Genomic DNA, 72,089 nt, shown 5'->3' on the forward strand with positions numbered 1-72,089 from the left:
TTAAACTCCTATCTCCTGCATTTTGTCCCTGCTTCTTCCACACTTTTGTCTATTTTTGTTGCCCAATCACTGCCTTTGTTCCACCCATGCAAGACTAGCTACTGTGCCTTTTTTCAGGTTATTGTCTCTGTCTTTATCCATGCATCTCCTCCTCAGTCTGGAACCCCTTCCTTGTGTAGGTCTACCATACCTTCACCTAGAAACCCCTCCTTAAAGCAGGCTTCCAGGAAGCCTAATACTAGCCCTCATCCAAAATAGTTTTAACATCTGAAATGCAAGATTTTTGTGTGTTAAAAAAATGGAATTACAGGAATACGATGGGCATTAAATATCACTACTCAATAATTTTCTCAATCATCCAACTATATGTTGCTCTTCAGGAGAGGGCATTTGTTTTCTTATGTCTCTGTAAAGTTCCTAGTAAACTTTTCATGGCATATAAATGTAAACAAATAAAATTAATAAGAAGATAAAATAAATAATAAAGAAATGAAGGGATGTCTGTAGAAATTGGTGCATACAGAAGTGACATGAGGTGGTTGTCCTCCTACAACAAACATCCCTCCAAACGAGATAACAGCTCAAACATTCAAGATTTTCTGACAGATGTTACCTCATTCTCTATTTAGTTTTAGTGCTAAAAAAAAAATACAGCACACAGATTTTGGTTGTATTCAGCAGCTGTAACACCATAACCAAGGACATCAAAGTAACGTTGTGAAGCTGGTAACCCTGCAATATACTCACCCTTATTTTCTGGAAGTCATTGGAACAAATGCTAAACTATACACGGCAATCACAGAAAGAAATGTGTAAGAAAAGCAAAACGGCCATTATTATTTTCATTCAAAACTATTTGAAAATAAGTGCTTGTAAAATCTGTAGTAGAGAACATTGTGGTATTTTGTATCTCTGAAAACAATAGTGCTTCAATATGTGAAAGCAGGTTTACTATCCGCTGTGTATTTTTTCATTAGCTCTCCTAAAATACTAACACACACACATACACACACACACAGAGAATATTTCTTGAAATCTTTTGCATAACTACCACAGAGGACAGCCAAAAGCAGAGTAATTATAATTGTCTGTAATACAATCAGACATCTCAATTTCTGACTAAACAGCAATTTTAATGGACATTGGTAACAAGAATAAGCTTTTATTCACACAAAGGTCAATTTTAATGACTGTGAATTATATATCCAAAATCTCTTACTTGGTCCGATCAGTAGATCTCAGAGTGGAAAAAAATAAAGTGCTATTACAGTTCCCCTTCTTGTTTCACATGATTACCCTGAAGAAACCTCAACAAATTCCATTGGGTCCTTATCCCAGAGCTGTTGTACTAATCTGGAATCAAGATAAATAGAGCATCAGCATCCTACAGTTAAAATAATCCTTTTATTTCAGAACTTGCTAACCAAAAACAAGGATAAGGATTTTACTCCAGTTACATTACATAATATACGTCAACATACAGGTACACCCTAGCATAGGGGCAGGCAAACGTTTTGGCCTGAGGGCCGCATCGGGTTTCAGAAATTGTATGGAGGGCTGATTAGGGGAGGCTGTGCCTCCCCAAACATCCAGGCGTGGCCTGGCCCCTGCCCTTACCCCCTGCTGCCACCCCGGGAGTCCTGCCCCATCCAACCCCGCCTGTTCCCTGATGGCCCCCCGGGTCTTCCGCCCCATCCACCCCCCCCACTCCATGTCCCCTGACTGCCTCCAGAACCCCCACCCCTGACTGCCCCCCGCCACCCCATCCAACCCCCCCCTCCTTCCTGACTGCCTCCCAGGACCCGTGCACCCATTGAACCCCCCGTTCCCTTCCCTCTGACCGTCCCAACCCCTATCCACATCTTGAACTCCCCTGCCCTCTATCCAACCCCCCGTGCTCCATCCCTCCTTACCATGCTGCCTGGAGCACCAGTCGCTGGCAGTGCTACAGCCATGCCGCCTGGCTGGAGCCAGGCACGCCACAGCGCAGCACAGAGCACCGGGTCAGGCCGGACTCTGCATCTGCGCTGCCCGGCCGCCCAGAGCATTGCGCTGGCAGTGTGGCGCGCTGAGGCTGCGGGGGAGGGGGAACAGTGGGGGAGGGGCCAGGGGCTAGCCTCCCGGGCCAGGAGCTCAGGGGCCGGCAGGAGGGTCCTGCAGGCCAGATGTGGCTCGCAGGCCGTAGTTTGCCCACCTCTGCTCTAGCACTGTCTATTTAGCGCACAAGGAAATTAATATTACCACTACTTTTACCCCTCAACACCACTTGATATTTCCTTATAGCTCACAGAGTCTCATGTATGACATTTTGCAAATTCTAAGTTGCAGTAGAGATCTGAAAATTCAGGCCTCTATTTTCTCTATCTTATAGGTGTAGAAAACATTGTAATTTAAGAGGATTTTGGAGCACATTCCTCTTATTTGTAGGCTGTAGCCCAGGTTCAGATTCAATTTGCTGAATATGGTTACACCAGGAAGGTCAGAGATGCATTCTGTGGGAAGTAATATGCCACTCTTTTTTGATATGCACTGTCCATGAAACTGCAACTTTCTGACCCATCTAAAGGCCAACATAAGCTCTGGTTCACTAACAGTTTATCTCTGGAGAGTGTTGAATGTAATGTTATATAATTTGCATCCTGAGCTCACAATGCACACTAATCTATGCAAAGTTGCAAGTTGATGTAACTGAATATGAAAATTGGTCAATGTTCTGTCTGGTTCTGGTCATGGTTGTGTGAAGATAAATGCTTCAGATGTTATGTTTGTGTGTGTGTATGTTTTGTTTGTTTGTTTTTTAAGAGAGAGAGAGTAATTTAAAACTAGAAGGGCTTTCTCGAGGGGCTTGTTATCTCTGCTAGGTGTTTTACTGAGCAGTAAATCATAAGTATCTTTTACCTCCTCATCCATTCAGTTTAGCAACATTGAACATTATGATTTTGAACTTTCAATAGCAAGTGCATTGTATATTTTACCTACAAATTTCTTAATGTTCTTGTCTATTTGTGCCATCACTGCAGAACTTTTGCATCCTCATGTACAATAAAGGTGGTTTATACAGCTAATGCAACCATCATGCTGCTCTTTATTGTTTAACTCCATGAATCTTTTTTATCTTATTGTAGCTTTATTTTATTCTCTTTTAAATGTTTTCAGTTGCAGCTATGTTCCTGTTTAGTTCTGCATACTTTTGTTCCTGAAATTCTATGAGATGTTTTTTAACTGCTTCCTATAACTCTTAACAAAAGAGTTTGTACTGCTTCTGTCAACAAAAGGGATACACATGTATCCTGTTAGCCTTCTCTCCCACCCCCCCACCCCCCCAAACACAGCTGGCCACAGTTCTAAAGCCAAATGGGGATTTTACATTAGCTTTATACATGTAGAAATAAATAGTTTTCTCACTTTGTCTCCTCAAAATTGGGGTAAATTGTTCTTTTTGATGTGGTGAAAGTCTGAATGCAAATTTGTCGCTTTTGTACAAGATTTCTTCTGGTTTATTACTTTGATTTCTTCTCAGTATGCTTCTGGGTTTGTTGTTGTTTTGTTGTGTTTCATTTTCTTACAACAGTTAAATAACCTTGACTTTGACAGTACTGCATAGGAAGGTAAGACACACAGGAACAGGTTTAACAATTCATAGTGAGCAGAGCTGCAGCAGCTTGATGGGCACTCTAACAGATAATTCTAACAAATTATCTACCAACAATATAGGCTCTTTCAGGGTACAATAGTAAAATAAATTCCTATAACAATTACTTCTTCCCTCCTGGCTCCCCATTTGACTCTCAGACCCCCAAGGACACCAAATATTTTACTCTCCCTCCATCCACATCTGACAATCACTATTCCCCTTCCCAAGCTATCCTTGAAATCAAATTCCTCTCCAGTCCCTTAGAATCTCCCCCAGGATTAATAGAATCATAGAAATGCAGAACTGAAGGGACCTCAAGAGGTCATCTAGTCCATTCTCCACATGCTGAGATGGGATCAAATATAGCAAGACCATCCCTGACAGGTGTTTGTGTAATCTATTGCTAAAAACCTCCAACGACAGGGATTCAACAACCTCCCTAAGTAATTACTTACTAATTACTAAGTAATTAATCTATTCCAGTAATTAATTTACTTATAGTTAGAAAGTTTTTCATAATATCTCACCTGACTCTCTCCTACTGCAAACTAAGTCTTTACTTTTGTCCCTCTGTGGGCACAGAGAACAATTGATCGCTGGCATCTTTATAACTGTCCTTTATATATTCAATGACTGTTATTATGCCCCCTCCTCCATCTGTCTTCTCTTCTCTAAAGTAAACATCTGCCCATTCTTTCAGACTTTCCTTATAAGTCTTGTTTTCCAAATCTCTTACCATTTTTGTTGCTGTCCTCTGAACTCTCTCCAATTTGTTTACTTCTTTCATTGATGAAGAGGGAAGTGATCAATTGTTCTCCACTTCCACAGAGGGACAACAAGTAATCTGAAGAAGAGCAGCTCTCTGTAAGCCCGAAAGCTTGTCTCGCTCACCAACAGATGTTCATCCATGCAAAGATATTACCTCACCCACCTTATCTCTCTTAAATCCCAGAATGACATTTGCAATAACATTACGCTGTTGACTTATTCAAATTCTGATCAGCTATAACTCCCCCATTCTGTATTTGTACATTTGATTTTTCACCTTGTTGATTTCAGAGTAATTCTCCTATTTATAAAGAACATTCTGAATTCTATCTAATATTCTAATATTAAAGTGCCTGCAACTACTCCCAACTTAGTGTTATCTGCAAATTTTATAAACATACTCTACACTCCATCAGCCAAATCATTAATTAAAATATTGAATAGTACCGGACCCAAGATATACTCTACAGGACCCTAGCTGATATACATCATCCTATCTTGATAAACCACTGATATTTAATCTTTTGGTACATCTACACTTATAGTAACATGTAGAGTACAGACACTGGATGCCCAGCTAACATGGGTATAAATAGTTGTGTAAACAATGAGGCCTGGCTTAGACGAATAGAGGAGGGTAAAGTGCCCTACACATCTGAATCTCCACAGTATATACCCAACACAGGCTAGCTACATGCCCAGGCAGCACCTCCCACATCTATGCTGTTATTTTTAGCAAGATAGCCAAAGTCTTTCCCTTTCACTGTGAAAGGTTCTGGAAGTGGGGAAAGACTCTGGCAGGGGGAAGGCAGCAGGGAAAAGCTATGGCAGTGGGGAGCTGCCTGAGTCTTTTCCCACTGCTACATCCCTTCACTGTGGTGTGTAGTTACATGCTGCAGTGACAAGTGTGGATGCAGCCTGCCTTTCACTATGGAGTGTAGCTATTGCATGTAGAGCCTGTACTCTAGACACCTCCATAAGTGTAGACATAGCCTTTGAGTACAGTCTTTCAACCAGCTGTCCATCCACTTTACGCTAATTTCTTCTTGACCATATTTCCCTAGCTTGCTTATGAGAATGTCATGTAGGATTGTGTCATAAGTCTTGCTAATGTCCAGATATATCACTTATACCACATCTGACCTATCCATTAGACTGGTTACACTGTCAAAGAAGGAAATTAGGTTGGTTTGGCATAATTTCTTCTGACAATTCCATGTTGTCTGTTACTTATTATCCTCCAGACTTGAACAATCTGATTGTTTAATAATTTGTTCAGTATCTTTCTTGGTACTGAAGTTAGGATGACTGGTCTATAATTCCCTAGCTCCTCATTTCCCCCCCTTTTGAAGATAGCTACTATGTTTGCCTTCCGGACAGCCAACCTCACCTGTCCTCTATGAGTTCTCATAGATTATTGCAAATAGTTCAGATATTGCTTTGGCTAGTTCCTTAAGTATTTTAGGGTGAATTTCATCAGGCTGGGCTGACTTGGAAACATATAACTCTAAATAATCTTTAATCAGTTTTTCCCTATTTCGGCCTGAGCTTCTTATTCTTTGTTTATATTAATTGTGTTAAGCATCTGGTCACAATTAACATTTTTAGAGACGACTGATGTAAAAAATTATTAAACACTTTAGCTTTAACTGTGGTCCCTCAATTGTTTTCCCTCCCTGTTAAATAATGGACTTACACTTTCCTTCATCATTCTCTCACTTCTACGTTATTTATCGAACCTCAACTTACTGTGTGTTTTGTCTCTTACTAGTCAGAGCTCACTTTGAGCCTTAGCCTCTCTGATTTTGTCCTTACATGTTTGTATTATTCTTTGATATTCATTCATAGCTATTTTTCTTTATTTTCACTATTTGTACAATTCCTTTTTGATTTGTATATCCTTGCAGCCATATTGGTTTCTTGCTATTTTCTTATCTTTCTTCTTCATTGGGATAGTTTGTTGTTGCACCTTTAATATTGTGTCTTTTAGAAACTGCCAGGTCTCCTGAACAATGATTTTCCTAAGATTTCCTTCCCAAGGAACCATATTTACTAGTTCCCTGAGTTTGTTTAAAGCTGCTTTTTTGAAGTCTATTATCTTTATTTAGCTGCTCTCTCTCCTTCCTTTCCTTAGAACCATGAACTATCATTTTGTGGTCACTTTCACCCAACTTGCCTTCCACCTTCAGATTCTCAACCAGATACTCCCTATTAGTCAGAATTAAGTATCAAATAACTGTCTCACTAGTTACAACTTCCACCTTCTGAAACAAAAAGTTGTTCCCAGCACATTCTAAAAACATGTTGGGTGGTATGTGTCCTGCCGTATTGTTTTTCCAACAGCTATGTGGGTAGTACATGTATAGTTAATGTTCCTCATGACTACCAGGTTGTTGGGATACTTCCATTATTTGTTCTAAAAATGCCATCCATCTCCTTCTTCTGATTTGGTGGCCTACAATGACATAGTCCCTGCTTTTTCCTGCAGCTCTGTCCTCCCCCTTCATCAAACAGACATTAGAAAAAACAGACACTGTTATATGTCTCCAACCACAGTGTTAATTTCCCCACTATTATACGTCACTTTTTTTACAGGAGTCCCTGAAGCATTTACTAAATAGGTCATAAAACTGCAGTGGAAACATGATTGTGGAACTCTTTCTTTTTTTGCTCACTAGAGAAGAGCCTTTAGCAGGAGTACAAAAGCTTTTGCTTATCTTGTCGGAATTCTGCTTTCTGGACTCCTCTGGCATGTTCCACCTCTACAAGTGAGTAGCTCAGTCAGCAAATATCTAAGTGATTTAATTTAGCCTGCTAGAACACAAACTTTCTCTAGGATAAGATGAAGTACAAGTAATAGCCTTTCATAAATTATTGCAGCATGATTTTCCTACTAATTGGTCTCTAAGCATTTCATTTGTCTTCAAGCCAAATTCACACACACATATCAGAGCACAATGAGTTGCCATGTATTAGACCAAAAGTTTCAATAGGCCTTTGGTAACACTGTTAGAATCTCTTGCACACAGCAATTACCATTTAGACTAAAGTGTGCTTCGGATGTTATAACAGCAGAGGCACGGGAAAATGTATATGATCTATCATAAACCAAAGTAACATTAGCAAAACAGTCACTTCTGTGTGTGAGGCCCTGTGTCTGAGGTTTACCCTGGAGCCTCACCTACAAATAATTCTCTACCATCTTTATCTGTGTAGTAAAGAAAATTACTGAATCTCATAGGAAAAGAACACAAACAAAACTAGGATTCCTGTGGCACAGAAATAATTAGCTTTGACTATGGGTAAACTTTTCAGAAGAACCTGGGGGCTAGATTTACAAAGGTCTTTAGGTACCCAGTAGGATTTTCAAAAGTGCCCAGTTGCCTCACTTCCATTGATTTAAACAAAAATTACCTTATCAGAATGAAATTTTGGCAAAATCAATACATTCCCATGAAACATTTTTATTTCTACAAATCAGCATTTGAAGGAAAGGAAAAACTTCCTATGAATTAAATAAATAAACAAACAAATAAAAAAAATGAGAAAAAATAAAACAAAACAAACAAACAAACAAATAAATAGGTCAAGTCTATTGTATATGTTTACAAAAACTGTGATAGCAGCTGTGGCAATACAAACTTCTTCGCATTGACCTGCCAATGCAGCTTAATCCATACCTAGAAGGACAACATCTAGGTTTCGAGGGTATGTCTGCATCAAATTGTGAACTTCAATTTTGTAACTTTCACTTCAACTTCCTGTGTACTATAACCTGCATGCTGAGTTAAGACTAGATCTGTGTGAGTAACTGATTCTTCCGTTGGGCCATCAAATGAAAATAAAATAAGAAAAATATTTGTTTCGGTTCTGAAAATGTTCAGAACTTGTCATCAAATTAGAAAAAATCAGTCCAGCAAATTCTCTCTGTGTATGTGTTTATAACCTTTAGCCCAGTGGGCTTTACTGCCACATTGTTTCTGAAGGGTGTAACTCAGAAACAAGATCTTCCACAGTTAGGTGGTCTCTGTGGATCTGTAGGATCTGTCAGGATCCTAACAAAGGCAGTCAGGAGCAAGGGTCAGAGCAGGGTCAAACCTGAGACTGGGAGTAGAAGAGGAGTTTGTAGTCGGGTTCCAGGGCAAAGTTGATATGAAGAGTCTGAGCCCCAGTCAGGTTTCAAGATTTGGGTCAAGAGGCAAAATCCAAATCAAGCCAAGTTTGAAGCCAGGAGTTCAGGAGCAGGAATGGTCATGGCAGCTAAAGGCGTTCTGCACTATTGCCTATCAAACCCCTTGAGGCAGGACTTCCCATGGGCTGTGTCCACACCAGGTAATGGGCAGTGGAGCACGAGCTGGTTGGCTGCTGCTGTGTGGCAGCCTGGAGACATCAGATGCCTAGCAGTTCTGCAGGCCCACAGTGTAGACCCACAGGGCCTTACAAGAACTTGTCTGAGCAACTGGGGGGTCAGGAAGGATGTTTTACTTGTTTAGGGATGTAAAGTAACTAAAGTGCAGGGTCTGAAGGACGTCAGGGTGTTTTGCAACTGGGAGTGTGCCCAAGAGACCCAGAGCTAGAAACAGTGCCCAGTCACTATCAGACCCATGGGGGATTATAAGCACAGGAACTGGGTTCATTTATAACAGATTGGTGTCTGCCTAGAGGGAAGACTGTGCCAGCTTGTAGGTAAATTTCTCTGGATGATTCAGTATTTGGCCTTTCTGCTAAGACTATCAATTATGATGATGTTGCTACCGAGAAACATATACCCATGCAAGGCAGATCATTATAGTAGAATTGGGGTGGGAAGTGGAAGATTTTAATTACTTCAGAAACACTGTGGTTTTAGTTCTTTGTCAAAGTCCAAATTCCTATAGGTTTTGGCAAGATGTAATCTTGATCACTTTTGATCATTTTTAGGGAAGCACCCAAACAGCCTTGGAAGCGGTGTGCCATATTTATATTCCTTTAAGACAATTAATTTAATGTAATTATGGCACACAAGTATAAAGTTAATAGCATCATAAAATCTGAGCACAAAATGAACATATACATGACAGAACAGTACATTGCCTCTATGTATATAAACTCCAATAACTTTGCTGTGGGGCAAGTGATACTTCAGGAATGATTTCAGTTTGGAGAGGGCATAAATCATTTAGAGTCCTTAGGGGCAAATTCTTCTCTAGGTTCTGCACTGCAGATCTTTAAAATGTAGCTTTATTTGTGTATTTAATGGAGTGTCAGCAGCCTTTGCTGCTGGTATTCTCCCATCTTCCAAAAAGGACTGAACTCCAGAGCTCCACATTTCTTGTGCTCATCATGATAAACCACACAAAAGAAGTAGGATGGGAGGACCAAAAGTTGTTGAAATCAGAACAAAATATTCATTGTTATGAGATCAGCTCAAATGGGAAGATATGGGGGGATGATTTGATTTTACAGTAACTCTGATTTGTGCTACAGTACTAATTGGAATAATTTGAATTTATTTTAATGTGTAATCAATAGGTGATTGTCTAGCTAAATGTGATTTTGTACATGAATTAACTAAATCAGAGATAACATGCAAAATTCAGCAATGAAGAATACCCACTGCATATGTGACACCACTTGGACGAATCAGGGACCATACAAAATAATGGATACTAAGAGGTATTAATATAGTATTTCAATCTCTGGCACATATAATCTTGTTACAATATTGTTCATGTCACTTAAAGGAAAAAGAGTGCCCATTTTCCTCAGACCAGTACACTTATCTCCCTGCTTCTTCTTAGGTTCTCAGAAACTTGTGACCACTTATAGTCCTGTTATGAAAATGCCACAAATACCCAAGGGATCAAAACACTAACACCCTTTGTGCCATTCAGACTGTGAAACTGAACTGTGCAAGCTTTTCAAAATATTAATCAATGTTATGGGGAGCAAGGGCCAGTCAAGTGCCCTCACAGGTACTAGCAGTGTGGGAGAGGTTGGCCTGAACCCTATGCATGGGTGTGGCACTACTGATGCAGCATTTACATTTTAGGAGGAATTCTGGTTGCAGCTGGGGGAAAAGTGCCATCTAAACTACCTCTGAAGTGGGATTTAGATACTCTTGTAGCTACTCTACCACATCTCAGTTAGATTCATTAAAAGAACCCCTTTGCATTTCTTATTCAACGTATTTCAATGAACACATTTCAGCATTAAGCAAATCCTGAGCATTATAGCTTTATATATTATTCAAACCAGTGCAGCTGTTCAGATAAGCTGATTAAAGTGTCTACACCTAGAAGTGATATTTGAGTGAAGACACTAATGATTGCAGATGGAACAAGTTTGCAATCAACTATCAGTGGGCTATGAGGCCAACCTCTCAGACAAAAAAAAAAAAAAAAAGCTGCTCCTGACAGAATCCACACATGTAGTTTCATCTAGTGGGATTTAGTAGCTGCTGTAAATTCAAGGGGAAATGCTTTTTGTGAACCTTTTAGCAAATAAGAATGTAACCCTTCTGCTGAGTGGGCTTGGCAGCGGCAAGGGCCAGGTTCAGTATTTCTTAATAATACAAAACAGAATTTGCTTGAGCCCCCACCATGTAATCTGAGAAAATTTAACTCTACCCCGGGGTGCCTCTAAGAGGCAATACTTCCCCACTCAAAAGCACTGAGTCTGTGTATAATAACAGAGAACTTTTATTAAAAGGGAAAGGGAACCCAGCATTAATTTGGGAAAACACCACATTCAAGAGCATGTGACCATAAACAAACCAGAGCTCACAGAGCGTTGGGCAGTGTCCTTTGCCTCAGTTTCCCATCTTGCAGTGGGAAAGTCTGACAATTGTCTCTTTAACACATAACTCCCCTCTTCACTGCTGCATCCTACTCACAGTTGGCTGTCCTTGGTGAGCAAAGATCCAGAATTCAAAGGTTCGTTCCCGGGTTCAGCTCCCATCTCTGGAGGAGAGGCTGTTTTGAGCAATGGCAACTGGCTCAGAGATGCCACAGTCTCTATGCTGCCATTTCTCCACTACTGCAGGCTGCCACTGCTTCTGCGATGTGATGTTCTGAGGTTCTGCCACTTAGCTAAGCTCTCAGTGATTTCAGTAGGTAGTAGGGAGCCTCACTATAAGTACAGTCTCTGTGTCATCTTTTACTGTCCTAACACAAGGTGTAAGGCAGGGGTGGGGAACCTATGGCCCGCAGGCTGGATCTGGCTTGTTGCTTAATTTCATCCAGCCCGCAAGTCCTGGCTCCCCCCTCCCCAGCCCACCCCCCACAGGGCTGGAGCCCCGAGCACCAGCTCACCTGGCCTAGGCGGGAAGCCCTGAGACTCAGTGCCCCTTACCTCCCACCCCCACCCCTATGAGGCTGGATCTGCGAGCACCAGCTCGCTCCACTGCGGAGGAGAAGCCCTGAGCCTCTGGGCCCCCCCAGGCAGGTGAGTTGAACATTTTATATTTCTCTTTCTAAAAACAAACTTAAATTAAGTTGTTTTTTACTTGTGTGTGGCCCGCGATTGATTTTTTCTGTGGGTCAATGGCCCGTGATTAAAAAAAGGTCCCCCCATCTGGTCTAAGAGTTAGCCCTAGAATTGCTCAGCAATGATGTCATATGTAGGAATCACCAACTGGAAAGAAGAACTCTTAATTGAGTCTAATCAGCTCTCACTAAACACTGGAGAACAAAAGATCAAGTAGTGCTTAAGACTTTTAAGCAGAATTCACACCCCTGTACCTTCACTGGGATTTGGCATCCCTACCTCCTGCTTAGCAACTGAGGGTCAGTTTAGGGTGACCCCTTCAATCAGGGCCTACTAAGCACAGTTCCATTGACCTTTACTTGTACAATAAGGATAACAACATTTCATTACCCCTGCATCCAAATCTTAGAGTTATTTGTAACCCAAATAAGCAAAAATTGATTGCTTTGGTAAAGCAGCTCTATCTGCTGTACATCTAGGTAGAGTAGGTGTGTGTATGTAAACACATTTTGCTCCTGAAGTCTTTTCCCCCCATCTCATCACTAGATGTCAGGGGAGAACTCATTCAGACCGTGCTTACAAGAACAAAGAGACAGATAAGGAGCACAGAGAGGAGATATCAGTATCTAGAGAGGAAGAAGGTGTACAGACAACACACAAGCTTTCTGAACAGGGCCGGCTCCAGGCACCAGCCCACCAAGCTTGTGCTTGGGGCGGCACCTGGAGGGGGGCGGCGCGGCGCTCCGGCTCCGGCCGCCAGGGAGAGTGGAGCCCCGGCCGGGGGAAGAGCGGAGCCCCGGCCGGGGGGAGAGCAGAGCCCCGGCCGGGGCTCGCCGCCCTCCCCCCAGGGCTCCGGCCGCCTTCCCCCCCGGCGCCCTCCCCCCGGGGCTCCGGCCGCCCCCCCCCCCCCCCCCCGCGGGGGGAGGGGGGGCGGCCGGAGGCTTTTTTGCCTGGGGCGGCAAAAAAGCCAGAGCCGGCCCTGTTTCTGAAGCTCGCAGATGAATGATCCAGAGATACATGTTTGGCATATAATCCATAATCTGTGTGAAGGGGTCAGTGGAGGTCTGGAAAGTCAGATGCATCATATCCATGCAAAACTGGTCACAGTTAAGGTAAGGACTGCCTCACCGTTTCTGACAATGGAAATGTTACACTGGTGCAATATCAGAAACACTGTTATCAGCCAGTCAGCCACCTCACAGTTTACTGATCAGTTTCTTCTCACTGCTGTCCTCAAGAGAGCTAGTTAGTGTATTAGTTTTCAAATGGGATGACAGCACAAAGAAATCACAAAACAAGTTTTATGACACCCTGTGTATTGTAGACTGCACAAACATCCCCCTGAGGCCACACAGAAAAATCAGACAGCTTAAGAGCCACAAATTCACATAGATCATGAATATGATGGCAATGTGCATTTTGAAAAGCAGCATCACAGATCTAGTCACAAAGTCCCCAGGGACATATCATGACTTCTACATACTTATCTCAGACAATCTAGTCTAGCTAATCTCTTTGACATTGATCAAAAGATCGAGTGAGGTTAGCTACAGGGCAATTATCAGCAGCTGCATCTTACCTGTTAGGTAGGAGCCAATCAATTTAAAATGGTACAGTCAATTTGCAATTCCAAGGGACAGTTCTTTCTTCATAAAGCCCTGGCTAATAAGTCAGGTTCAACCTCCCTGGAGTTCATAAGAAGAAAAATATAATGAAGCCGTATATTCTCACAATGCATGTCACAGGTTCTTGGTATATCAGGTAATACCTCATTACACAGCCCTTGTAAAATCAATTGTTTGTTTCTGGCTTGCACATTGCAAATATTGCCATGCAACATGCAGCATCTTAAAGGAAGGAGACTGATACAGAGCAAGAAGATGAGACATGGAATCTGATCATTTGTGTCCTGATCACAGTGATCTGCGTCAGGCTGCTAAAGATATGGAGAGTAAAATTTAAATAAATAATAAACTGGGTCCGAGAGATCTGATGCATATTTATTTCTATCAGACAAGGAAGCGAGTATTAATAGATCTGGTTAGAAATTTTGCATTGAAATTTTTTTTTCAACATTGAAAAGTTTTGTTAAGACAAAATATCATTTTAGAAAATAAAAATGAAAATTTGATGATGTCATAACATCCTGTTTTGATGTTTTCCAAAGTGACTTTTGGAAACAAAATTAATTATTTTTTATAGTTAAAAAAATAAAAAATGTTAAAGGTCAAAATTGGAACAAAATGTTTTGATTTGATCAACTGATCCAAAATGCATTTTTTTATTTCATTTACAGAAAAAAAAAAATGGAAAATTTTGTTCTAGTTCCATTTCAGAATGGAAAAAAAATAATTGCAGAATTTCCTGTGAAACAGAAAATCCAGTTCCCACCTATCTCTAGTATTTAGACTGAGTTTACACACTTTCATTCTGTTTTTTTCCCCCCTAAGGGGCAAAGAAAAGTTGAGTTGTATCAGTTGTACCAAAGAATAAAGTATTAAGTGACCCCTTTCTAATGGTTAGGGTATACAAGATACAGTACTATAGCAAGATAAGCTTGACAGATGCTGTTTCATATCCCTGCTCATCAAGTTGACCACATGTGTATCCGTCAGGTCAGCCTGCAGGATTGCTGCTGTGAAGAAGCCTCTGCAACTACATTCCCAGCCACAGGTCCCAGGCTATTTCATAATCAGGTGCAGAAGTCTATATAATGATTCAGAATATATGCTGGGAAGAGAGCGCTCCCGCCAGAAGAGCGGAAGCAGTTGTCCTGGCAGAGAGAGAGAGGAGGACTGACTGAGTTTGAGAACAGCAGAAATCATGGGAATGTGGTATGTATTGTGTCAATGGCTGAAAGGATATGGTATTTTTAAGGTCTACTTGCACTGGGTTATAAATGGACTATGTTTTGGGATTTATGTTTGCGAACATTTGAACAATTTTTTTTGTAATAAACTTGTCCCCAGGAAGGGTATTATTCAATAAAGAGAGTCTAGCTTACCGGATGAAAAAAAGACTAGACAGATCCAGAATGTTACTAGGACAGTGGCAAAGTCTAGGTCCACGTATTCAACTAGACCAACGAGCTTTTTTTCTCTGACTGAACAAACTGCTAGACAAGAAAATATTAGTGATAACTTAACTATTGGGATAAAGAACCCATCAACATATGCCTTCCATCATTCTGAGCATCAGCCAGCAGACTTGGGTGCAAAATTTTAGGCAAGGAAGGAAGTGAGGAAGAGTTGTCAAGAAGGCATTGGGCACAATGAGAAATAAAAGGAGAAGTAATGAAAAAGCACACTGACTGATGTTACAGGACAAAAACTCAGAAAGAGAAAATAAATTTATATAGAAGCTGGTGGCCCTGTAGTTACTGTCAAGTATGGAAAATGACTATAACTTTTACAGGCTTGAAAATGTAAATGAAAACATAAATGAAAATGTTACGGTAGAAAGTGAATCTCAAAGGAGAGATGAGGAATGGAAAGAGAAACAAGTGACAAATGTCCTCTTGACAGGTATCCTCCTCAACATAAATGCAGACACCCACACTGCTAGACTTAGTTTTGACATAAATTAAAGGGGAGGAAAGTGGTGTATGTGGTGATGAAGCTGTGATAGTTTTGTTTTCTGTATGATTCACCTCTATGGTTTAAGCACTGTATGTGGTGTGTGTGTAGGGCTCAACAGCAGTCATGTTCTCAGAGTTGAGTTCAGAAGGTGAGAGAATAAGCACTTTCCATGCTTTTTCATAAAGATTTATGTTTGTTTTTTCACATTTTGTTCTCTGAATGTAACATAAAGACCCATCTTGCTGAAAATAGCTATATGTTCTTTGTGTCTGAAAAAACATAGCACAACCTAATACTAACTAACGAGATCAATATTAAGCAGACTATGAATTCTAAGACATGGGCAGAACATCAAAGACCTGCCTTATACAAGTCCTGGATCCTGCAAGCATATAGGTATTTTACCCAAGTGAGAAGTCCCATAAGGCACTGGGAAAGACAAGACAAACATAGAACAGTGTACTAGGTAGCAGTTATGCGGAGAGACAGTATAGGGGTTACTGATAATGAGATATTACATACTATTGCTGATTGGGTTTTAATGAGAGATCTGAAAGAGAAGAGAGAGGACTCCAGGTACAAAAGAACAGGGAGACCCTTCCATGTACTTTTGGACAGCACATTGGGGATCTGAAGCTCAGAGTGGGGATATGAGACAAAGGGGCAATAAGGCAAAAGAGCCAGTTATAATGAATAGCATCTAGTCATTTGTAGAAGATAAGGACATATTTTAGCACCAGTAGTTAGGGCTACAGAGAATAATCACATTTCCTGTAGGTTGATCCATATCAGAGTTATATTCTATTATACAGCCTCAGCCAAAATTATACAACTTAAAAACAAACAAACCCTCAGACATGGGTCCCAATATAGCAATGAGCTCCCTGTGTGCCAAGCCACACAGAACCACATTAAAACCAATGCAATGCTATGCAACTGTAATACCAGCAGACCCCAGTCGTCGGGATCGAACCTGGGACCTTTGAAGCTTAGTGCTTGAGCCTCTACCACATGAGATAAAAGCCAACTGCCTGTTAGCTAAGCTTGTAAAGCAGACTCATTTAACTCTCTCTGAGTGGTCTTGGTGCCACTAGATGGGACAGAACAACACACCCAGAAGGTGTGTGGGTTACACAAGCACAGACTCTACTGGCACAGACCTCTTATTGAACAATCAAGGGCATAAATTCTAATTATCAGCCTTTTGTCTGTGCCTTATCAACATTTTGATACATGATACAATCAGGTGCTTATGTAATGACTAGTTAGAAGTCAGGACAGTGATTAAATCAATTGGACTTCCTTACTGTGTTAAATAAACCCTTTTGAATTAATCCATGTGTTAAATCATCTAATTTAAAACACCTCAGTGAAGATTAGAAAACAATATGTTTAACAAGTGAAATAATTTAAGAGCTCATGTGCATATATAACATAGTGACAAAATTGTTCAATAAAAAATATACAATGCAGTGAACAACTCTTATTAGGCAACTGGTTATTAAGGTTTCCAGAAACAACTCTCAGACAATCAGTTATTAGAAAATCAATAAATGTGCAGTGAAAACCATCAATTTTCCAATCAGGAAATACATATTAATATTTTTTTTTAAAAAGGAAAGAAAATTATAATTTTACCGATTGTGCTTTTCTTTGATTGGGTGAAGTGTTTGTCATAAGATAAATCAAAGTGTCACTGATTTTATTTTGTCCATGTGTGGATAGAATCTCAATGGCCATTTTACCATATTTAAAAGGTTCATCCACAATCCTTCAAAAAGCAGGTTTCCTTTTTCAGGAACTTCACATTTAGTTGCTATGCTTAGTCCTATTAGACCTGCATCCTCAGCTTAACCATGAGGTTATCCTAGATTTCTATTGGATAGAAAACAGTATCTGAACTTTTCTTAGACAGGGATAAATCCTGCCTTGTAAAAGCCAAAGCAAATGGGTCTTGCACAGTGATTCTCTGTCAAGATTTGTGGGGTAAAAATATTGCTGTTAGAGACATGAAGCATCAGAGATGTTGCATCCTCAAGGCTTTGCTAGTGTCTGTTGCCCTGTGATCATTTGTCATTAGGATTAACCAATGCACCTGCAGCTTACTATGCTCCACTGTTTCTTAATGCCCAGAGAATAATCCTTAATTAATAATGTATTCCATACTTTTTCTTTTTCTCCCCGCCCATCAATTGTTCTCTATGAATACAGCTGCAGTGATACCAAAAAGTTCCAACTGCATTAGGGATGCATTGTGAAAAGATATGTAGAAAAACATGAAGACATGCTAGGTGTGGGTGAAAATCAGAATCTCCTTCCCATGGGAAATTCTGATGTTTCAACATTGATGTGAACCCTAACAATGAGATGTCATAATAGGGTTAAATGCAGAGGCCCCAGTTCTATTTAAAACTTTACCTAACTGTGATAAGCACCCCAAATTAACTGGCAGGGTTGTTCCAGTGCAGGTCTCAGGAGTTCCAATGGACTATAAACATCAAGGGGGAGTGTAAAAAACATGCCTCTTCTACACCCTTACACCTGCCAAGGGATCTCTACAATTCTTCATATTTTGAGCTTGCAAAATACAATATGTGAAAAGTGAGATTTTCACATTTCTATCAGGCAGACTAGTGCATTGGCAATACTGGAAATATTGTTATGTATGCCCTTCTTTGGGGAAATTAAGAAGAACATGTTGCTTGAACAGCAAGACACACATGATGTTCTGGTCTTTCTGTTTTTCTAAGGGTCTGGAAACCATATAGTTGAAAAACCAAATATATAATGTTGGCAAGAAACAAATATGATAGACAAATCATTTAGTTTGCCTCAGAAGATACTGCCTGTATCAGATTAAACATGGATTTGATTTCAGCATTTGACAAATACCATCCTGAAGATTTGGTTGTCTACCTACAATATCAACAATTGGCTTGATGATGTTATCCACAGGAGTAAGCTCTGGCTCATTGATCATACAGATTTGATATAAATTTTGAAGTAGAGCATGAAAAAGTTTCTCGTTTCTGTTCAGGCCCTGGCTGGACAGAAGAAAGAAGCGAAGAATGATCTTGTAACATGGAAGGAGAGCTTTTCTTCATTCCAAGGATGAGTCAAGTTGCACATAGAAGAAAGAGAAAAATATACTCTGGCACATAATCTACACAAAGACAAATGCTTCCACACTTTAAAAAAGAACACTTAGTACCAAAAAAGATGAGGATGATGTTGGCCATGACAAGCATTGTATCACTGTTCCTCAATGCATACAAAATTTAAGTGAGGGCAAAGAAAATTCTTGGATCCTTATTAATATTTTGCTTTGACTTGAATATATTAAAATAATTTATGTCAAAATTCTGACACTCCTACTCACAATTAATAGTTCTTTACATCATAAGCAGTCTCACTGAAGTCAGTGGGATTGCTCATGTAGTATCAGATTCTAAACTATTTCTTTTTTGGTGGAGAGGGGTGATTGTAAATTAGCTCCTTTTTTTGTCAGCGACAGGCAAATCCTGCCATGGGAATGAAACTTAATGATCTGGGTTAATATAACAAGTTTTCCTTCTACCTAATTAACTAATAATCTCTTAGTCTGTCACCTTTCCTTTTTCTGACTCCCTGGCATATCCAAAATGACTCCAGCTTGTCTCTGACTTTGATATAAGCTACCACATATCTGTGGCATTCAATAAGAAAAACCCTCAAATTATTTTTAAGAACATATCAAAGGGCATCATATTGTGTGGTAGGAGTGTGAATCGTTCCTGCTCATTCGGCTTTTAATTTCTTTCTTTCAAAATCAACACATTATTCTTTTCAATTAGTACTCTAATCTCTCCTAAGAGTCTTCTGCTATACTTACAGACAAATTACAACCAATTTTGTATACAAACAAACCAAAAAATGTGGGAAAGAATATACTCTCATCAACACACACCTAATGAAAAATGCAGGTAAGTAAGTGTCAATCAAGCAAATAGTCAAGTTGATTATTTCAGAAATTACCAATAAATTGACATCAGCTGGAAATGTAAAATGTTAGGAGCTGGAGAATAATATGAAAATATAATAATTATTCTGCATTGTCTGGAGCACTGAGTGAGGAGATGAATGTTTACACTGATGACAATCCTTATAAATATATGGAGAAATCACAGGATAATCAAAAGTTATATGTGACAAATTTTGTACTACATGCTCCTCTTCACCACATTGTACAGGCAGGAATGGAGAAGAAAAGTTCTAGATCTGTACCAGAGGGATGTCCGTGTCTTCATGTCATGCCATTTCTTTTTTTTTCTAAACACAATGGAATTCCCTCCTTGTTAAATCTGGATAACCTGCAGCTAGATGGGCATTCTGAGGACAAGGAATAGGAAACTGAGAGCCACCGTTGGACATGACATGCTCCCCTCTGCAGAACATAGATTTCTCTGTGGACTTTTTCTGTGCTTGCAAGTCCACTCAGAAAGAAAATTCATGATGCAGGTGTGCGATCAGAAATAAAGGCAGCACAGCTACATAAACAATGAGACTGTTATATAGAAAAAGAATAAAGGACTCATGGGATGGGGCTAGCTCTCTGTGAAGCCAGTCTAAGGTCCACACCATTATACACAGACTTCTCAGCAGATCCAGAGGTTCATACTGGCTGTGCCTTTCCACAGTCTTAACTTCTCCCACAGGAAGGTGTACTGTATACATCCATTCTGGAAAGGAGAGGTGATACACTTAAAATAAAATGAACCCTTGGATTTTCACCTAACCTCACTTGACTGGTGGTTATAAATCTAAAAATGACTATCAGTAGAAAGGATATAGTATTTGTTGTTCAATGCACTACAGCTGAGTAAAATTCAAGTTTCATTTCTCAGTGATTCATGTGAACATTTCTTTTGTTCGTGATCAATATGTTTTGAGTTTAAGGTTTGACCAAACCAAAAAAATCACATTTGGAACTCAGGCAAAACCATGGAGTATCACCAGATCTAGTGTCAAAACCAGCCAGTTTCAATTGAAACTGTGCCCAATTTTCCTCCCTAACTGAATCATGTTTGCTCCAAACTATCTAAGCTCACTTGAAAGCATGGAAATACTTAAATACACAAAGTTCTTTTTTAATTTTTTTTTAATTTTAACTAGTGAGTTTCCCATGTCTTGGGGTTTTACTTTCAATATTTTGTACTTCTTTACAGTATAATAAATGTACTGAAATTTTGGAGGCACATTTCATTAATTTTTCATTTTTCAGGAATGATTGGTACACTAAGTTGCCAGCATGGTAACCGTGATCAGTCTAAGCAAATAACATTGATTCAGTAATGTATGGAAACATCTTTTAAATTGGGAAAATTGAGATTTTTCTCTTTGACTTCAAGTGAAGTTTTCATGAAATTATTTCCTATTAAGATATCGCTTACAAAAAAGACAGAGGATTTTTTTTTGGCTATTAGCTTTGATTTCAATTAAATGTTATATACAAGCTGTAACTGAATGTTTTATATAAATGGGTTACTCGACAATATGGTGTTACAGACAATTAGAATTTTATTATTGAAATACGAGAATTAATAAAACTATCACAAATCACAACCCTTAAAAAAGCTTTCCAAAACATAGATAGTGCAGCATGTTTAAAGCTCCAGAATTTTAGCTTCTAAAGATCTGGATTCACAACACATCAGTGAAAAGAAGTTTGGTAGCCTCATTCTAATTTGTAGTGGGTTATTTTTGGCCACTTCACTAAAATTCCTCACAAACCTGGGCTGACTCTCTTCTAGATCTGTCAGCTTTTTTTCACACCATTAACCATGATTTTCTCTTGAGATGCCTGAGGGTGTGGGGGGTCGTATTCCACTATGCCGTTCACAAGATGCAACCACAGTCTGCCCTCTTGATATTGGATTATTGTAACAATCTGTACATGAAACTCCAGTCTGTTTATCTGTGTACTTATGACTTCCATCATCCTGATCTCTGAGCATTTAAAAATAAAAACAGCAGCCTCTCTCCCTCTATCTCCTTTCCCAGTCTGTAGGAAAATAGCTTGACTACTTTATAGTTTTTTGTGGTATGTTTGCTTTGTCTATATTTGTTTATATATGTGAGTAACTGCATGTGGTTTGTGTGTGAAGAACTTACTGAGGAAGAGCTAAGCAAATAGATTTTCAAAAACCAAAAAAGGAGTTACACCTGGACACCTTTAGACTTGAAGATCATAAAATCCGTGGTCATTCTTATATCTTCTGGAAGTGAGTTTTATAGTCTTCTTGAGCTCTTGGAAAAGTTCTGTTTCCTCAACTGATAAATTATCCCCTGGTGGGCAATATATTTATGGCTCTGCCCAGCCCCTCCCTCCCATTATTCCCCACCCGCTTTGCAATAGCTAGCACTAGCCCTAGCCCTACACAATAATTGCACTCCCAATTCACTTTTATGTTCAAATAGAAGATATAGGGACTCTTTGCACCTTCTCCTTGGTTGGTGCACCTATGCAAGGGCCAGCCATGAAATGTATCTAAATATTTTTTAAAGATATCAAAAGTACTAGTCTTTATTCAGGAAAACTAAACAAGCTAATACCGTTGACATTTTAAAACAAACCACAATTTGAGTTATCTCAATGTACAAATAGGGAGGGCAAGTCATAAATGATTTATTTTCATTCCTGGATAACTCAAAAATAGCTGGGCCAATTTTTTTATTTAACCTGCCAAAAGAAGTTACTTTAGGGCTGAGACCAAACATGAGAAAATTCAGAACATTTTTTTTTTTAAAGAATGTATAGTTTTGTAAGGTTATAACTGACTGAAAATGGGGAGTTATAGATTAAGTGCCATCTCAGACTTATTCAACTATGGTGTGTTTTTGGTTGAGGTCCATAACCATGCAGTAAAAGATACATAAATGTTGTATCTATTTTATAGTTGGACACGGACATTGATTTCAGTTTTATTCACTTAAACCTTCAGAAGGTGAATCAATGGCAAAATTCTTATTAATAATTGCATTATATAGCAGTCCTTTCCAAAGCAGGGAGGAAGTAGATTATTAAACAAAATAAGAATATAATAAAATAACTTTTAAAATCAGTCTTAAAATTAAATTAATTGAAAGCAAATGGAGGAAGCTAATGTGAACTTTTAAATTGAGCAGATATATAACAAGATTCCTTGGTTGGAAGTTGAAGCTAGACAAATTCATACTGGAAATAGAGTAAAATTTTAACAGAGAGGGTAGGTAGCCTATTAAGCATTGTGGTGGACTCTTTATCACTGGCAACTTTTTAAATCAAGATTGGATTTTTGTTTCCAAAATATGCTCTAGTTCAAACAGGAGTTATTTGGGGGAAGTTCCTTGTCTTGACCAGACATATCTTCTGGCCTTGAAATCTGTGAATATGAAAAGAAGAGGAAGAAGAGAGAAGCAGGGAGCTGAATTGTAACACACATAAATCTAATGATGGTCTTAAAGAAAACACACTCCTTTGCAATAAGACATGAGTCTTATTTTTTTTTAAACTGGACAGAGATGATGTCACCAAGGAGCAAATTTCATACAGTAGGTTTCAACATATCAAACAGTAATCACCCAGATTCAGGGGTGATGGTGAGATCCCTAAAAAGCATGCTGTGTCTGTGCAAGTGTTCTTGGAAGGACAAAGCTCTGAGAGGAGATATCTTACCATAACCAGCATCCACACCACTCAGGGCTTTAAAAACCAATAGTACCAACTAAAACAGGGGTTGGCAACCTGTTTTCGATGATTTACCTTCTAAAAAAATCTCGCATCCCCGAAAAGGGCATCTTGCACCCCCAGGTTAAGAACCACTGCACTAAACTGATAAGATCTGCATGTTAATTTAATTTTAAATGAAGCTTCTTAAACATTTTAAAAACCTTGTTTACTTTACATACAACAATAATTTAGTTATATAATATAGACTTAGAGAGAGAGAGACCTTCTAAAAAACGTTAAAATGTATTACCTGCACGTAAAACCTTAAATTAGAGTGAATAAATGAAGACTCAGCACACCACTTCTGAAAGGTTGCCAACCCCTGAACTAAAAGATGATCCACCCCTTCACTGGCTGTCGATAGCAAGACTGCAGGATAAGTTTAACCTGATCATGATTGCTTAAGACAAAGAAAGTACATTCTGAACTAGCTACAGTGCTGCCTGCTGTAAACCTGTGTGGAAGCCATTCTAGTTATTAAGCCTGATACTTCTTTATTAGTGTTAAGAGGTCATCATGGGATAAACTAGATTGCTGTTTGTGCAGAGTGTGAAAATGAAAGGAATAAACAAACATATTTTCATACTACATCTAATACATGTCTTTCCTTGGAGAGGATGTAGCTTAAAAGGATAGCAACATTCACAGCCTAAAGCCTGGGCTACACTAGCGGGGGGGTTCGAACTAAGATACGCAACTTCAGCTATGCTATTTGTGTAGCTGAAGTCGAAGTATCTTAGTTTGATTTATCTGGCCATCCTCACAGCGGCGAGTCGACTGCCGCGGCTCCCCGGTCAACTCCGCTTACTCCTCCTGCCAAGGTGGAGTACAGTCGTCAATCCCCAATACATTGAACACTACCCGCCGATTCCTTCAGCAAGCTTGCACATGAAGAAGTGTGCATTTTCACATCAATAGCATGTACAAAACAGAGACTTTCATTACCGTAAGTTTGAGAATAAAGCAGTTCTGCAGCAGGTAATATTGTGTAAGCATTGCTCTATATCAGAGACTGAAATGGCAGAATCCACAATGAAGAGATGTGCAGCTGTGTATCCTCAAAATACCATTCAAACTCTGTCTTGTGTTTAGAAATGATCTTATGAAGAAGTCACATTTTAATATATATATTATATATATAAAAACATGGGAAATAACAGAAGAGTTTCTTTCAAATTTCTCAGTGATAAAAGCAAGTGTCAATCAGCACCATTTAACTCATGCTCTAGTGATGACTGACCCACTGGACAGTTGCTTGAGGTATACCAGCAAAGTCTCACAATACTCAAACCAATAACGGACACATATCTAAACCTACTAGGAGGTCCAACATGATAATTTAGTCTACCTGGCTAATTTCTAAACCAGCAGGAGATCATTAATGAATGACAAGTACATTCTCATCTCAAAGGGAGGTAGGGAAGGAAGGAAGGCTGGCTGGCTGGGGGGGATAGCTTAGTGGTTTGAGCATTAGCTTGCTAAACCTGGGGTTGCAATTTCAATTCTTGAGGGGGCCATTTAGGGATCTGGGGCAAAAATCTGTCTGGGGATTGGTCCTGCTTTGAGCAGGGGGTTGGACTAGATGACCTCCTAAGGTCCCTTCCAACCCTGATATTCTATGATTCTATGGATGCCATCCTTAAGCAGAGATCCTCATGAAACCCGCTACTGACTTTGCAATCCTCCTACAAAAATGGGAGGTTTGAGAAGACAAGGTAATTGGCAACACTCCAGCATCAAAAATTGTTTTCATGAGGATCTCTGCTTAAGGATGGCTAGCAGAAGAGCATCAACCTTTTACAGAAAGATCTCACATTACAGAATTAAACACTCATATAGGAAGAATCTAAGCAACATTCCATATTCAGAACATAAGTGTTTGTAAAGCCAAGGGATCCTAAAACAAGAAATATTCTGCCATTCCAAAGGCATACCTCTCCTATTGAGTGTCACCAGAAATAAATAAACTAGCCTAAACCCTGAAGAGTAACAGCAGTTTCCCCTTAAGCTTAAGGGAAACTAAAATCAGATACAGATCCAAATTTGGCTCTGGTCCAGTATCTTCAAACTTTTTGTAGTGTGAACCACATCTTATTAGGAAGATTATTAAAATTTCTATCTCCCTCCATACCCTATTAATGATTGTACAACATGCTCATGTGAATCACAGCAATAGAACTTCTGGAAAATAATATTATTAATCTTCACACTAGTGACTCTAGTCTGAGACTCCAGTGTCAACCAGCCACTATTGGAGACACTCAGGCTTGCTCAAACATATTTCCAACTGCTTTGAAATTTATTTTGAGGAAGAGTTGGGCATCTATAGTAGAAGATGGAAACAAATACAGCTGAATGAAAAACCTGTCATTTTTAAATGAAAATATAATAAAAAATTCAGAATTTTGACTAGCATCTGTTTCTGAATGTGAACTCAGGACCATGTTTAATGCTAAGGATATCATCAAACTTCCTAGATCAGGTTCCCCTACCTCTTGGTTCACATGTCCCATAACTTTGGGGCTCTCCATAAATAATGTAACACATTTTTTGGTGATTTTCAAGACCGACCCACCCTTTGTAATACTTTGTAACACTGAAACAAACCTGCAAAATTAAGGCCCACCCATTCCCTACTGCGTTATGTAAGTTATAGACAGACCTCTTCTCATATTGCATTCACACCAACAGAGGACAACACAAAAAGAAACCTAATACAAAAATAACTAACGTTCACTCACTCCTTTCAATACACTTAAGGGAGGGAGAGGAAAATTCTCAGTAGCTTCCTCACAATCAATTCACCCACATAAATGCACAAAGAAAAGAACAATAAGTAAAACAGAAAACACAAAGTAAGCAGATGTATTTCTACTTTTGTTAAGAAAGTTACATTTTTTGCTTGTGGGGGAATAGGTATTATTTACTATAATATCATTTTATTGTATCACAAGTTACATTAAGTACTAAGTGAAAACTACCTATAACAGTCATGTAACCACCTCAGCACCTTTTCATTTAAATTCTTCACACATTTGATTTTAGGTTTCTTTATATTCTAAACTACAATGTAGTTTCATCTCCTCAGTGCATTGCCCGAAGCTCCGTACACATAACAAAACTCGTTTTTTGTATAATGTGTAATAAAAGAAATGAAGAACCACAATGCAGGTTTCAACCATTGTTATAATTCTAATAATAATTAACAAAAAAATGTATATTTGTCTATTCTAGTTAAGCACTTATTCTACATCTGTCACTGCTGTATCTGAACACCTGAATGAGATTTATACTAAAATGCTTCACAAACTACAGATGGTAGTATGGTCAAGATCCAAATGGACAACTTTTGTCCTTTCAGCACAGGCACTGCTACTGTGTCATGGCCTTCTACACAAATGAAAACCACATAAGGCCTGTCACAGATCTAGCCAGGAATTCCCTTCCAGCTATCCACCGGACAAGCCTCTGTGTGCCTCAGTCTCCCAGTGTTTTAAGCCCCTAGCTTCTCAGGAAGCTGCAGTACTGTTTCCTCTCTTGGCCTCTATGGGCTAGTTCCTTGGCAGTGACTCTTGTCTGTTACCTCTTCATAGACCAGAGTCTTGCAGCCCATCTGTTCTAGGCCCTCAGGGCCAATGCTGATCCCCAAAATATCCCAGTTATGTAAACACATCCTTTCCGAGAACTCCACCCCAAAGGTCTGAAGCTTCTGGTTTATGATGTAACTCTCTCAGCGACATACAGTAATTTTAAAGCATGGAGAGACACTTTGCCCAAAGTCTAACACTTTAATGAGTGCTTTTTCTTAATATCTTAAAGGATCAGGATAGTATAGATCATATAAAACCATGAACACTACTTGCATGTCCTTTCTAGCTCATCCGTCTCTTGGGATGCCTTATGGAACATTGGGGTCTAAGAAGGCAGGCAGGCAGGCATGGCATCCCCTGACTAATGCAGGCTGTTACATGATGGTTCATCTCCTCATGGAGTCTCTTTCCCAGATTGTGTGGACTTTTTCTCTCTTGCCCCACATTTCTGATTCCTGTCTGGCTCCAATGTTCCTGTATGCAACCCTATTTAAACTCATCCTAATCACCTGATTGCTGCTGTTCTACTGCTGTAAAATTTCCACTGTTCCTACCTTCCCTTCAGAGGGGTAATATAACAGTGTGTGTTTTGTTGTTGTTGTTGTTAAATATGCAATTGCTTTTTTACCATAGGACCAAAGAGTCATCATTAACCTCAATTATTCCCCATTGTCCCTGTGTGGTGTATACCCATTACACTGGTCTACAATTTTTGAGAAGTTGTCTGCTTCAGAGATAAAATGTGCTATTTATTATGTATTTTGATGTGCTGAATTCAAATATGACAATTAAAACAACTGATTGGCTACTGTTTCTAAGATATTTAAGTTTTTACATTTTATGTCTATGTATATTGTGTAGATAGTAGAGTTTTAATCATAAATTGTAAACCTAGGTCTTTTCATGTGTTTATGGTTGCTTTACATGATAATATTTCACCTGTCCTGTTTATGTAACACTTTAAAAATCAGCAAAAGGGTTATATAAATAAAATTTATTATGAAACAAAAGGCAAAAAACTATTCTGTACATAGTTTAGTCCTATTCAGTGTCTACTCGGCGCTTCTTGGCTTGTCTCTTGTATTCATTAAATGGAGCATCTCTTGTCACTGTCCAGCAATAGTCTGCAAGCATTGATGGGCTCCATTTGCCCTGATAGCGTTTCTCCATTGTTGCAATGTCCTGGTGAAATCGCTCGCCGTGCTCGTCGCTCACTGCTCCGCAGTTCGGTGGAAAAAAATCTAGATGAGAGTGCAAAAAATGTATCTTTAGTGACATGTTGCAACCAAGGCTTTTGTATGCCTTGAGGAGGTTTTCCACCAACAACCTGTAGTTGTCTGCCTTGTTGTTTCCGAGAAAATGTATTGCCACTAACTGGAAGGCTTTCCATGCCGTCTTTTCCTTGCCACGCAGTGCATGGTCAAATGCATCATCTCGAAGAAGTTCATGAATCTGAGGACCAACAAAGACACCTTCCTTTATCTTAGCTTCACTTAACCTTGGAAATTTTCCACGGAGGTACTTGAAAGCTGCTTGTGTTTTGTCAATGGCCTTGACAAAGTTCTTCATCAGACCCAGCTTGATGTGTAAGGGTGGTAACAAAATCTTCCTTGATTCAACAAGTGGTGGATGCTGAACACTTTTCCTCCCAGGCTCCAATAACTGTCGGAGTGGCCAATCTTTCTTGATGTAGGGGAATCTCTTGCACGACTATCCCATTTGCAGAGAAAACAGCAGTACTTTGTGTATCCAGTCTGCAGACCAAGCAAGAGAGCAACAACCTTCAAATCGCCACAAAGCTGCCACTGATGTTGGTCATAGTTTATGCACCTCAAAAGTTGTTTCATGTTGTCATAGGTTTCCTTCATATGGACTGCATGACCAACTGGAATTGATGGCAAAACATTGCCATTATGCAGTAAAACAGCTTTAAGACTCGTCTTCGATGAATCAATGAACAGTCTCCACTCATCTGGATCGTGAACGATGTTGAGGGCTGCCATCACACCATGGATGTTGTTGCAGGCTACAAGATCACCTTCCATGAAGAAGAATGGGACAAGATCCTTTCGACGGTCACGGAACATGGAAACCCTAACAGCACCTGCCAGGAGATTCCACTCCTGTAGTCTGGAGCCCAACAGCTCGGCCTTACTCTTGGGTAGTTCCAAATCCCTGACCAGGTCATTCAGTTCACCTTGTGTTATGAGGTGTGGTTCAGAGGAGGAGGATGGGAGAAAATGTGGGTGCTGTGACATAGATGGTTCAGGACCAGAAGTTTCATCCTCTTCCTCGTCTGACTCAAGTGAGAATGATTCTGGTGCATCAGGAACCGGCAGTCCTTCTCCGTGGGGTACTGGGCGTATAGCTGATGGAATGTTTGGATAATGCACAGTCCACTTTTTCTTCTTTGACACACCTTTCCCAACTGGAGGCACCATGCAGAAGTAACAATTGCTGGTATGATCTGTTGGCTCTCTCCGCATCATTGGCACTGCAAAAGGCATAGATTTCCTTTTCCTGTTCAACCACTGGCGAAGATTTGTTGCACAATTGTTGCAGCATATGTGTGGGGCCCACCTCTTGTCCTGATCTCCAATTTTGCAGCCAAAATAAAGGTGATAGGCTTTCTTAACTGTAAAAGTTACTAATGACCCCCCCTTAACAGAGCAGCCTTTATGTCAACAAGTGGCCATTAGGGGGAAGCATACACTTCAAGTACACAGTAGCCTGAACTTTTCAACTGTTTTCCCTTCAAGGCCTTAAGGTAGTTGGGGCTGGTCCCAAGCTGGTTTTCACTGACCAGATAGCAAAAGCACAGGTCTAACCACCACCAATCAAGTGTTAACACTGCAAAAACCTTTGTCTGAATGTGTATAAAGAATCTGTAAAATGTGTGTAAGACAGAGTCTTTGTACCAAGGGCTCTCCTTTCTTCTGCAGAATAAAGCAACTCCTCCTTATCCCTGTCTGGCTGTTATTGGCTCTCAGCTAGGTGGACCCGATATTTCGGTAACAGTTTCTCGTGACTCCGCCGGGACTCTCCTAGCTCGGACATTGGACTCCGGATGGCTGCGGCGAACTGGGAACGGCGCCAACGGGGTGTTTTACCCCTTTTCTCTGCTTCACCGCAGTCCCTGGGGTTCGTGCTCCGATAAGGTGAGTCCTAATAGGATAAGGAGACACTGTCTGGTTCTGGTCTGGTTAACCAGTTAATAAATTTCTGTCTTATACATTGGGCGTTAGGTGTGTGAACGGAACTGAGCCTCTCATTCGTAATTCCTCAGAGTGGAAGCCATCACGTGCGATGAAGCTCTGAGGTCGAATTGGGATCCTTCTGTCCCGTGCCCTGTAGTGGTCAGTATTAGTAGAAATTCCTGTAATAGGATGCTATTAGGCTATAATTCCCTCTGTTCTCTGTGTAATTCTCTGTTAGAGTGTCAGCAGGCAGATGGGTGGGTCTCTGGTAAAACCCTCTGAGGATAGCCCTTTAAATTATATGTTAAGTAAATGGTCTTTATCCGGTGTTCAAAAAGAAATAGTTACACCTTGTGTAGAAATTGATGTGGCTAGTGTTGTGGAAATTGAATTGTGGAGAGGATATGCATTTTCCCCAGAACATGTGCAGTGTATATTGTAGCAGAGGTAAAAGAAATGCAAACCTACCAATATAGGTTGTGTTGTCTTTTTCAGATCACTGTGTGTTTGAAAGCAGGAGTTAAAAGTAAAAGGCAATCAAAAGTCTGGAAAAGTTAATTGTGTCCTTTTATTTTTAAGTAAAAATCTTTAAGCTGTGGATAGCTTTGAATCTGGAAGCAAGCCAGAAAGCATCTGTATTAATGCAATTTTCTAACTAATAAGGTAGAAGCCACTGAAACCTGGGCTGCCTATAAAACAAATACAAAAAAATATGGGGTAATTCCTCTGTTTTGTCTAAAATCAACAAAAGTATGTGTATATAAAAAAAATATTTTAAGCAATGACTGACTGCCCAGAAGGGGTAGACCTCTGTTCTTTTGTCTTTCAGATCATCAGATAAAACGGATGCCAGCTGAATAGCATTCAATGTACCATGCATTTACTGGCACAATAGAAATTATTTTTGTGTTCTATGGCCAAAATTGTTGTTAACATTTGCATGCCAACAGTCTTTGAAAGCAAGGACATGGAAGGTTAACCCATTCCCCATATTGCCCATGGGATCCTTCTGGCTACCACAGATTTCTAGCCAGAGGGCTGGGGAGGGAGGAAAGCTATTGGACACCAGAGGTTGTACCGAGTGAACTCCTCAAAAGTGGGTGTGCTTGTCCTGGTTTGTTGCTCCAAAGCTCTGTATAGAAGTTATTCTACTAAAAGGGTGTACATGGCATACATTAAGTAATAAGACTAATGTACTGTATAATGGCAATGTGTATGTGTTCATTGTTAAAAAAAATGTATAAATAAAAAGTAAAAATTTCCTTTGTAAGTTAAAAAAAGCCCCCCCCCCCCAAAAAAAAAGTTAACTAAAAAAAAAAAATAGCTAGCAAGCTCAGTCCAAAAATAAAATGCTGGCTCCATCCAAGGACAGTGCCCACAGCTAAGACTTGGCTAACAGCCAAGAAAAGGGGGGCCTGAATGTGTCCAAGCAACTATGAAATCTGCAAAACACTGCCAGGCATTAATGAAATGTGTTAGGTTTCTTTTCTCACAGATAAAAGAAGTGCTACCCAAAGACCCTAGCAGCCCTGCCGTTCATTAAAACAAGGAGACTGAGTCTATGTAAAGTCCATCAACAAAAGACTGCTTTGGCTCCACACTGGAAAGGCCCTTTCCAAGTACTGTTAACCACCAACACCGCTGTGAAGTGCCAAGGACTGCCTACCTGGACCCATGCTTCTCACTGTAAAAAGACCCCTCCACCTCGGGAGGGCTCTCCGACTGATAAGCCTATTTCTCCTTCTAGCTCTGCTGTGCCTTCTGAACAGCAAAAAAAAAAAAAAAAAAAAAGACAAGGTAAAGTGCTAGTAACCTCTCCCTTGTCCACTAACAGACCTACTGTGACTTTGAATTTTTTTAAAAAACGCAAAACCATTACAGGGTGATGTGCTAGTAATCTCTCCCCTGTATAATGCTAAACCATGACTGTTTCAAAAAAAAAAAAAAAAAACACTTGCTTCATTGGAACCACCGAAGTCCAGGAATTCCTGCCTACAAAAAAACATTAAAAACTAACCCTGGTAAAAAAACAAAAAATTATACACTGGCAGGAAAAAACTTGTGGGACCCATGCTTAAAAATGTGGTATAGTACTACACCAAAAAAAAATTTATTAGAATATCAATAAACTGTAATTAACACTACACTAGGGACTGTTCAATTTTCATTACCCTTATCCAGTTTCCAGATCACCTCTACATACCCAAATTGCTCACAGGGGGCTGCCATTAAATTAGCACAACAGAGGGCTTGGGTTATTTCCTCTAGAAAGAAAAGTGACTTGACCGGATCCCTATGGGATGGGGCCAATAGTGCAGCAGCAGTTTAAAATATTTTTAAAAATCAAAATATAATAAAAAATTGGGGCACAGCTAACCCAGGTACAGGCTGGAATTGGTAAGTTACATGTTATCTCCGCCCTTAGTTCTATGACCCAGAAGTTGCTGACAGAAATAGTATTGAATATCACTGAGGCTGGGAAGGCATGGCAGTGGAATCTAGCATGTTCAAAAATTCAGGATTTCCTGAATGACCAGCTAATGGCCATTCGTAATGATCTAGAGCATCAGGCTTGGCCCACTGCCCTTACAGACACATCAGGAGTACCATCTAATCTGTGGCCATAAAAACATACTTAAAAACTTTCTGGGTGAAAGTGCAAACATTCTCAATGCTCCTTCCAAGCATATAAACCAATTGGGGGGGGACTTGTGCTCGCATCGGGGAAAAATGTTGTTTCTATGCTAATCATTCCGGCTTAATTAAGCAGAATTTAAAAGCCATTAAACATGCTGCTGTTGTTTTCCGTGCTGTATCTCTTAATCACACCTTTAGTTTTAAGGACCTCCTTCCAGACCTTGGGTCATGGTTTACGGGGCTCTTTCAAACAATTGTTAAATGGATTCTTTTCTTTCTTTTCTTTCTATGTGTTATCTAAATAATAATATAATGTGCCAAATGCCTGTGTAATGCTATAATCAAAAGCTCTGCTGTCCATAAAAAACCCCAGTATCTGTCCCTCCAGCTTGATCGCAAATTGCGTAACGGGCCTGACAATTTTTGAATTTGTCAGGCCCGAAGGGGGGACTGTAAAAGTTACTAATGACCCCCCCCCCCCAACAGAGCAGCCTTTATGTCAACAAGTGGCCATTAGGGGAAAGCAGACACTTCAAGTACACAGTAGTCTGAACTTTTCAACTGTTTTCCATTCAAGGCCTTAAGGTAGTTGGAGCTGGTCCCAAGCCGGTTTTCACTGACCAGATAGCAAAAGCACGGGTCTAACCACCACCAATCAAGTGTTAACACTGCAAAAACCTTTGTCTAAATGTGTATAAAGAATCTGTAAAATGTGTGTAAAACAGAGTCTTTGTACCAAGGTGCAAGGCTCTCCTTTCTTCTGCAGAATAAAGCAACTCCTGCTTATCCCTGTCTGGCTGTTATTGGCTCTCAGCTAGGTGGACCCGATATTTCGGTAACATTAACCATAGTGGTTATACTGCACTTTTGTGATGCAATAGTCACTTCACCACAAACATAGCAGAAGTTATCTGCACTGTTCACACAAGTACGAGGCATCTCTGCTCACTTTGGCTAAACAGAAATGTGTCCCTTTGCAAAATCAAACACTGACAAATAAGAGAGCACGACACTGTATGATTTCTAGAGCTGATATAGGGCAATTTGTTCAGCAGAGTGATGTAAGCTTCGTTATGATTGCATCATCCATGACTTCTAGGAATAACATGATGCAATTCATATCATGATGACCCAATCCCAGCTTCAGATTGCATCATTCATTGTTTTGCCTAAAAAGCAAGTACTGTCCAAACCCATTCATAGATTTATTTATAGATCCAGTCAAAGATGTATTTTAGTCATTTCTGGTTTAAATTGAGATCCCTTCCCTTTATAACTCACTTATCCTCCGCCATTCCCAAGTCAAGGGTTGTATATACTGACCCAATGGCATATCTTGAAAACTAGAGCCAATCAACAATTTTAAGCATCATTTTCGTTCTCAGTGACCCAGAATTAGTAAAGTTTGACTACATTTATTTCAGAAGCATTTTGGCTGTAGAGCAGTGTTATCAATGGTGGATCCAAATACATATAGGCACTCAAGATACAGCATTTTTCATGATACAACTTCACAATACCAACCAGAATTCATAATGAACACAGACAGAGCTGGTTCATCACAAGGCCATATTCATTTTGTTTTTCATCTAGAACCAAAATAGATGCTGAGGGAAGATCTCTTGAGGAACTGATCCAACATCACTATTCCAAACTTTAAATTTTAGAAGACATTGGAGAAATACACAAACTCACTGCTTCTTATCAGCTATGGATTCCTGTTTTTTCTCCTTCTCTTCAGGATTTCTTGTTTGGTAAACAATACCATTGGTTCAACATATAAACATATATTTAGAATGTGTTGCAGCAAGAAAAGATTATGGGAGTGTCACTCTTTCTTGATCTGCTACTGCCAAGAGTTTCTCAAAGATTTCATGATCCACATATCCCTAGTATCTTCCTCCCTGTTCCTCATGACATGAGGCCCTTAATCTAAGCTTTACCTACTGTGAGTCATTCAAGATGTCCTATATTTCTGAATGCAGATCCACCCACAAGAGGGAGAAAGATTTTTTATTTGCCTATGTTTCTATGTGATAAAGAATATAATATCAACACCAAAACAGCACAATCATCTCCTGGAATAAAATAATTATTTTCACTAAGGGAATTTCCTGAAGTCTCTGAAGAATGTAAGGAATTATTGCTAGCAATTGAAATGCAGAGATCATATGGAATGGATTTTTTGAAAGATCTAAGAATTGTTTTCTGATAAAACTTTACATTATATAATTATAAATGTCTTTATAAGTGGAAATTGTACTAATCTTCTTGGATCAGGATATCCATTTATAATGGTTAAGCACTGTAATAGTTTGCTAGCAAAACCATCATTCTTACTGTGCTAATGTGATGTCATCTGTCATTACACAATGTGACAAAGTTCCTCCTCTATCTTGGTGGGTCCTGTGCTTATTGGCAGATTTTCTTGCCTCAGAGATTCACCATGTGGGTTGGGGAACAGCCCAGAGACCTTCCCCTCTGGAAGAACCCACAGTCCAGGTCAATTGGGAGGTTTGGGGGGAACGCGGGCCCGCCCTCTATTCCGGGTTCCAGCCCAAGGCCCTGTGGACTGCAGCTGTCTATAGTGCCTCCTGTAACCGCTGCATGACAGCTACAACTCCCTGGGCTACTTCCCCATGGCCTCCTCCAAACACCTTCCTTATTCTCACCACAGGACCTTCCTCCTGGTGTCTGATAACGCTTGTGCTCCTCAGCTCTCCAGCAGCACACCCTCTCACTCTCAGCTCCTTGCACCTCTTGCTCCCAGCTCCTCACACTCGCCCCACACACTGAAGTGAGCTCCTTTTAAAACCCAGGTGCCCTGATTAGCCTGCCTTAATTGATTCTAGCAGCTTCTTCTTAATTGGCTCCAGGTGTCCTAATTAGCCTGCCTGCCTTAACTGGTTCTAGCAGGTTCCTGCTTACTCTAGTGCAGCCCCTGCTCTGGTCACTCAGGGAACAGAAAACTACTCATCCAGTGACCAGTATATTTGCCCTCTACCAGACTCATGTACCCCACTGGTCTGGGTCTGTCACATATCCCTCCCCCCTACTCAATGCCAAGGGGTTGGGGAGCTTGGGATGCCAGACAGTGCGCACGTGACAAGCCATTGGCATTGCCATGACGGCTCCCTGCTCTGTGTTGCACATGGAACTGGAAAGTTTGGAGGGATAAGAACCATCTGGTCACCCTTGTGTTCTTCTCCTTGTTCCGCTGCATCCATTGAAGAGGGGCATGGTCGGTCACGAGGACAAATCTGCGCCCGAGCAGGTAGTAGAGCAGTGTTTCCATGGCCCATTTTACAGCGAGGCATTCTCTCTCCCCCACTGCATATTTTTGTTCCCTTGGAAGGAGTTTCTGACTGAGGTATAGAATTGGGTGTTCCTCCTCCCCGACCATCTGTGATAGAACGGCCCCCAACCCTACTTCCGATGCATCCGTCTGCAGGATAAACTCCTTGGTGAAATCAGGGGCTATCAGTACGGGGTTACTGCAGAGGGCAGTCCGTAGGTCTGTGAATGCTTCCTCTGTTGCATCAGACCATCTCACCAGATCAGGTCCACAGGCTTTCACTAGGTCTGTCAGGGGGCTTGTCCTTGTGGCAAAGTGGGGGATAAATCGTTGGTAATACCACACCACACCTAGGAACGCCCGGACTTGTTTATTGCGACTTGGTCGGGGCCAATTTTGGATGGCCTCTAACTTGTTCACTTGGGGTTTTACCAAACCTTTTCCCACAATGTAGCCAAGATATTTGGCCTCTGTAAACCCTACAGCGCACTTGGCAGGGTTTGCTGTAAGACCAGGTCGCCTGAAGGTATCAAGGACTGCCTCCACCTTCTACAAGTGGGTTTCCCAGTCTGGGGTATGAATGACCACATCATCCAAGTAGGCAGCAGCATAACTGTTATGCGGGCATAATAGCTTGTCCATGAGGTGCTGGAAGGTAGCTGGGGCCCCATGTAGTCCAAAAGGGAGGACAGTATATTGAAAAAGACCCTCTGGTGTAGAGAACGCAGTCTTTTCCTTTGCATCTTCTGCAAGGGGAATCTGCCAGTACCCCTTTGTCAAGTCTAGGGTAGTCAAGTACCGGGCATTACCCAGACGGTCCAGTAGCTCATCTATGCGAGGTATGGGGTACGCGTCGAACTGGGATACTTCGTTTAGTCGCCAGAAGTCATTGCAAAATCTTGTGGTGCCATCAGGTTTGGGCACCAGCACGATTGGGCTGGACCACTGACTGTGGGATTCTTCGATGATCCCCAACTCCAGCATTTTTTTTACTTCTGCTTTTATTTCCTCCCTTTTTGCCGCTGGTACCCGATAGGGCCTCATTGTTACTCTGGCCCCAGGGTTCGTGACGATGTGGTGAGATGTCTCGGTTGTTCGACCTGGTTTTGTCGAGAACACATCTTGGTTCCAGAAGATCATCTCAGACACCTCATTCTTCTGGTCTGGTGTTAAATCGGGAGACACTCTCACCTGTTTGGAAGGCTTGTTTTCCTGGGTTAGGTCTTTTTGCACTGTTGTGCATGCCTCTTGTGCATGCCAGGGTTTCAGAAGGTTAATGTGATAAATCTGTTCTTGTTTTCTGCATCCTGGCTGCCGCACCTTGTAGGTTACTTCCCCCACGGGTTCAACCACCTCATAGGGCCCCTGCCATTGGGCCAGAAGCTTGCTTTCTGCTGTGGGTACCAACACCATAACCCGATCCCCTGGTTGGAACTGTCGCACTTTTGCCTGGCAATTGTAATGGGTTCGCTGGGCCTCCTGTGCCTTCTCCAAATGTTCCCGTACAATAGGGGTAACCCGGGCTATCCTTTCTCGCATCTGCATTACATGCTCTATTATATTTCTCCCCTCATTGGGTTCCTCTTCCCAGATCTCTTTGGCGATATCTAGTATGCCATGGGGGTGATGCCCGTATAATAACTCAAAGGGGAAAACCCAGTTGAGGCCTGAGGTACCTCCCGGATAGCGAACATAAGGTTGGGTAGTAGGGTGTCCCAATCCTTCCCGTCCTGACTTACCACCTTCCTTATCATAGCCTTGAGGGTTCGGTTAAACCTTGTTACCATCCCATCAGTCTGTGGATGGTAGACCGAAGTTCTCAGGGTATGTATATGGAGCAGCGTACAGAGGTCCGTCATTAGCTTCGACATAAATGGGGTTCCTTGGTCGGTTAATATCTCCTTCGGTATCCCCGTTCGGGCAAAGATCCCCACTAGCTCTTTGGCTATAGTTTTAGAGGCCGTGTTCCGCAGGGGGATGGCTTCTGGGTAGCGAGTAGCATAGTCCAAAGCAACAAATATATATTGGTGGCCCCGAGCCATCTTCTCCAGGGGTCCCACTAGGTCCATGGCTCTTCGCTCGAAGGGGACCTCCATGATGGGAAGGGGTACTAAAGGTGCCCTCAAGTGGGGACGGGGACTGTGCAGCTGACACTCCGGGTAGGAGGCACAGTACCTCCGCACTTCTTCATGTACTCCGGGCCAGAAGAACCGTCATAGGACTCATGCCAGGGTCTTCTCTACCCCCAAATGCCCCCCCCAAAAATGACTATGAGCAAGACTTAATACAGTGTTCTGGTGTTTTTGAGGTACTAGGATCTGCTGTACCTTCTGCCCCTGTACTGGTGCAACCCGGTATAAGAGATCCTTCTTCATTATGAAGTAGGGTCCTGGTCCCTGGGTTTTCCCTTCCACGGGGACCCCATCTATTTCAGTCACCTCCTTCCTAATGTTGTCATAACTTGGGTCTTCTGCCTGGTTCCGTCCAAAATTTCCTCTCCCGGGGCTAATCTGCCCAAGATCTAGGGGCCCAGTCTCTGTTGCCTCTACTGGTTCAGAAGCATTAGGGTAGGGGTCAGACTCAGGTGCTTCTCTCTCCTGCATGGCCTCCTTTCCAGCTGCACGGGTCCACCTACCTATAAGACCAACCCTCTGGCTTTGGATCAGTATTCGGGTTCCCAAGGCCTTAGCTGCCCTTCTTTCCCTTTTTGTCTTTCTACCCTGTCTGGGAGTGGAGAACAAATCTGGGGATATTTCAGAGAAGATTGGAGGTTGACAGTCTGCTGTGGATGCCTCACCAATTTTAGGGTCCCCATCTTTCTCCAATCCCCCTACTGGGAGTAAGTTTCCAAACCCTGGGAAGTCCCTCCCTAAGAGCACCGGGTATGGGAGTTTAGGGACTACACCTGCTGCTACCTCAGTAGTGTTCCCTTGGATCTCGATTTTTACTGGGATGGTGGGGTAGTAACTAATTGTCCCATGGACACATGTTATCCCCGTACATTTAGCCTGCAGCAGCTGACTGCGCTTCACGAGCTTCCCTGAGATAAGCATGATAGCACTCGCCGAATCAACTAGTGCCGTGGTCCCTACCCCATTTAGTTTCACTGGTCTGGTATACATATGTGGGGTTAGTGAGACCCCCACAAGGTGGATTAGGGAGCATGGATCTGCCCAGTTCCCCAGGTTACACTGCACAGGCTCCTCAGCATTGGGACACTGTGCAGCTATGTGTCCCCACTCCCCGCAGGCATAACATCTGTATGGAACCCTAGGTGTTCCCCGGTCTCTTGGTTTGGGCAGTCTAACATCACGATCCTCTTCTCCCTCAGTGCTCCGACTCTTTGTGGCCTCTGATGGGCCTTCAGCCTCTCTCTTTTTCCACCTGGGCCCTCCTGGTGGCCCAGTCACCCGAACTTTAGGGCTTGGTGCTGCTAGTTTAACCCGGGGTGCCTCTTCCTTAACTGGTCGGGTCAGCTCCCTCGCTGTCCTTCGCCTCTCTACCAGGGCGACAACCTCGTCATAGGTGGAGGGTTCGTTCTGGCTTACCCAGGCATGAAGGTCTGGTGGTAGTCCCCTCATGTATCAGTCAGTGACCAGAACTGCTAGTATCTCTTCCAGACTCCAGGACTCTGTTTGCAACCACTTTCGTGCGAGATGGATGAGGTCATACAATTGGGACCATGGGGTTTTGTCTTCCTGGTACCTCCAACCGTGATAGTGCTGGGCCCGCACTGCTGTCGTTACCCCAGATCTGGCCAGGATCTCTGCTTTCAGCTGAGGGTAGTCTGCCGCAGCCTCTTCAGGCAGGTCATGGTAGGCCTTCTGGGCCTCCCCACACAGGAATGGGGCAAGGATACCAGACCACTGATCTCGAGGCCAGGCCTCCCGTAGGGCTGTCCTCTCAAAGGCCAGAAGGTATGCCTCTACATCATCCTCCCGTGTCATTTTCTGCAGCCAATGGCTGGCCCGTATGAGCTGCGTCCCATCATGGCCGCGATTCAGCTCTGTAACGGACTTTACCTGGTTTACCAGTTCCCGCAACACAGCTCGGTCTTGAGCTGCCTGGTCCATCAGCAGGCGATTAGTCTCTTGCTGCAGCCGCACTGCCTCCTGTTGGGCGGCTGCCTGGACACGGGTAGCCTCCTGCTGAGCCGCCGTAGCTTGTATCAGTGCCCGCACTACGTCATCCATTGTGGTGAAAAAAAATAAACCCTCTCCCTTTTATTTTTGTTTTTTGTTGTTGTTGTTGTTTTTAAATCACCCTCCTTCTTCCGCCGCGCTGTGCACCCCAAGATCCCACCCATGACACCAGTGTGACAAAGTTCCTCTTCTATCTTGGTGGGTCCTGTGCTTATTGGCAGATTTTCTTGCCTCAGAGATTCACCATGTGGGTTGGGGAACAGCCCAGAGACCTTCCCCTCTGGAAGAACCCACAGTCCAGGTCAATTGGGAGGTTTGGGGGGAACGCGGGCCCGCCCTCTATTCCGGGTTCCAGCCCAAGGCCCTGTGGACTGCAGCTGTCTATAGTGCCTCCTGTAACCGCTGCATGACAGCTACAACTCCCTGGGCTACTTCCCCATGGCCTCCTTCAAACACCTTCCTTATTCTCACCACAGGACCTTCCTCCTGGTGTCTGATAACGCTTGTGCTCCTCAGCTCTCCAGCAGCACACCCTCTCACTCTCAGCTCCTTGTGCCTCTTGCTCCCAGCTCCTCACACTCACCCCACACACTGAAGTGAGCTCCTTTTAAAACCCAGGTGCCCTGATTAGCCTGCCTTAATTGATTCTAGCAGCTTCTTCTTAATTGGCTCCAGGTGTCCTAATTAGCCTGCCTGCCTTAACTGGTTCTAGCAGGTTCCTGCTTACTCTAGTGCAGCCCCTGCTCTGGTCACTCAGGGAACAGAAAACTACTCATCCAGTGACCAGTATATTTGCCCTCTACCAGACTCCTGTACCCCACTGGTCTGGGTCTGTCACAACAAATACAAGTTTCAAAGTAATTATCAGATTGCAGCTATATTTTTGTATATGTTGTTAATAGACATTTATTTTAATGGTAATTAAAATATCAATAAGTGGCAATAAGGACATTTTGTTTTAGTGTTGTTTCAAAGGTTTTGAAGGAATAGCAGTACTTATAAAATTGATCTTTTGCAAAAAAGGAAAGCACTAAATTTAACAAAAAGCCTCTTGAGGGGGTCTAGCAGGTATTATGGATCAAATAATTAATGTTCCCCTTTCAATTTCTTTTTAATGTTCCTCTTACTGTCAAGTGATTTAGTAGAACTCTACCCTCACTTGCTCCAGATAATTGCCCAGGTTACCTGTCCTTGAGTCTCTAATCTGTTTCTTGTCACATAATATTGTAGGTAGCTGTGGTTAAACAGTTCATCTTGAAACATGCACAAGCTGTGGTGGCATTATCTGGAGTGAATGTGGCTATTTATCAAGGTGATCATTAGCCAGCAGATGGAGGGGAAGAGATGGCTGATTTATGACTTTGTGCTGGCTGACAGCATGCAGTAAACCAAAGTTAGTTTTGACACTGGTAAGATGTTGTATTTAAAAACAAGTAACCTTTTTTGTTGTTCCTTAAAGTCTCTCACAGCTATTCCATTTTGCATTTCATTAACTCTATGCTTTACATATACAAAAAATACATTCATATACTAGTAGCAAAGCTGGTAATATTATCCATTAGAATAACATTCATTGTAAATATGGTCTTTTTATTCTGCAGCAAATCATTCATTAACCAATCCAAATTTATATTAATGTATTTGTTATTTGTTATATTATTTGTATGCTTTACACAAACAATCTTCAACCTATGAATTATTTGCTAATTGTTCACTTCATGTACTATTTTCAAAAACTAATCACTTAGGATCCTATATCTCACTGAAAGGCATTGAGAAAATGAGCCTTAAGTTCCTATGCACTTAGATACTTTCTGAAAATGTTACCCTTCAGCTTTTGTTATTTCATTTCACCGTTTGTTATTTCTGGTGTATGATGGTCACCTAAATGACAAAGCATGAGATGAATCAGCCACTGGTACCTCCATGGCTCATTGTAAATGCAGAAGAGTATTTTTATTCATAGAGCTGATAAAAGACAAAAATAATTCTGTTTATTCTTAACAAATTCAGCCGTACTGTGAAAAAGATGGAGAAATGTGGCTGCTCCAACTGGTTGATTTAGCAACCAAGACATCATTCAGTCAAAATGTGTTTGTGTGGGACAGCTTATATCACTACTCTGCAGAAAGCAGAAGGAGAATATTTTCCACAAATTCTTTGAGGAAAAAATAGCAGAAAGAGGGGTTATATTGATGATACTTGGTGGGCACTAAAAGAACAATAAGTGCTGTTTGAATTAGCAAATGAATAAATAGACAACACTTTTAATGTGCCCTCTGGATATATATTGTAATGAGTAGAGGAAGAGAAACATTTCCTGTTCATCTAGATGACAATATTGAACATCTCTAGTGGCTATGAACCTTTTAAACAAAACTTTTGTTTACTATGCTAGGAATTTTTTTATATTTTTTGTTTAACATTTTGGCATAAACCATGGAATGCACTACTTTTGAAGGTGGAAACTGACAATTTTTAAAAAGGACATATATTTTTCAGAGAAACAAAATATTTTTGTAGAGATTATTTTTTTCTTAAAAGATCCGTCTTGGCCTAAGGAAAGTTAAAATATCCAGTTGGCCTATACTTTGTAAACTTTGATACTTAAAAGTTTTATGTTCTTTTATATATTTTAAGCCCATTAGAAGTTGAAATATTTCATAGTTGAGAGGTATAGAGCCATGCAAACCTAATACATCCATAAACTTCATGGGCAAGACAGTGCAGTATAAACCTTGTAAAATAAAAAAAATCACAACCTTCAATTCATCATTTAAACCACACTCAGAATCTTATAGTATGTTTTTTTGCAAGTGCAAAAAATTGACTAAAGTCAGCACTTAAAATATGACAGAGATCTTCTAGAACCATTAAATTTACATAAATACTTATAATTAATTATTGTGAACTCTGAAATTCCATGGGCCAATTTTGCTATCCATTGTGTAGTCTGCACTAGAGGGAAAAGGAAAACTTGCTACAGGAAATGGGCAAAGAGGTGGAGTGTGTCTGAAAACAGGAGCCTTCTCATGCTTCCCCTGCACATAGTACGAGGTCACAGATATGCTTCCCCTGCACATAGTACGAGGTCACAGATACAAACTGAGTGATACACCCAAGTGAAGCATAATATTAAATGAGAAATGACTAGGTGATAAAAAGCCTCACTTTACTCCCAATATATTAGAGTACTTCAGAACATATGCAGAAAGTAAAGTTGCTTTAGGCAGCAGATCTGCTGTATACCTCTTTGCTGTTTTCCAGTGTGCCTATGTTCAAAGGTACTTTCTTAGAGGTTTATTTTCAGCATTTGCTGACAACAGTGGTCAATTCAAGGGAAAAATTTTGAAGTCAAAAGATAGTGAAACCTCCAAACATGGAAGAGCAGGACAGGGGCTAAGGCTGTTCATCCTCAGGTGATGAAATATAGACCAGAATGATCCCACATAACAAAAGGAAGGATGCAAAATGCAAATCACAGAGTGCCCAGACATTGGAGAAGGATTAATGATGTAAAAGCAGGTAATACAGTATCCTTATACAGCCCTAGCACAGTATTGTGTACCCAATACCAACAATTGGATAAAGAAAAAGCCCAAGACCTGATTCTTTACTGCCTTAAACCATGTAGTCACTTATATTTGTGCAAAGTAGATATGAAACACTGTCACATCAGTAGTGTAGAATTTAACACTCATGCTGCACTGTTGTAAATATATACATAAGGTTTGTAACTGCTTTTATTGCCTGTCTGTTCTGTCCTGCTCTCTGCTTTTATAATAGTATGACCAACAAGCCTCTGTCCTCTTGTGTGCATTCTGCATATTGTTGGCCAATATTAATTTTGCTTCTACACAGGCTGGTTTCCATGTACTTTAGATAGGCATCTGTAGTTACAGCAGACACTATTAAAATGTCAACATTTATAAACAGATACCACTTCACATATAGTGGGAAATGGTGATATGGGATTGGTTGGATTTCGAGCTTTTCTATTTTGTTTCCAAGCATAGCACTGGAAAATATTGCTCTGCCACCATTAACTGAAAAGAGGGGGAAAACTGATATAAATTAATTAAACTGGTAAGAAATGGGCAGCAGCGGTAGACCATAACATTAAGGTACATAAGTTAACAATTAACCATATACTAAAGAAATAAGGTGATGGTTTATAGTTTAAAAGTCTGGTAATTGTAAGTGTGTGTACACTGTTCGCCAAGGACAGTGACTTAGTAGTTCCAAGCACTTCAGCTTATAGATGCTGTGTTGCTGGGCTGGGAGTGGACTGAGATCAGGTATCAGGTAAAGGTCACTCCAAAACTGCAGTGAGAGGTCAGGCAGGCATGCTCAGTCCAAAACTAGGTGAGGGCAGGGCCGGTGCTACCATTAAGGCGAACTAGGGGGTTGCCTAGGGCGCCAAGATCTGGGGGCGCCAAAAAGCGGTGCCCCCAATTTTCTTTTTACAGCGTTCCTCCCCGAATGCGCGGTCACTGCTCCATTTCTCCCACCTCCCAGACTTGCAGTGCCAATCAGCTGTTTGGCGCCGCAAGCCTGGGAGGAGAATTAGAGCGGGGGCGGCGTGCTCGGGGAGGAGGTGGAGCAGAGGTGAGCTGGGGTGGGGAGGTGCCGCATAGCTCCCCGGGCCAGGGGGGTGGGGAGCTGCCACGGGGGTTCATCAAGGCAGGGTGGGGAGTTGCCGCAGGGCTCCCCACCCCAGCTCACCTCTGCTACACCCCCTCCCTGTGCATGCTGTTGCTGCTCCACTTCTCCCGCCTCCCAGGCTTGCGGCGCCAATCAGTTGTTTGGCGCCACAAGCCTGGGAGAGGAGGAGAATTAGAGCGGGGGCGGCGTGCTCGGGGAGGAGGCGGAGCAGAGGTGAGCTGGGGTGGGGAGCTGCCACACGGCTCCCCGGGGGGGGGCATCTCAGGGCGGGGGGGGGGGGTCGGGGAGCTGCCGCAGGGCTGGGGGGGGAGCGCAAGGTGGAAGTTTTGCCTAGGGCGCGAAACTTCCTTGCACCGGCCCTGGGTGAGGGTCACTGTCCCATAATAGTCAACATCACATAATACTAAGACTTGTTCTGTAACAGCTTTGATTGATAGTTAGATTTAGCAGTTATGATTGGTCTATAAGTATGGATCAATTAGAAAGGGGCTGAATGTGATTGGAGGATAGGTATGTTAATGCTAATATTGAAAAATAAGCCAATCAGAACAAGCTAAATACTGTATAGAAGGCAGAGAGCAGGAAGGTAAAAGTTAGTTGAGTTAGGAGAAGAAGGAGAACCAGAAAAAGATCAGAAAAAAGCTAAAAAAGCAAAGGAATCAGAGGAACCAGCAGAAGCAACCTCAGGGTGGCAAGACCCTCCAAAATGGAATATGACCATAAACTGTAAGGGCTGGGACCAAGGGCATACATTACAGGTATAATTATGCCTGCTAAGGGAGGGGAGGGGCACATGGGAAAGTCTCTGTGTTATATAGAAATATGGAGAGGCTTGCTTGATTAACCCCAATAAACATCACATTGCCTGCATTTTGGGCTTCTGGTTTTCTGCTCTCTGTCTTCATGACAAGAACCAGGGGCAGGCAAAGGGAAAGCCCTTAACAAGCCCTTCCAACTGTATGACATTATGGTCTTGGGTATTTTAGCTTGTATACCTGTGCTAAGAGATTTATGTTTATGTTTTAATAAAGGTTTAGATTAATTGTATTAGGGATGATTGGTTACACTAAATAAAGAAAACACTTTGTTTTGGAAAAATACTACCTAAGAATACTGGCTAGGAGTCAATCCTTTGAGCGGAGGGCTGTATTTGTGTCCTCCCAAGGGAGATCAGATCTAGTCTGTTCTGGAAGGTTTCCAGAAGGGGATAGGGAGATCCTTGGTAAACCATGGCAATTCTACTTCAGTGGGCCACCTCCTTTCACCTTGCAGAAGTAGATGAATAGGTCAACATCTTGGGAACCCAGAGGTAAACAATAGGAGGGCTATTCTTTGATCCCTGATTCTGTTCTTGAGGTAGCAGGATGTGATGAGGTAATTTTTGTTAAATACTGACTTTTATTACAGCGATGCCCATATATAATTCATTCCACTTTTGGTACAATTATTGGCACCAAATTTCTCCATATGTGCTTTTATGTGAGCTGGGCCTACATTTGTGTATACAAAACCTTTATAAATTAGTTTGACACTATACTAAACCTGTGGTTTAGAGACAATTTGTCTTAAATTACCTGAATCTAGGAATACTAAGTGTCAGGCAATGTCTGTAGCTGTTACAATAGGTAGTGCCCAAAGAAAACCACTTGCCCAGTTCACTGGCTTTCTCTTTCATTTATTGAAAACTGGAAAATCTACTTCAAGGGGTACATTCAAGTTAAGTTAAGGTGAGTATATTTTGCAATGATTGCTACCTCTTTATGAGGCTTATGATATCACACAATACACAAACTTCAGGGCTTAAATTTAGGACTTCCTTTGGTTGATAGAGGTCCATCATTACATACTGAGCATGTGCCACGAATGAGGTACATCAAATTCACCTTCAATTGATTGATACAACCACAAGCACAGGTCAGGCGTGCACAAAATAGTATACTCTGCTCACAACAACATTTCAATCAAATATAGTTCTTTTGTCCACCCCTAGACAAGTAATCAAGATGAAGGAATTCAGGCCTGGGAAACATTGTAACTGACCCTTTCAGTTAGAATGAAACAAAATATCATAAGCTTGGCTAATGGTGAGAGAGGCTACCATACACTCATATTCCATTTTTCATGATCTGCTAACTAACCTTGATAGTTTCAAGAAAGTTTAAGTTGTGGGATAATGGGTGACTGGGGTGTGTGAAAAATCAGTATGAAAACTGCTCTCAGTTTTGACAATTGGACATTGTACTAAGATATGTTAAGGGAAATATAATCTAGCTAGATCTACTATAAAGTGGGTGCATAACTGGTTGGAAAACCATTCCCAGAGAGTAGTTATTAGTGGTTCTCAGTCAAGCTGGAAGAGCATATTGAGTGGGTTCACAGAATCATAGAATCATAGAATATCAGAGTTAGAAGGGACCTCAGGAGGTCATCTAGTCCAACCCCCTGCTCAAAGCAGGACCAATTCCCAACTAAATCATCCCAGCCAGGGCTTTGTCAAGCCGGGCCTTAAAAACCTCCAAGGAAGGAGATTCCACCACCTCCCTAGGTAAAGCATTCCAGTGCTTCACCACCCTCCTAGTGAAATAGTGTTTCTAATATCCAACCTAGACCTCCCCCACTGCAACTTGAGACCATTGCTCCTTGTTCTGTCATCTGCCACCACTGAGAACAGCCGAGCTCCATCCTCTTTTGAACCCCCCCTCAGGTAGTTGAAAGCAGCTATCAAATCCCCCCTCATTCTTCTCTTCTGGAGACTAAACAATCCCAGTTCCCTCAGCCTCTCCTCATAAGTCATGTGCTCCAGACCCCTAATTATTTTTGTTGCCCTCCGCTGGACTCTTTCCAATATTTCCACATCCTTCTTGTAGTGTGGGGCCCAAAACTGGACACAGTACTCCAGATGAGGCCTCACCAATGTCGAATAAAGGGGAACGATCACGTTCCTCGATCTGCTGGCAATGACCCTAATTATACAGCCCAAAATGCCATTAGCCTTCTTGGCAACAAGAGCACACTGTTGACTCATATCCAGCTTCTCGACCATTGTGACCCCTAGGTCCTTTTCTGCAGAACTGCTACCTAGCCATTCGGTCCCTACTCTGTAGCAGTGCATAGGATTCTTCCGTCCTAAGTGCAGGACTCTGCACTTGTCCTTGTTGAACCTCATCAGGTTTTTTTTTGCCCAATCCTCTAATTTGTCTAGGTCCCTCTGTATCTGATCCCTACTCTCCAGCGTATCTAACACTCCTCCCAGTTTAGTGTCATCTGCAAACTTGCTGAGAGTGCAGTCCACACCATCCTCCAGATCATTAATAAAGATATTAAACAAAACTGGCCCCGCTTGAAACCGGGTGCCAACTAGACATGGAGCCATTGATCACTACCCGTTGAGCCCTACGATCTAGCCAGCTTTCTATCCACCTTACAGTCCATTCATCCAGCCCATACTTCTTTAACTTGGCGGCAAGAATACTGTGGGAGACCGTATCAAAAGCTTTGCTAAAGTCAAGTAATAACACATCCACTGCTTTCCCCTCATCCACAGAGCCAGTTATCTCATCATAGAAGGCAATTAGGTTAGTCAGGCACGACTTACCCTTGGTGAATCCATGCTGACTGTTCCTGATTACTTTCCTCTCCTCTAAGTGTTTCATAACTGATTCCTTGAGGACCTGCTCCATGATTTTTCCAGGGACTGAGGTGAGGCTGACTGGCCTGTAGTTCCCCGGATCCTCCTTCTTCACTTTTTTAAAGATGGGTACTACATTAGCCTTTTTCCAGTCATCCGGGACCTCCCCCGATCACCATGAGTTTTCAAAGATGATGGCCAATGGCTCCGCAATCACATCCGCCCACTCCTTTAGCATCCTCGGATGCAGCGCATCCGGCCCCATGGATTTGTGCTCATCCAGTTTTTTCTAAATAGTCCCGAACCACTTCTTTCTCCATGGAGGGCTGGTCACCTCCTCCCCATACTGTGCTGCCCAGTCCAGCAGTCTGGGAGCTGACCTTGTTTGTGAAGACAGAGGCAAAAAAAGCATTGAGTACATTAGCTTTTTCCAAATCCTCTGTCACTAGGTTGCCTCCCTCATTCAGTAAGGGGCCCACACTTTCCTTGACTTTTTTCTTGTTGCTAACATACCTGAAGAAACCCTTCTTGTTACTCTTAACATCTCTTGCTAGCTGCAACTCCATGTGCGATTTGGCCTTCCTGATTTCACTCTTGCATGCCTGAGCGATATTTTTATACTCCTCCCTGGTCATTTGTCCAATCTTCCACTTCTTGTAAGCTTCTTTTTTGCGTTTAAGGTCAGCAAGGATTTCACTGTTAAGCCAAGCTGGTCGCCTGCCATATTTACTATTCATTCTACACGTCGGGATGGTTTGTTCCTGCAACCGCAATAAGGTTTCTTTAAAATACAGCCAGCTCTCCTGGACTCCTTTGCCCTTCATGTTATTCTCCCAGGGGATCCTGCCCATCTGTTCCCTGAGGGAGTCAAAGTCTGCTTTTCTGAAGTCCAGAGTCCGTATTCTGCTGCTCTCCTGTCTTCCTTGTGTCAGGATCCTGAACTCGACCATCTCATGGTCACTGCCTCCCAGGTTCCCATCTACTTTTGCTTCCCCTACTAATTCTTCCCTGTTTGTGAGCAGCAGGTCAAGAAAAGCTCTGCCCCTAGTTGGTTCCTCCAGCACTTGCACCAGGAAATTGTCCCCTACACTTTCACAAAAACTTCCTGGATTTTCTGTGCAGCGCTGTATTGCTCTCCCAGCAGATATCAGGGTGATTAAAGTCTCCCATGAGAACCAGGGCCTGCGATCTAGCAACTTCTGTTCGTTGCTGGAAGAAAGCCTCGTCCACCTCATCCCCCTGGTCTGGTGGTCTATAGCAGACTCCGACCACGACATCACCCTTGTTGCTCACACTTCTCAACTTTATCCAGAGACTCTCAGGTTTTTCTGCAGTTTCATACTGGAGCTCTGAGCAGTCATACTCCTCTCTTACATACAATGCAACGCCCCCACCTTTTCTGCCCTGCCTGTCCTTCCTGAACAGTTTATATCCATCCATGACAGTACTCCAGTCATGTGAGTTATCCCACCAAGTCTCTGTTATTCCAATCGCATCATAGTTCCCTGACTGTGCCAGGACTTCCAGTTCTCCCTGCTTGTTTCCCAGGCTTCTTGCATTTGTGTATAGGCACTTAAGATAACTCATCGATCGTCCCTCTTTCTCAGTATGAGACAGGAGTCCTCCCCTCTTGCGCTCTCCTGCTCTTGCTTCCTTCCAGGATCCCATTTCCCCACTTACCTCAGGGCTTTGGTCTCCTTCCCCCGGTGAACCTAGTTTAAAGCCCTCCTCACTAGGTTAGCCAGCCTGCTTGCGAAGATGCTCTTCCCTCTCTTCGTTAGGTGGAGCCCATCTCTGCCTAGCACTCCTCCTTCTTGGAACACCATCCCATAGTCAAAGAATCCAAAGCTTTCTCTCCGATACCACCTGCGTAGCCATTCGTTAACTTTCACGATTCGACGGTCTCTACCCAGGCCTTTTCCTTGCACAGGGAGGATGGACGAGAACATCACTTGCGTCTCAAACTCAAACTCCTTTATCCTTCTTCCCAGAGCCACGTAGTCTGCAGTGATCCGCTCAAGGTCATTCTTGGCAGTATCATTGGTTCCCACGTGGAGAAGCAGGAAGGGGTAGCGATCCGAGGGCTTGATGAGTCTCGTCAGTCTCTCCGTCACATCGTGTATCCTAGCTCCTGGCAAGCAGCAGACCTCTCGGTTTTCCCGGTCGGGGCGGCAGATAGATGACTCAGTCCCCCTGAGGAAGGAGTCCCCAACCACCACCATCCTCCTCCTCCTCTTGGGAGTGGTGGTTGTGGAACCCTCATCCCTAGGACAGTGCATCTTTTGCCTTCCAATCGGTGGAGTCTCCTTCTGCTCCCTTCCTTCAGATGTGTCATCTAGTCCACTCTCCGCATTAGTACCTGTAGAGAGAACATGGAAATGATTGCTCACCTGTATCTCCATTGCTGGTACATGGACGCTCCTCTTTCTCCTTCTGGAGGTCACATGCTGCCAAACTTCTTCACCATTCTTCTGTCCCTGCTTCGCCTGCTCTGAATCTTCAGAACATTGTGGCCGTAGAAGCATCTCCTGACGTCCGTCCAGGAAATCTTCATTTTCCCTTATGCAATGCAGAGTCGATACTCGTTTCTCCAGACCTCGAACCTTCTCTTCCAATATGGAGACCAGCTTGCACTTTGTACAGACAAAGTCGCTTCTGTCCTGTGGAAGAAAGACAAACATGGCACAACTTGTGCAGGTTACAACAACTGATCGCTCACCTTCCATATCACTTTCCTCTTAAGAGCTTCCTCAGCTGTTGCAGTAACTAGTCAGAGAAACCCACAGATGAAAGCCTCAGTGCACTCTCCCCAGGCAAACTCCCTCTGTTAGCCTCTGCTGTTCGCTGCTGAGCTGGTTCGCTGCTGACTGCCCTTATATACCAGTCAGGCCCACTCAAAGCCCACCTGGAACAAAGGACTCCCGATTCACACTTTTCAAACAAACAAGCAAGCAATCAAGCACACGGTCAAACTGACAAACTGTTCCAGCAACAGACACTCAGATACTCACCAACACAGCCCCCCCTATTGCAGCACTTAGCGTACCTCCTCTCGGACAGATCCCAGGCAAACTCCCTCTGTTAGCCTCTGCTGTTCGCCGCTCAGCTAGTTCGCTGCTGACTGCCCTTATATACCAGTCAGGCCCACTCAAGGCCCACCTGGAACAAAGCACTCCCAATTCACACAAGGATCAGTTCTGGGTCTGGTTCTGTTCAATATCTTCATAAATTATTTAGATAGTGGCATAGAGAATACACCTGTGAAGCTTGCAGATGATGTCAAGATGCAAGTGCTTTGGAGAATAGGACTAAAATTCAAAATGATTTGAACAAACCTGAGAAATAATCTGAAGTAAATAGGATGAAATTCAATAAGGACAAATGCAAAGTACTCCACTTAAGAAGAAACAATCCATTGCACACATACAAAATGGGAAATGACTGCCTATGAAGGAATACTGTGGAAAGGTATCTGGCAGTTATAGAGGATCAGAAGCTAAATATGAATCAACAGTGTAACACTACTGCCAAAAAAAAAAAAAGTGAACTTCATTCTGGGACATATCAGCAGGAGTGTTGTAAGGAAGACATGAGAAGTAATTCTTCCATTCTACTCTGCACTGATTAGGCCTCAACTGGATTATTGTGCCCAGTTCTGGGCACCATATTTCAGGAAAGATGTGAACAAATTGGAGATATTCCAGTGTAGAACAACAAAATGTATTAAAGGACTAGAAAACATGATTTATGAGGAAAGACTGAAGAAATTGGGTTTGTTAGTCTGGAAAAGAGAAGACCGAGGGGATATAACAGTTTTCAGGTATATAAAGTGTTGCTACATGGAGGAGGGTAAAAAATTGTTCTCCTTAACTTCTGAGGATAGGACAAGAATCAATGGGCTTAAATTGCAGCAAGGGAGGTTTAGGTTGGACATTAGGAAAAACTTCCTAACTGTCAGGGTGGTGAAGCATTGGAACAAATTGCATAGGGAGGTTCTGGAATCTCCTTCATTTGAGGTTTTTAATAATGGTTTAGACAAACACCTGTCTGGAATGGTTTTATTATTAATTAGTCCTGCCTTGAGTGCAGGGACTGGACTAGATGACCTATTGAGGTCCCTTCCAGTACTGCACGTCTATAATTCTATGTTCAAAATTTAATTCATTTTGCAAGTTTATTTGTAAAAAGCTTTATTTAGCTTATATTAAAAACTAGCAAAAACGATGCGCCTGAAAAATGTGTTTTTCCTTTCTTGTGTAAAATGATGAAATGCACCAGTATTAATTTTCATAACAAACTGCTTACACAGTACTAATTTCTGTTTGTGAGCCTGGTAATTATTTCATTTTTCACACAACTTCATGACAACAGCCATGTGCTGTACTGATGCACCTAAAATATGCATATATTTTGAAAATCGCTATCGAAGGAAGACACATTTTCCCCCTCAAAATACACAGAGAAAACTATTGATAGTGATTTCCCTCTCAGGATCTTTGTACATTATCATTCCTTTGTTGGGTTGGGCTCATCTACATAACAAAATGGGACAGCTATGAGCCAGAGACCTAACATACCTTCAGTGCTTCTAGGTGCCCCTACCCAAAGTTCATACCTGCATGGCTCCCTTAGGCCATGCTGATACTACTGTTCTGTTTGCTACAACTCCAGAATTTTGCCTCCCTATAGGGAGTTTACTTAGCAAAAACAGCTCAGAAACCTAAAATAGTGATGATACTGTCAGCATTGTTTGCTTATGTATTCTTATTTTGCGCGGCTTTTGTTAAGTCTATGTACTTTGTAAAGAACCAAGTGAAGAAGTGTTTGTGTAACTGATCTGCATTTTTATTTATTTCTGTTTCTTTGTGTTTAAAACATTATGCTATCTTACTTGAATAATTGCAGGAGGTTTTCAGGGGATGATATGACAGGAATCAGCTATCACTATCAACTCACCATATCTATACTGAGACTGGTGGCAACTGTGAAAATACTTTTGGAAAGCTTATGCTGTGGAGCTAACACTTTCCTTTATCCTTTTGTCCATTCCTAGAATAGTTATCAAAATAAAAAAAAAATCAGTCCTGGGAAATGTAAATGTCATTCCCATTAGTTTGTAACTAGAGATGTTCAAAAATTTTCTGACAAAATGTTCTTTCATCGGAAAATGGTCTTTCATTGAAACTGAAACTTTCCACAGCAATGTGTCAATTTGGAGGAAATTTTGTTTAGAAAAAAATCATAACAAGGCATTTTAAAAATGTCAAAATGGAATATTTTGAAGGGGGAGGGTCAAAATACCTTTGTTTAAAAAAAAGGATATTATAAAAAATGTAACAAAGTCAAAATAAATAAATAAATGCATTCCAGTTTTGATTTTGACTTTGTTACATTTTTTTATAATATAAAATATATTTTTAAACAAAGGTATTTTGAACCCCTCAAAAAATTAGGAAAAAATATTTCACTAGGAGGGTGGTGAAGCACTGGAATGGGTTACCTAGTGAGGTAGTGGAATCTCCATCCTTAGAGGTTTTTTAAGGCTCAGCTTGACAAAGCCCTGGCTGGGATGATTTAGTTGGGGTTGGTCCTGCTTTGAGCAGGGGTTTGGACTAGATGACTTCCTGAGGTCTCTTCCAACCTAATCTTCTATGATTCTATGATTCATGATTAAAAGGAATAATTCTTGCTTAACAATATCTCATATGGTATTAAATGTCTTTTCTGGGAATAGTGTCATTTGGAGGTGGCAGCTGTCAGGTCCTGTTAAAATCCTATCCTGGTTTCTTTCTTTCTTTCTTTCTTTCTTTAGACAAATGCATCTACTCTGTCTTACAGGTGTTCAATGTAATTGAAAAAAATTGCTTGAATCTTAGTGAGTAACAAGGAAGTTAATTTATTCAGAGGAACTTATTTAGTGGGACTGACTGTGGATTCATTTTATTCTGCTCCTGGCTATGGCTTATGTGTCTGATGAATCAGAGAAAGATGAGCTCATCAGAGTGGGCTGTCCTTGTGGTATTTCTGGACAGTGGGTTTTAAAGTATTATATTTTCTTACAGTATATCTTGCTAAAATTTTAAACCAGTTCCTCATTTCCTCAGTGAATGTTTATTCCATCTACCAATAAGGCTGCAGCACAAACTGCAGAGAATAGACTGATGCCTTGTACCACAGGCAGAAGTCATAAAGACAGAAATAACTAAAAGAAGCCTACAAGATACATCTTCAGTTATTTTCCCCCTGTAGCAGGGTAGTCACTCCGCTCCTGCCCGGAGGGATTAAAAGCAGCCCTGGAGAGGGCTGCGGCTGGGGAAAAGGCTGATTGGGAAAGCAGTCACAGCTGAGGCCATGCCCCAATCAGGCCACAGCTGGCCGTATAAAAGGGCTGTGAGCCAGGAGATCAAAAGGAGAGTCTCTCTCGCTTGCTTCAGAGAGAGAAGGACCTGGCTGCCTGGGAGCTGAGAAGGATACCTGAGGTGGAGCAGTGCTGGGGAAGGGCAGAGGGAACTGGGGAGCTCCAGCCTGATAAAACCCCAGGCTGCAAGCCTTGAAAAGTGCCTATGAGAAGGTACTGGGGCTGCAGAGGGGCAGCCCAGAGATAGGCAAAGGCAGCAGGTCCTAAACCCCTTGCTGATCATGAGTGGCCATTACAGACTGCAGTCTGCCCCAGTGAGTGGGGGGCTAAATGGTGACTGGCAGTAGCCACTGAGGCAAGGTGGGGATAGAGGGTTGAGGGTTCCCCTGGGTGGGGAGACACAGATTGTGGGTTACTGCAGGGGGCAAAACCCTGATGTAAAGGGCACTGGGGTCCGGGAGGGACACAGGGGCCAGCGGCAGGCAAGACACCGGCCTGCAGAGGGTGCTCTGGGCTGGAAGAGCTAATTCCTGAGTCAACCAGCAGGAGGTGCTACGCTGGTGAGTCTTTGCCCTGCCACCCCCCCCCAATTTCTATACAGTACTTGTTGAAATAATTAAGACGACAAATTTACCTTACTTTTTACAATTGATCTTACAATTAAGTGCAAGTTCATAAAACATAACAATAAACTATAGCAATAAATGTTACTAGAAAAAAGGTGCAAAAGGGAGACAAAAAGATTTAATTAGTATAAATGAAAAGGCCTACTAATATAATTCAAGGCCTTTGTTAACATTATGTCTGGTAGACAAGAGAATGTGAGACTGGAAATGAGTGAACCAAAACTGGAGTGTTGGAAATTAGGCATAATTGGTGAATAAAATAATGAGGGGATAGACTAATTACTCCATAACTCCCTTTTAGGGTCCTTAAAAGAAAAGACTTGGAGGGGACAATTGCAAGTGAATTCTGGTTCAGTGAAAGAGGGAAGGAGTAAGATTTCCCATCATGGCTGCTGTCTCCTGGGCCTCTGGGATCTACCCTAACACCATTGGAACTTTTTTGTCCTGATCATGATGAATGTTCTGACCAGACTGGGTCAGAGATAGGGAACCAAATGACATCACCACCTCCACTGGCTCTGGCTACGTTCCAAATACCAGCAGGGTTGTAAGTCTTTATTTGCCCACCACCCACCTTTTCCCTTTCTTACCTTATTTCTTCTCTTTCCTACCCCTCTCCTTTTGCCTGCTCTTTAATCAGAGTTTGGCTTAGACAAACAAGACTATAGATTTTGGAACACTGTTGTAAGCCTGTGACCTAAGAAACAGCTAAAGCGATGTCATAAACAAATTCAACAAGGGTACAAGTTTGCCAAGTCTTGGAGTGGAACAGTGCTGTACCTGTGATTTTCTAGCAGTGAGGTTGCAAGAAAAAGCCAACAACAGACACAGAAGCTGCATTTTCTATCTTTGCTTTACTTTTCTCTCCCATCTTGGTTTCTATTCTAGTAAACAGGCTCAAACTTTAACATCAGCAATAACAGCCTCTAGTCCACTTCAATGAACTTTCTCCCCCATTCCCACCCCAAAAAAAGTATCAACATTTTCAATATCATTTAAAAAAACTGTCAAATGGGGGTTTCTTTTAAAATCTCTCTATGGCTAAAGAAAAAGGAAAAGAGTTAAAATAAAAGCCTCACTTAATACTTTACAATTAAATGCTTAAATTGTTTTTCTTTCTATTCTATATCTTTAATCAAAGTTTACAAATATTTTTAATGGTGTGTTTGCCATGGTAATAAGCAGGTTATAGGTCTCTGTATACTGTATATGAACTTTGTTTCCCACTGCTTAATGTTGGACAGTGACAGGGTCATGTTAACATCTTTAACTTTGTGGGCCCATATATTCCATTTAAAGTAATACAACACTGTATATCATTCCAACAAACAAATGTTCTAAAACTCCAAAGAATTCACAAATAGGGTAATTTACCCAATAATTCAAATCCTGGAGAAACATTCTGGTTGTTTCTGTAGTCTAATGCATCTGAATGCCTTCAGGTAATATACTAACAAATCTCAATAAAATGCAACATTAAATATCTCTGGATCCTTAAGATAAACATTCTGCTTTCCAATTTCAATGCAACCCTATATGATAGTTGAGATTAGACAAGGAAAGTGATACATTTCACAATAAACAGCAAGATCAAATTGTAAAACTTCACAAGCCAATCAGAAAAATCAGATTTTCTTGGGTATACATTTAAATTACTTTTATTAAGAGTAATTTAATGTCCGAATTTTGGGTTGTATGTTCAAAATCCATACATTCAACAGTCTTTTAAATATGGATGGAGATAAGGCCAAAAGGTGTAGGAGGGGGAAAAAATCCATGCTGAAAGATTAATTGCACAAAAACTGACAAAACTGGAAAGATGACCTAAGAATAATAGTTTATAGAAGAGAGAATTTTTTGGGCAGCAGCTCATCTCTTCTTAAAGAATGAAATGTTTTGGTTGTACAAATGGAGTTTATTTTTCCATATCAGAGTGCATTGTGTGTAAGCACTCACAGACAGAACAGCATACAGTTCCTTTCGGAAAGGAGAACTGCCACTTAGAAACCAGTTGCCTAGCAACAGGAAACTAACTCACACCTGTCTTCTCTAAAGCAGCCCATGCTTAACTATTGGCCTTTTGGGAACTGACTTGTCAACAGGGGCAACTTTACTGTTTTCAGACTCAACTTTAAGAGCTGTCAACTATATGTGATTGAACTAAGATGTTTAAAACTCATTTCTTCCATGAGACCTACAAACTATAGACTTTGCCAGTAAAACTGCTGTTGCCAACCCATTTTAAAAAAAAAAAGGGACAGAGATGCTCTAAGTTAGCACTTAACATAGTGATTTTGTTTCCAAACTTGTCTGTCTGTTTCTATGGAATGTCTCTCTTTGTCAGGTATTACATGTTCCATTGTGTCATATATAGCACTGAATATGCTATTGGCAAGTAATAAAAAAATCAAAATAATATCCAAATTATACTTTAACTTATCTTTAAATATACGGTAGGTGGCGTACTCATGAGAGCTATGGTTAAAGGCTGCCTACACATTTTCATTGTAACCCTCCCTCTTGCGCTCTCTCTGTCTTAAAGAGTCATTTTGACCAGAGACAAAGTTCTCCAATATTGTTTCAGCCTCAGATGGTGGGGCTGAAGGAGACTTTGCTCCTCTGTGCCAGCAATGCCCCTCTGCCATGTACATTGGCCAAACTGGACAGTCTCTACGCAAAAGAATTAATGGACACAAATCTGACATCAGGAATCATAATACTCAAAAACCAGTGGGAGAACACTTTAACCTGTCTGGTCATTCAATGACAGACCTGCGGGTGGCTATTTTACAACAGAAAACCTTCAAAAACAGACTCCAACGAGAGACTGCTGAGCTGGAATTGATATGCAAACAAGATACAATCAATTTAGGATTGAATAAGGACTGGGAATGGCTGAGCCATTACAAACATTGAATCTATCTCCCCTTGTAAGTATTCTCACACTTCTTATCAAACTGTCTGTACTGGACTATCTTGATTATCACTTCAAAAGTTTTTTTCTCTCGTACTTAATTGGCCTCTCAGAGCTGGTAAGACAACTCCCACCTGTTCATGCTCTCTGTATGTGTGTGTATATATATCTCCTCAATATATGTTCCATTATATATGCATCCGAAGAAGTGGGCTGTAGCCCACGAAAGCTTATGCTCTAATAAATTTGTTAGTCTCTAAGGTGCCACAAGTACTCCTGTTCTTTTTGCTCCTCTAGTAAGTTATTTTAATGTGACGATAGACGAGTCTTTTTGTTTGGAGACGGATGCAGAAGATACTGTGCACAGACTGGTGGATCCTGTGGCTCCAGCAGCTGACATTATGAGCTGGTACCTGTGGGGAACTGCACTGAGGGGTGGGGAAGGATTCGGAGTGGAGGGAACGGCAATGGAGTATCTGTTCAAAAAAGACCACATGCTGTTGGGGAGCGGCTGCTGGAGGGAGCCCCTGGTATGGAGGAGGTGGAACTTAGGTCCTCTTACTCTGGGAAGTGGCTTAAGGGCATGTCTTCTATATCATCCTTTGCATGGGGTCTGGAAGAGGGTCAGGAATACAGTGGAGTTTTGCCACAGTTGGGCTGTATTGGAAATGTCATGGTAAAGGGCAGTTCAGTAGCCAGGCCTGTTGTGCCCCCTTCCCTTGTGAGTGGAGAGGGGTGTCGTACTCGGGTTCCCTCAATAATATGAATCAACCAGAGAGAAAAGTGGCCAAAAAGAAGCATTTTTGTTTGTTTGTCTAGAATCTTCAGAGGTTTCGAATCTGTTTTTTCTTGGCCGTGAGATTCTCAGCAGCACTAAGGGAAGTCCCAATTCTGATGATGGAACACAAAGGCATCTCATGGGAGAGGAACAGTGACAATAAGGAGGGACCTGAGGTGTCTCTTCCCAGCCATGGGTCCCATGAGGGGCTGCCTAGGAAGAAATCCTATGTGGCAGGCACAGCCAGTGAGGATCAGGCTTCTGGGCCAGCCTCCTCACAATGGCAGCTTTATCCCAGGATGCCATGGCAGCAGTATATGATTCAATTGTGAGGAGGCTGTCCCAGAAGCCTGATCCTCACTGGCTACTGAACTGACCTTTACCATTACATTCTAGGGGAGCCCATTAAATTACTTCCTGGGTGGTTTATTCCCTGGATGGTAATTCTTAATGTCACATTTCGTCTATTCAGATAATAAATATTCTGCTAGCAAGCCTGCATACATCCTTCCAAAATCCATACAAAGTTATTTGACAACCATACTATGTAATTTCTTCCATTAGAACCTATGGAGTGAAGCTCTTGCACCCCTCCTCCCCTCACTCTGATTACTTGGACCTGAGTCTTTATACAGATGGGATTAAAATTGAAGTGTGGAATGCTCACTCCATCCTTGGAATGCTCACTCCATCCTCAGCATGCGCCAGAGGCAAATGATTTTTCTGTTTTTTTGCTGGGGCAAGATTTAGATTTAATGGGGATCCAGGAAACAAGACAATGTTGTAGGCATAAAGTTTCGGGAGCTCAGAGAGATTGGAGAAAGAGCCCCTCTTTTTCGTTCACAGGGCCTGATATGTATGATGGTGTAGGGGCACTGTTTTATACTTAAGCAGTGTCAGTGCAGAAGGTAGAAGAACTACAGCCAGGAAAGGGCTTATTAGTTGATTTCTGTTATTTTTATTGATGTCTTGACAGGTTTTTTTCTTAATTGGGGGATTTTAATTGTTTAGCTTCAGTAACTGACAGAGCAAAGCAACCTAAAGGGTTACAAGCTGATAAAACTTACTTATAATCACTGTGTGATGTTGCTGGGTTAAAGGATGTTTTTGATGTCCTTCCTAATATAAAGAAGGAAGGCCACATTTACAATTTCTAAAGGGGAATCAGATAGTTGATTGGATGATGTTCGTCCATCGTTATCGATGAAGACCTCAACAACTCATTCTTTCAATGACCGGGCTCTGTGCGTCCGGAGATGACTGATCAGTCTGATTCGGGCGTGGAACGTCCTGTCACATGTCGGGCAGACATATAATGGCACTGTCGATGGTGTAAGAGCTGCTCTGGACTTGCGCAGCTCACGCTTTTTTTCAGCCTCAGCAATACGCCTCGCCTCAGAGGTATTACTGCCTGTGTGAATGAGGCTGTGCCATGCTGAACGATTCAGTGCGAAGGTTTCCCATGTGGCGGTGTTGATCTCGAAGGACTTCAAAGAGGTCTTCAGCGTGTCCTTGAACTGCTTCTTTTGTCCTCCACGGGAACACTTTCCCTGAGTGAGTTCTCCGTAGAAGAGCTGTTTAGGAATGTGTTCATCTGACATTCTCACAACATGTCCGGGCCACCTGGTCTGGGCTCTCATCAGCAATGTGTAAACTGACAGCAGACTGGATCTAGTAAGGACATCAGTATCGGGCAAATTGTCCTGCCATCTGATTTTTAGAAGCTTTCACAGACAGGAAATGTGGAAGTGATTGAGCCTTCGTGCATGACTCCGATAGACAGTCCATGTCCCGCAGGCGTACAGCAGAGTTGGAAGCACCACTGCTCAGTAGACCTTCAGCTTCGTTGGTAGGCTGATCCCTCGACGTTCCCAAACATTGGAGCACAATCGGCCAAATGCAGAGCTGGCTTTAGCAATTCTGCAGTTTACTTCATCATCGATTGACACTGCTCGGGAAAGGGTACTGCCCAGGTACGTGAAGTGGTCCACTGTCTGAAGTCTCTGTCCATTTACAGTGATGGACGGTTCTGAGTACGAAGCTGGCTGGTGGGGAGCTGGCTGGTGCATGACCTCAGTCTTCTTGATGTTAATGGTGAGACTGAAGTTGTTGCATGCAGTTGAAAACTTGTCCATACTGGCTTGCATTTCTGGCTCTGTACTAGCATTCAGAGCACAATCATCGGCAAAGAGAAAGTCTCGAAGTACAGTTTCCTTCACCTTGGTGATGGCACGCAGTTGCCTCAGATTAAATAGTTTCCCGTCAGTTCTATACTTCAGGCCTACTCCTTCAGTGCAGTGTTGAAAGGCATCAGTCAAAGTGTCAGAGAATATCATGCTGAACAAAGTGGGTGCTAAAACACACCCTTGCTTGACGCCGTTGGTGACTGGGAAGGCCTCAGATGTTTCACCGTCATCCAGGACACGAGCCATCATACCGTGATGAAATTGATGTACCATTCGTATAAATCTGTTTGGACAGCCAAATTTCGACATGATCCTCCGCAGGCCCTGGCGACTGACAGAGTCAAATGCTTTTGTGAGGTCCACAAAAGTTGTGTAGAGTTCACGATTCTGCTCTTGACATTTCTCCTGTAGCTGATGCACAGCGAAGATCATGTCAATAGTCCCACGTCCCTTGCGGAAGCCACACTGTGATTCTGGCAGTAAGCCCTTCTCCAAGTGAGTGATCAATCAGTTCAACAGAACCCATGCAAGAACTTTCCCCGCTGTAGAAAGCAGCGAGATTCCACGGTGATTGTCGCATACCTGGCGATTGCCCTTCCTCTTATAGAGGTGCAAGATGGACGCGTCTCTAAATTCTTGTGGAATGGTTCCCTGCTTCCAGAAGGACTGAAACAGCTCAGTGAGTTTCCGTAGCAGCACCTCTGCTGGTATGGCATCTGACCCTGGGGCTTTGCCACTTGACAGCTGATTGATAGCTTTCTTCACTTCGTCCTTTTCTGGTGAAGCATCCATGGAGTCATTGACTGCAACCTGGGGCATCTTGTCAATGGCCTCATCATTGATGACTGAGGGGCGATTGAGAATTGCTTCAAAGTGTTCAGCCCATCTCTGGAGAATCTGCAGCTTCTCTGTAAGGAGCACAGTACCATCAGAGTTCAGGAGGGGAAAGCGACCAGAAAACTGTGGACCATAGAGTGTGTTAAGGGCTTCATAAAACTGCTTATAGTCGTTCCTGTCCGCATATGCCTGTATTTCATCTGCTTTGGCGCTCAGCCACAATTCCCACATTTTGCGCAGTCGGTTCTGTACTGTTCTGTGAGTGTTGATAAAGGCGGTCTTCTTTGCCACTGAGGATGGATCGTTTTGATATGCAGGATGCAGGCGGTGCTTCTCAGCAAGTAAGGCCTGGATTTCTGCATCATTTTCATCAAACCAGTCTTGCCGCCTGCATGTTCATTCAATATTGACTCAGGGATTCCACCAGCCATTGCTTGGATCTTACCAGCAACTCAAACAAGAGCTAAAGTGAGCCATAAGAAAGGGGGGGTGGCTCCCTGCCATACCAGTCACAGGATCCTGAACCCTCCCCCCACCTTTCCTCTCCTTTAACCAACACTTCCTTTTTAAGTCCTCCAAAAAAACCCAACAACCTGTGGCTTGACAGCGTGGTTTCTGGTAGTCAAGGACAAATTCTAATTAAACCCTATAGCACAAATTACAGAGCATTGTCATTAACTGTGTTGTACCTGGCTCAATAGACAAAAAGAGGAATAAATGCTCCAAAACGTGTAACCAGACACCTTTCACATGCAGAAAATTCACTTCATGTTTTTAAATTAAATATTGTAGGCACTTAATGCCTCATGTTGATTGGTGCCTGTCACAGTTTAGGGCTTGACAAAGCCCTGGCTGGGATGATTTAGTTGAGGTTGGTCCTGCTTTGAGCAGGGGGTTAGACTAGATGCCCTCCTGAGCTCTCTTCCAACCCTAATCTTCTATGATTCTATGACAGTGGATCATATAATCTATTTCAGTTGCCCCTAATTAATATTTTGAATTAGATTAAAACAATCTGTTATTTGAATTCGTAATCATAAAGCCTACCTATAACATTTCTTTATATCAAGCATAAATAGATGATCAAATTACTGCTTTTAAAAACCAATGCATCTCCTTTGACTTTAATGGTACTATGCCAATTTACATCAGCTATAGATCAGATCCCAAATGATTTTTTTTGTCACTTGGTATTAGAATAGTGAAAATACATACACAGACACACACACACACTTTAAATACACTTTACAGAGACTCAGACAATCTGGATTCTAATCTGGGATCTGCCACTGGTATGTTGGGTGATGCTGCTTCTCAGTTTTCCTATCTGTAAAATGAGGCTAATGATACTGACTTTCTTTGTAAAGGGCATTGAGATCTACTGATGAAATGCCCTCTATAAGAGCTAATGTGATAACAAAAATCCCCTACCAATGCCCCTTAGACTTTATCTGGAGATTAATGGTGAAAGGGTTCTTCATAGATACATTTAATCCTAGATTTTAAGAACAAAGCAACTATTATGATAACTAGTTTGATCTCGTGCATAACATACTTCATAGAATGTAACCCAATAAATCCTGTAACAAACTTCATGATTATATCTTTTTAGAAAGACATCCCATTTTGATAGTTAAATACTTCAGATAGAATCATTTCAAGTGAGGGAAATCCATCACATCTCTTGGTAAGATGTTCCAATGGTTGGTTACTCATAGTTTGTAAAAATATTTACCTTATTTCCAGTTTGCCTGTAGCTTCATCTTATAAGCATGGAACTTACAATGCTTTTGTCTAGTAGGTTTAAGAGCTCTCTAATACCAGAAATCTCCTCTATATGTTAGAATATTATAGACTATGACCCAGTTAACCTCATAAACTTTAATAATCTAAATAGATTGGGCTTCTTAAGTTTCTCACTGTAAGGCAAGTTTTCCAAACCTTAAACCATTCTTGTGGCTCTTTTTTTAACCCATTTGCACTATTTCCAACACCAGAACTGGACTCAGTATTCCACTAATCATCTTACCATTGCTGGGTGAAGAGAAAATACCACATCTCTACTCCTCCTTAATATTTCCCTGTTTATCCATCCAAGCATTGAGCTATGAGCTCATGTTAAGTTGGTTATCCTTCAAAACTGCATATGGCTAGATCCACAAAGACACCTAACTGCCACTTTAGGTGCCTAAATCCAAAATTTAGATCCTCAAAATCCCTGCCTAATCCTAGGCACCTAAACTCCCTTGCTGCTAAATTTCCCTTGCTGCTAAAATCCCTTAGGCAGCTAAATTTCTGATGCTGGGTGTGCATACTGCTGCCTAAAGTCTGAGACCTGGGAGCCTACCTCATGCCTAAGCCTTGTCAGGAGCCTCAAGCTAAGTGTTGCCCTACCTATCTTCCCACTGGAGGTCTGATCTGGTAGGCTTTCTCAGAGGGTGCTACCAGGTCTAGCCTCTCACATAATTCCAGAGAAGGAAGTCCCTGCTCCCTTGTAACATTTAGTCTAGTGGTTAAAGTACTTACCCATGAAACAGAGAGGCAGTTTCAACCCCAGTCCACTATCAGCTATGGAGCAGAGACTTGAACTTTGGTCTCCCACAGTGTGAATGAGTGTCCTAGCCACGGGATATATGGTATTCTGGGATGAGTCGCTCAATCTTTGCTGTTGAAGCTGATCCACTTTTTATGAATAATTAAATATTCATTGTGTAGAGAATGTAGGAAAATGACTCTCTAGCTTGCTTGTTAGGGCACTAACCCGGGATGTTGGAGACCTAAGTCCTTGTTTGAATGACTATTTAATTATTTATACAAAATGGAGAAGTTTCAACAGAAGAAATGAAGGGAGCTCCACCCCCATCCCTGACTATCCCATAGCCTTGTGGTCAGGAAACTTTCTGGAGATGTTGACGCAAATCCCTGCTCCACTTTGGGCAGAGGGTGGGGGAATTTAACCTACATTTCCCAGAAGCTTGATGAGTTCTGTAACCATTGGGATATTAGGTGTAAGAGGAGCACCCACCCTCTTTCTCCTTCTTTTTTGCAAGAAAGGGCTTAGGCAGCACACACACCGGGAGAGAGTTTACAGCTGAGAATCCCAAGTGGAGAGAGGTAGCTCCCTTTAATGTGGAGTTAGGTGCTTAAATCCTTTTCAGGAAAGGGGGTTAGGACTCACCCCTTTCCTCGGCATTTCCTGTTGACTAACTTAGATAGCTCCCTGCTCTGTTTGCTGATTTTTGTGGATTCCTTTCATAGGCATCTAAGTCATCCCAGGCATTATATAGGGAGTCTGGGCACCTAGCTAAGGGCTGTGGATTCCACTAGAAAAGAGGGCATTAAAAGTTAAGTGATGCAATGCTGCCTCGAAGTCCCTCTTGTGGAACTAGTCCCAAGTCCTTTGCAGAATATAATCCCCCACTTACAGGAGTGATCTACTTTCTTTATTCCAGAGTGTATTCACATCATATTTGGCTTATTAAAAGGCATGTTGCACAAAGTGCACCCAGCTTGCCAAGGGACCCAGATAGCCTTGTAGAACTGACCTAAACACATTATGATTTACCATGCCATAAACATTTGTGGCACCTACAGAGTTTCCTAGCAATGATTTTCTATTTTCTTCATGATTAATTTTAAAGAGTCAGTGAAAGAGGAGAAGTTACAGGCTGTTTCATTTCGCAAGAGCTTAAATATGGGAAAGCTCTAATGTGAATATTTCATTCTCCCTTTGGAAAGTGTAACTGTCTTCAAAACATTACAACAGACCACTACATAATTATTTTAAACAAAGAAGCAATGACATCCTCTGGGCTAGAAGACATACAAGTCTTTTGTTCTACTCAAACGTACGTGCCACTGATGGCCCGAAAAACAAACTCTTTGTTCTATGAGATTTTTCTTTTGTGATTTGTAAACAACTCCCATAGACTTTCTATCATGGAATAAATAATGTGTACTTTAATTGTATTTTCATGTAAGCAGTTTGTTTTGGAATCAGAACAGAGCAAAAGTGTAAGCTTAAATCTACAAATCAATTTTCCAACTGAAGGGTTTGGATTCGCATATAACTAATGAAAAAAATGTAACAGAATGTATAATACTGAACTGCAGGCTTCCTTCTTTCTCTATAGCTGTACAATGAAACCTGTCTCTGAGAGAACACCCAGGGGACACGTGAAAATTGATTGCCTACTGGAGGTGGTCTTTAACTAAAGGATGAACAAAATTGTGTTGGAAACTTTGGCATTCCTTAAACTAGTCTCTTCAGACAGGGGATTACCTGTTGAGATGGTCCTCAGTAAAGATTTCACTATAATTGTCATTTATCAATCTTTGCACAGGACTGGAGACAGAATTCAGAGACAGAGTTGAATAGGTAAAGGTTGTATTAGAAGTTGACAAAATAACAATTGGGTTATTTGGGGATTGTTGGTCTATTTCAGGGATCAGCAACCTTTGGCACGCGGCTCACCAGGGTAAGCACCCTGGCAGCCCGGGTCGGTTTGTTTACCTGCCGCGTCCGCAGGTTCGGCCGATCGCAGCTCCTACTGACCGGGGTTCACTGCTCCAGGCCAATGGGGGCTGCGGGAAGCAGCGCAAGCCGAGGGATATGCGGGCCACCGCTTCCCACAGCCCCATTGGCCTGGAGTGGCAAACCGTGGCCAGTGGGAGCCGCGATCGGCCGGTTTGCCGCTCCAGGCCAATGGGGCTGCGGGAAGCGGCAGCCCGCACATCCCTCGGCTCGCGCCACTTCCCGCAGCCCCCATTGGCATGGAGCAGCGAACTGCGGCCAGTGGGAGCTGCGATTAGCCGAACCTGCGGGTGCAGCAGGTAAACAAACCAGCATGCAGCCCATCAGGGTAATCCACTGGCAGACTGGATTTTGTTTGGACATTTTGTTTACATTGACTGTCTGCAGGCGCAGCCCCCAGCAGCTCCCAGTGGCCGCGGTTTGCCATTCCTGGCCAATGGGAGCAGCAGGGAGTGGCAGCCAGCACGTCCCTGGGGCCCGCCACTTCCCGCAGATCCCATTGTCCGGGAACAGTGAACCACGGCCACTGGGAGCTGTGGGGGGCCTTGCTTGCCGATGGTCAACGTAAAGAAAATGTTTCACCACCCGCCAGCAGATTACCTTGATGGGCCACATGCCAAAGCTTTCCGACCCCTGATTTAGACTGTAAACTCTTCGGGGCAGGGACTGTCCCTTACTTTGTATTTGTAGAGTGCTTAGCACAATGATGCCCCAATTCTGGCTAGATAAGCTACAATAAAAAAATTAAAAAAAATAATTTAATGTACCCAATTTTAAAATTGAATAGAAAATACTTCAAAATGAAAGAATAGGAAAGTCAAACATATGCAGAATGATAAATTAAATGAAAAAAAAATTCTCAGCTAGATTTGCTTAGCCCTATATGGAAAGTGACAAGAGAGAAGGTGAAACAAGTCATCTCCACTATAAACTTGTGTCCCTAAAAAAGTCAGTGCAACCTTGATATTTCCACTCCCAGATTGCAAGGACTCGGGGTTAAAAGCATTCTGACAGTCTAGTAAAATCAGCATTAAAAAACTCAGAGTGCATCTACATGTGGATAAAAGTCCCATGGCACAATGGGTCAGCTGACTCAGGTGGCAGCACTAAAAATTGCTGTGTAGATGTTCAGACTCCGGTTCCAGCCTGAGCTCTGGGACCCTGTGAGGTTGGAGGGTCCAGGATCTTGGCCTCCAGCCCAAGCCCGAACATCGACACAGCAATTTTTCAGGCCTGAAGCCTGAATCTCACAGCCCGAGCCAGCTGACCTGGGCCAGCCACAGGATTTTTATCCCAGTGTAGACATGCCCAAAGAGAACAAAGTGGTATGATACTGTACTTTGTTAAAACACAACATGCTACACCCTAGGTGTGTCAGAGCGGCACTTGTACTCTTAAACTCCCCCCTGGAATCTTGGGGCTATAGGGTGCCAAACTTCCATCCACTGCAAATTAGTACAATATCACTTTCATCTTACCTTGTTCCCAAGGGGCACTCCACCACCCAAGATAGCCCTTTCCTGCTTCTGATGCTCTCCCTCCCCAATCCAATGCCCATTCTAAAATATCCCCTACATCAGGGGCTGACATAGGGCTGCTATATTAGTGGAATCTTCAGCTGCTGCCTTAAAATAATCTTCACAATTTTGTTCCACTCAAGGTTCTGGACCTATATATTAATAATATACTTAAGCAATTTATTATTATATCTCCCTGTCTCTTCTATGACGCACCCTTCCATACGATGGCACATGAACAAAAATTTGCTTGGCCTCTAAATAGCTTAAGAATAGGTATAGCTCCAAAATAGTTATTTTGAGCATATGGGGCCAGATTCTACAGTTCATTAGGTGAGCTTTGCATCCCCTTCCTGATGAAAAGCTGCCCTAAAATCAGTGGATCCAGCCAATAGAGGAATATCCTTTAGTGGCATATAGCCTCTGTAGCACTCATTTCACTAGCTTAAAAAATGTGACTGGGGAAAAAATGTGGGCATGGCAAGGGTGTTGCTGCACTCCAGCAATATCCAGGTGTCAGAATGACCCTTTGGGGCCCTTGGCAGCCAGTATAGATTAGAATAGCCCTTAAACAGCTGTAATAGATATAGGATTACTTGGCTGTTACTGAAGCAGCCAACGATAATGGGGGACATGCAAAAATGACCAAAAGACAACTTGATCCCTCCCACCACCTCCAGTCTTCTGCTGAGAGCATCCTTAGTCAGATGAGAGGAGCTAGTCTATCAGATATATAAAACAAATGTCTCATTGATTTCTAACTGAAGATTATCCTTTACCTTGAATTGTTATTATTTTGGAGCTGTTGTATAGTGGTGTGAAGCTGTGGGCCTCATTCTTCAAGCTGTTATACCAGTTTTACATTGGTGTAATTCCATTTAAGTCAATGGAAACTATAAAACTGTGGTTACAGAGTGTGTGAATCAAGCCATGTCTTTTCAAATTCATTTCACATTCTTTATCTCTGATATGTCTGGGAAACTAAATGTGTAATTGCAGGATTATAAATAAAGGTCTTCTCACTATAAACTGAAATACCAGGATAATTTGTTTACTTCCATGATTCTAATAAGCACAAATTTAAAACTGCTGAAAGTCTGACAAATCTCTATATATTTTTTGCTCTTTGGAAAAAAGAATATTCCTTTTAAAATCATCTTCTTAATAAAACTTCTGTGTAACTGTAATGATAGCTAGGATTTTAAAGATATACTTGTAGGCCATATTTGTAAAAATGGCTACCTAAAGGTAAGCATTTAAATAAGTGATCAGATTTTCAAAAGTGCAAATTTTCATAGCTGGGAGTCAGAAACCCAAGCCTAAGCCAAAGGGTTAGCTGGAATCACAGCAGAAGGTGGAGCAAAGGGTCTGGCCTGGGAGTCAGAGATCAGCTAGAGGCAGGGGAAGGAGCAGGAGCAGGAACAGCATGGGGCTGAGGCAGAAGCAAGTCTAGAGACAGTGGAGGCAGAAACAGGACCAAGTACATCTGCAGGTTAAGAATGAGTTAAGCAGCCTCTGGACTGCTGCTGCTACTTATGTGGAGAATCTCTTTCTTAAGTATCAGGCTACAGGGTTCTGCAGCCAATCTGGTGGCAAAGTCAATCAGACAGCTTCTATCACGGCCAGCTGTACTTACCAGGTTTCCAGGGGACCGACTCTACTACATGCTGGTCCCTGACAGTACCCTCCCCCTTCAAGGGTACCTCATGGGGCCATAGAATCTGATTTCAGGGGTCATTTCTGATGGAAGATACATATGAGTTCTGGAGCATGGACATTTTCTACCAGCTCCCACAATCGCTCTTCTGGCCCATAACCTTCCCAGTCCACAATATAACAGAGTTTGCCTCAAACTTGTTTGGAGTGTAGAATTTCCTGGACCTCGTACTTCTCTTGGCTCTGGACAGCTACTGGAAGTGGTGGTGGAGTGGAGTGGCCAGGAAAGAGATTCTCCACATAAAGTTTCAGAAGGTACTGGAAAACCAGGTGGACCTTCAAGGATTGAAGGATTAATACAAAACTACTCAAGATAGTTAAGTCCCAGGCTGACTGCAAAGAGCTACAAAAGGATCTCACAACACTGGGTTACTGGGCAACAAAATGGCAGATGAAATTTAATGTTGATAAATTCAAAGTAATGCACATTGGAAAACATAATCCTAACTATACATATACAATGAAGGGGTCTAAATTAGCTGTTACCACTCAATAAAGAAATCTTGGAGTCATTGTGGATAGTTCTCTGAAAACATCCACTCAATATGCAGCGGCAGTCAAAAAAGCGAACAGAATGTTCATCAAGAAAGGGATAGATAATAAGATAGAAAATATCATATTGCCTCTATACAAATCCATGGTATGCCCACACCTTGAATACTGCATGCAGATGTGGTCACTCCATCTCAAAAAAGATATATCGGAACAGGAAAAGGTTCAGAAAAGGGCAACAAAAATTATTAGGAGTATAGAACGGCTTCCGTATGAGGAGAGATTAATAAAACTGGGACTTTTCAGCTTGGAAAAGAGGCAACTAAGGGGGGATATGATTGAGGTCTATAAAATCATGAGTGGTATAGAGAAAATAACTAAGGAAATGTTATTTACTCCTTCTCATAATACAAGAACAAGGGGCCACCAAATGAAATCAATAGGTAGCAGGTTTAAAACAAAAACAAGAAAGTATTTTTTTCACGCAACACACTGTCAACCTTTGGAACTCCTTGCCAGAGGGTGTTGTGCAGGCCAATACTATAACAGGGTTCAAAAGAGAGCTAGATATATTCATGGAAGATAGGTCCATCAATGGCTATTAGCCAGGATGGGCAGGAATGGTATATATAGCCTCTGTTTGCCAGAAGCTGGGATTGGGTGACAGGGCATGGATCACTTGATGATAACCTGTCTGGTCGTTCCCTTTGGGGCACCTGCTATTGGCCACTGTCAGAGGACAGGATACTGGGCTTGATGGACCTTTGATCTGACCCAGTATGGCTGTTCTTATGTTCTTATGATTCTGACAAGTTCAGCCTACGTGCTACAGGGTTAATTTGTTCTGTGATATTAAATGGGCCTAGGTAGTGATGGACCAACTTGGTTCAGGGATGGGTGGATTTTAGGTGTTTGGAAGACAACCAGACCTTATCCCTACAGACAGGATTGGTGTGGCTTGGTGCTTTTGGATGGCATGATGTTTTTATGACCTTTGGAGGCTTTAAGGTGTTCAGTAAACTCTTGGTGAAGGTGGGCAACTAGATCTGTGGTGGTGGGGACTTGGGAGTCTGGTCGTTCAGCCGAATGAAGTCAAGGATGGAAACCATAGATTTTATAGAATGGTCTATGCTGGGTGGATGCATGGGTGAAGTTGTACACAAACTCTGCATATGGCAAGATGATGGCCCAGTCATCTTGACAATAATTAAGAAATCAACAGAAGTACTGCTTGAGGACCTGGTGCACTCATTCGGTCTGCCCTTTGGGATGCAGATTATAGGCCAAAGAGGTAAGTATTTACATTCCTAAGAGTCTGCAGGTTCACGCCAGAAACTGGAAGTGAATTGCAAACCTCAATTTGAGATTACTCCAGTTGGCAGCCCATGGAGCCAAAAAATATGATTTAGGGAAAGGTGAGCTGTTTCCCAGGTAATTTGGAAGGAGCAAATGGAAATAAAGTGTGCCATATTAGTGAGGAGTTCAATGACAACAAAGATGATGGTGCATCCCTAGGAGCAGAGTAATTCTATGACAAAATCCAAAGATACCAACAACAAGGGTTGAGATAGGGTAGGCAAAGGCTGAAGAAGGCAGAGTGGTTTGGCATGTGGGCACTTGTTCTGACAGCACAGATGATATTATTCAACTACCTCTTAACATCACTACTCACCCTTGGCCACCAGAAACTCTGTAATATTTTGTCTTGGGTTTGTAAGTAGCTGAAATGGCCAGTAATTGGTGTACCTTAACATATCTTTAACACCTCAAGTCTAGGCTGCCC

The sequence above is a fragment of the Emys orbicularis genome, chromosome 1, assembly GCF_028017835.1.
Source record: "Emys orbicularis isolate rEmyOrb1 chromosome 1, rEmyOrb1.hap1, whole genome shotgun sequence".
NCBI classification, from domain to species: domain Eukaryota; kingdom Metazoa; phylum Chordata; order Testudines; family Emydidae; genus Emys; species Emys orbicularis.